The sequence below is a fragment of the Phaenicophaeus curvirostris genome, chromosome 18, assembly GCF_032191515.1.
Source record: "Phaenicophaeus curvirostris isolate KB17595 chromosome 18, BPBGC_Pcur_1.0, whole genome shotgun sequence".
Lineage (NCBI taxonomy): Eukaryota > Metazoa > Chordata > Aves > Cuculiformes > Cuculidae > Phaenicophaeus > Phaenicophaeus curvirostris.
The window spans coordinates 9917737-9973103 of NC_091409.1; the positions used below are offsets into that span (position 1 = coordinate 9917737).

Genomic DNA, 55367 nt, shown 5'->3' on the forward strand with positions numbered 1-55367 from the left:
CCTACTCGGCACTGAAGTCTAGGAGCAAATGAAACAAATGAGAGGCTGTAAGGATATAACAGCAGCAAGAAGTTGACAAGAGTTCACACAGAAATTTAGGAAAGCAGTTTAGAGCTATTTAACTGGCATTAGTGTTGCAAAATGTCAGAGAGCAGGATCAGAACTGACCGGTTTGTGTTACAGGATTTACAGCGATCCCAGCTATTGCACATCACTTCCCACTGTGTCAGACCCTTCTTTCCTTTGCACAATCCATTTCCGAAAAATCTGCTTCCATCACAGAGAGGGACAAATACTCAGAATGAAAGCTTTATTGCCATATAAAATTGCCAAGAGATGACAAAAACCTATCAGTAAACCAGCCACTTATTTTCCAAAGCAGGTTTAACACACAGAATATGTGAACAGTATGTTAACAGTATCAGAGTATCATTGCTCTTGTAATCAGCCTCATTCATGAAGACATAGTCTTCTTTCAGAAAGCGATCACACCACCTTTGAAACTGTGCTTCCTTCAGATAATGTATGAGCCTTTACTATGAACATATTTTTACTACCCTTTTGGGTGCAGCAGCTGGATCTGTAAGGCTTTTGCCACCATCCCTGCTGCTTCCTGCTCATGTGAATGTGTGCAGGATAAAGTCAGAAATCAAAATTCTCTGTTCCCTTCCCAGTTATCTGGGGTGAATAATTTCCTAGGTATATTACTGATACAGTGATGAAACTCAGCTAAATCTCGAGTCGGAGATGCTTTCTTCATAGGAAATTTGTAAGACTAATAGTTTTGTTAAGTACTGTGGCATCATCTTCTGGATTATGCTAGGGAAAGACAAAGGATACAGATAAAAAGATTTTTCCTTCCACTGTCCACATAACAAGAGATTTCCAAGTGCTCATTTTACTTCCCAGCATAACCCCCCTCTGATTCTGCATAACATCACCTCAAGCCACATGTGTTTAACAGGAGATAAGGATGAAGTCAGCCTAGTGACTGTCAGCCATGGGAACGAGAGAGGATACGGCAAGAGGTTATCCTAGTTTCTATAAAAATACCCTGCTCTGGTATGTTAATCAGTTCTGACAACAGAATGAGCTGGTGCATCTTTTATGTGTCCGTACGTTCATCCCATACATATCTATATGTTAGTTGAAATGCCTAGAATAAAAGCCTTGGCATTAGGTAATGTTTAAAGGAAATGTGTCAGATAGATACACTCATATGAAAGTAGTTCTCTGCAGTGTTTTGTGCAACTGAGCTCATAAAAAAATGTCACTCAAGCTTGTGCGTTAGCGCTATTCTTGTTAATCTCAAGGGTCTCCTTGTCGTGATAGCAGAAATGCAGATTTTTCCCTGATGTTCCCCAGAGTATTTGGGGGCCCCTGCTCTGCATGGGCTGTGTTTTTGCAGGTAATGAATCCCATATACAGGCTATAGCTGAATAATCTTTTGACCACCCAGAATCTTTCAGTCGGGTGATGGGAATTGCAGTTTGGAAGGCCTCGTTCAAACCAACAGAAAAAATTAACAAATAATACATAGTCTGTTTCTGCAGCAGTGTTGCCCTCACCCACACGCAGGTCTGAGCATCTTACTATGCTAGAGCCTGCATAAGTTTCCGAAGTTTGAGGCATTGTCATCAGCTTTCTAAAATAACTATTGATTACTAAACTTTGCAAAGGGTTTGGCTTTCAACAGTATTTGTAACTATGCTTTGTGTGGATCTCCAGAGCATAAAGAATTACAGTGTTTTCTTCCGGGACAACTGCTTTTCCAGCTGTTTAGTTCAGGCTTTGGGCTGAGCTCTGTTCCACCATCCAGATTCCAAACCCTGCTTTGAGAATCTCATCCACACTCTCAAATCTTCAAATATGCAAGATGCTTTTCTGCATAGTCCTTTGCTCACGATTTTATAATTCTCGTCTTCCCTTGACTGCGTGCTCTGTGACTGCATTAGCACCTGCCTCTGCGCTCCTTAGACTCTCTCTTTTCCTATCATCTCATGGATATGTGAGTCATCTTATTTGTGATCTGCTGAGCTGAGTGAGAGTCATAGTAGAGCTGTGCGCTGCGAGGCCATTAGTAACACTGCTCAAACTTGCATAATATATTCTTCCGTGTCTAAATCCCTGAGAGATTGAGTAACTGTTTTCTTTTTTACCTCAAGTGACTATGCAGCTGGATGAGTCACTGCTGTTATAGAGGAACTGTAATCTTTGTGCCTTTCCAGTTTTGTTTGGCCAGAAATTTATTTTATAGGACACCTTCGTTCAATCGCCTGTGAGCCTTTATATGTCACCAGAGACCTTTTCACTGACTCCAGTTCACTTTAGATCACAGTCTGGAAAGTGCGTTAGTTTGGGTTATTGGTAAAACAGATGTTGAGAAATGTTCACCTTTATCCAATATCCTGGGATGGTATTACCAAGCTGTTTCATCTCATTACCTATGAAAGCATTAATGAAACTGAAACATATTGGAAAATATTTAAATAACTTAAAGTAAAAGACTTTTTTTAAAAAAAAAAAATAAAACAAACCAGCTGAACAAAACTGAAACAGAGATATGCTGGGGAGAATATTATTGTACAGAAGATCTGCAGTGACATCTGTGAATGAACTCTGGAACCAGAGATTGGCAACAGATAGCTGGTAAAAGGAGGAGAGAGTGGAAGGTGGCCTTTTGTGATAAGTGGACATGGTATTCCTGCAGACAGTATGGATTGCACAGACAGGACCCTTTGGGGAGCGGGATCTGACCAGAAGGGGCTGTTCCTGTTGGGGCAGCCTTAGCCCTGCTCTGCTGTGAGCTGGCAGTAACTGTCCCAGGAGGAGACTTGCAGCCAGAGGCGTTGCTGGAGCTTGGCAGCTTCTCCCCTCAGTGAGACAGCGTTAGGGCAGAGCCAAGCATCAACCTCTGCTCCACCTGGCAGGGCTGAGCTAGGCTCAGGTTTGACCCTAGAGCACCTCAGGCTCTGCAGGGCTTCAAGGTTCCTGCTTTTTAGTAGCCACTTCAGGAGTGGTAGCCACAAAGCAAGCCAATCTTCTACTAGGGCATTGTCCAAACACGCTTACAAATGTTGCTGACTTGATTGTTTCAAATATTTTCATGATTTTTCCTTGCCTGATGTATTTTTTTTATTAAGTCAGGATTTATTTCCCCTGTCTCTGTGACCCCATCTCTCCCATGAGAGCCTGCACTGAAATCCAGCTGGCCAGCCTTCTTGTATCAGCAATCACTGCAGCAGAACAGCTTTTAGAGAAACCACACTGGCAGGAAAAACTCAGGAATTTCTGGATTCAGCCCTGCCTTGAGCAGTGACGAGTTGTGTGGCTTTATGTGAGCCACAGGACTACATGCATCAATACATGAAGTGAGGAAACCAGTACATCCTGAGTCGTGGCAGGCTCTATTTGTTCATCTTTCCACACAGCTTAAAATCAGAGAAGTGCCTGACCCATTTTTTTGTACTAAAAAGAGCAATACAGTATCATACTGGCCATTGTCATTTCTTTTAGCTGGAAATTTCTTTTCCCCTCTTTTCCCACTGTCCCCCACACTGGTGCTGCTGCTTTCCAAGTTGCTCTGAAGCCAGTGAAATACTTTTTTTCTCATAAATCTTCAAATCACATAAATCGTCCCAGCATACCAGCTGACATTTTAGATGTTGCATTTTTGCACTTGTTCCAGGAAGCATTCAGCATGTTGCTTATGCTTTATTTTTTTAAAAGGAGGGAAAACAGTTCCTTCCCCTTGTGTCTCCAGCAGAGAGGCTGCTTCTCCTTGAGGAAGGAGCTCACATGATCATGTAGATGCGTCAGATAAATCCCTTCCCACGTTTGATATTTGCTAAGTTGAATGATTGTTATTCCAAAGCCAATAGCTGGGATGGCTGTGTGATCTTATGTCTCCGGAGTAATTTTTTCTCCTGTTCACAAGCTTTAAAGAAATGAAGTCTAAAAATGAAATTCTTCAGCTTAGGAAGGCTCATTAACCAAATGCTCTCAACCACGTTATCTTCACAAATATTTCTCCCTGTTTGTTTGTTTAAAGCTGGCCGAGAGTTCCAGAAATACTTCTAAGATAACAAAAATGGGCATCCAGAACGGAAAGGAACTCTGTATTTAGAAACTCTGAAATACTACTGGGAAGTGGCTGTGCTATTAACTCTTTTCGGGTTGCTGTGAACTTCCATGGCGTTGGAGGGTGAGTCACAGCATTCATCTATACATAAATGCTTTTCCCATCCTAGATGATTTAGAAGAAGAGTACCCTAGGGGAGTTTAATAATACAATAGCATCTCTAGCCGCATCGTTCAGTTCAATGGAGTTGTTGCCTAAGAGAGACTAAATCAAGTGGTTTGCTGAAGGCAGCGTAGGCCAGGAGCTGACAAGACCTGGTATTCACTGCATCCACGTGCACTGGGGCAGAAACAGCCACAAGCTTAGCTCTGGAATGGAACTGAGGGCTGAGTGTTGGCTTATCAGGGGATCTTGCAAACCAGCTTCCTGCTGCAGGACATGCTGGAGAGCACTGAGCCTTTACTACAAATTCACAAACACAAGTGTTTAATGCATACGCTGAGGGTGCCACGTTATCACAAACCGAGTGTGTCCACAGGACCTCGCTAAGCTTGACCTCCACATGTGTTTCCGTGGCAGAAGCAGAGTGATTTTTTGCCTAATATAACTAACAGTTCAGTTCTGGAATTGCTGTCTTTGTGAGATAATAGCTGAAAGGCTTCTTCAGACTATGGCTTACAATTTTTAATTAAAATGTGTGTTAGTATAACTCTATTTGTTACCATGGTTTTAGGGACCTGGGCAGAACCCAGTGCCTTGACCGGCCAGCAATGCAGTTCCTGTGGATATTTTCTTTTGAAAGATTTTTTTTTTTTTCCCCAGATACATATTTACTATCATTACTGTCCTCAAAGAATTTAATGTCAGAGCCATTAAAGCAAAACAGAAACAGTCACACTGGTGCCTACGTGTATGTCAGAAAATCTCATTGTGCTAGCAGCGGTTTCTGAGTTGAGAAAAAGCAAGAACACAGAGCCTCTGGTGAGATACAGCAGTGTAAATGAGATGTCTCTTCTTCTTTCCTGCCTGGATGGGTTTCACCTCACTGCCTTGAAGCTGCCTACAAGGCGAGTCTCCAATCCAAGGTGGTTACCAAGCACTGTGAAGATGGGCAGATGCGATGAAGTGCTCTCTGATATCTGATCTGGCACCTCCCCCTGAGTCCTGGCCTCTGCTTGCTGCCACGGGAACATTGATGTCTTACTTTTAGATGTGTTTTTGTCATTTTAGAATGAAAGTCTGATTGGAGCTGGGTACCAATTTCAGTGAAGAAAAATAATGTGCAAAACCTGATGCATCCTGGTCAACGAGGAACGTGCTGGGCAGTAGTAATCTTGACTCAATTATTTACCCATAGGGGTTGAAATTTAGTTAGGGTTTTATGGTTAGGCAGCAGATACTATTAAGATGTTGCTTGACTGAGGAGCCATTATTTACTGTTAATAAAACTGATACCATGACACATTCCTTATGGTGTAGATGCACTATCATATCTTGGCGATGGTAACAGGAGGAATTCTTCTGCCTGGCTTGCAGTCTTGTCTTCATTGTAAAAGAACAAATAATGAGGCTGTAATTACCCAGCTTGGAACTAAATGAACCCAGCTGAAAATGCTGAATGATGAAAGATGACTCCAAACCACTTCCTGAATTTAGCTTGTTTGGATACCATCGCTGAGGGTGCCAGTGTCACCTCCTGTGCCGTGCTAGGCTGGATCCACAGCCAGCAGCCACAGCTCAATTGTTTGGGCTGTGGTGGTGTCCCCAGTTTGAAGCAGCGTTGAACAAATAGAGGTAAATATACTGTAAGCCTTGCCAAAATGACCTGTTTACATGAGGAAGTTGGTATGCAGCAAATTAGGATGCAATTCATAGCACGCAGGCCCCTCCATATTAACTCTTGGGGTAGAGATCCCTATCATGTAGTGTTTACTCCATATGAGTAATTACTTTGCAGGTGGGATCACACTCTCCTCCCACCAGCATCCACGTTTCAATATCCAGTCTGTGAGGTTTCTCTGAGTTTGCCTCTTAAATTTATCTAATAAACCAGGGAAGCCAACAAGTCTTTTTTCCCCTCTTTGTGCAAATAAAGGGGGGGGGGGGGCTGTTGTTTCATTAATTCTAATTCTCAGTTTCTCACAATTTCTTCGTAGCCATCAATGCATCAGCGAGTGGACTTACTTCCAAAATTGGTTTAGATGCTGGAAAGCTGGTGACCTGCCTTCAGCACAGGAGTAGTATGTTTGGTAGAGCTGACGGAGGGACTAGGATGAATTTCCTGTAATGATGAAAAGAGATAAAGGAATGCTTTTGGGTGCCCAAATGGCTGCATTCTTGTTCATCCTTGAAAAGATTTAATTGTATTATTTATTACATGCTACAGTGCCTGGAGACTTGTATAAATAGTAACTAAAAAGTTCTCTTAGTTAAAATAAAGAGGATTTTCCCTCCTGGTTGTTCAGGTTGAGCCCTGCAGGAAAGCAGGTAGTGTGGCTGTGGAGCACACACCTCTTGTCTGAACAGCAAGATCTCCAGCAAGTTACCATAGCGATAGGGAGAGTGGAGGACGTTTGGGGTAGCAATCATAGAATCATAGAATCACCAGGTTGGAAAAGACCCATCGGCTCATCGAGTTCAACCATTCCTATCAAACAGTAAACCATGTCCCTCAGCGCCTTGTCCACCTCCAGGGAAGGTGACTCAACCCCCTCCCTGGGCAGCCTGTTCCAGTGCCCAATGACCCTTTCCGTGAAAATTTTTTTCCTAATGTTCAGCCTTATTTTCCTAATGTTCAATCCTGCAATGTGAGTGCCCGTTCAGTCCCCTTGCTTAGCAGCTCAGTCAGCCAGCCAGGTCCCAGCAACTACAGCCCGCAGGCCATTTTACAGATATTTAGCTTGTTGTACAGGTTGCTCCTCAAACGCATCTTTGCAGAACGGCCAGCATATAGAAATACACTGATATATAGATATATCTGTCCATATAGAAATAATAGCATGAATGTCTCTCCACTGGCTCACAGCATACACAGCAGGTCACAAATATTCCTGCCAAATTTGTATGCAGGATTTTGGGCAAAGGGTATTTTGGACAGTATCTGGCATTTACATCTTGCTCAGTATTAGAGGGAAAAGAACCCAAACCCAGACTTTTAGATCAAATATGACTGGAACTTTCTGACTGTGCTATTAAAGGGTCTGCTGCAAGACCTTCCTATAAGACACCTAACTGAGGACTGTATGGAGCTAATGTTCTAACATATGGCTCAAGGAACCTGATGTCTATTTAAATACCATCTCTAGATTACTCTTGCAATGGATAATTTGGATAAAGATACTTCATGCTTTATCAGGCCAACTTTTACAAAGCTGAAAATAATTACTTGAGAGATGTAATAGAAGGAAATTAATCCGCAAAAGTGAGTGACAACTGGGATCTGTATGAAAACATTAAATACTGTGTCCATAAAGTTGTAATCCTGCTAAAAGTGAAAGTTTTACACCTGTTCAAAAAACACCAGCCCCTATTTAGGAGAAAGCAAGAACCTGAAACAGATATAGTGAATTAAGGGAGTAAGTGGAACCCTTAGAAACTGCTACAGTAGCCATAAAAGAATAGTGATGACACAAAAAGCAGTAAATAAAAGACATCTCAGGAGCAGTGGGGAGTGAGTCTGGCCATTATTAGGTGAGGAAGGTCTGCTGGCATGGACCTGCCACAGCATCAGGCTGCCATCTGCGAGGGACATGGTAGAGCTGCCAGGAACAATGAGGACAAGGTTAATGTTCTGGACTGGGTGATGATCTGTCTCCTCTGTAGCAGGTTTTTAGCTTTCTGTCCTTCCACTAGCCAACTGCCAAAAGTTGATGAGGACCCCTCTTTTCCTTTTTGCCCATCTTGGCTTTTTAAAGCTTCCTGAGGCTGGGACTACATTTACTACTACAGTAGGGATGGAGCGTGGGTCCTCAGTCTGAGATACGAGAATCCACCAGGATCACTTGAGAATTGATGGCTCTGCCTGCTGGCAAATCCCATGCCCTCCAGTATCCCACATTTCTCCCAGGAGCCCGCACCTTCCTCTGCCCACACAGTCGGTAAGGAATGACTGGGTTTTGCCAGCCACTGTGCCCACCCTGGGGGGGCAGAGCCCTTCTCTGGGCCACCCAAAAAGCAGAGTGACCCCATCCCCTTTGCTTATACCTCCCTGTGTCAGCCTCTGAACAATCCCTGAAACCCAGGGCAGATTCCCAGGGTGATACTGGGAGTAGAGGGCTGTATGCAATGCCTGGGTGAGATGCTCCCAGGTCACTAGGCAAATCCTCTTTTTATCTCTTGTACACTGTCAGCACAAACAGAATATTTTGTTCCCTGACTAGAACATGGAGCCCTTCCCATGGAGTGCCCTGAACTCCTGCTGCTCTCAGACCAAATCACAGGGATGCTGCACCTCCCCAGTCTTGGTGTTTCTGGCCTTGGGAACAGCTTGAATAGATAAACGTCACCTTATCTAAAGGCATGAGATGGCACAGGACACAGGAACAGCCTTATCGACCTTACCCTGGCTGTCTCAGTGGCCAGCTGCTACACAAAATGGAATTTAGTTACACGTACAAGCCAACACGGAAAGCAGGGAATCACAACAGAAGGTCAGGCTGATTTTTTCCTGATTTTTTTTAGGTAGAGAGTTTGCAGTCCTTTGACTGCAAATGATTAATAACTTGAGTTTGATCCCTCACCAGGAGGATTTGGAGTCCATGGGAGAAAATCACACGAAAGCCCATTTAGCTGAGAGCACAAGTCAGGATCAAAATATTTACATAGCTTCTGCACATCTGCAACAGGAATCCTTGTCTGGCTGCCAAGCACCAGGGAAAAATCATAACCCCTGGCTGGGTGGCATATATTACCAACCGATAGAGATGACTCTTTTCTTCTCATTTATCAGCGTACCCATTTGCTCTCCAAAAGCAAGAAGCACAACTGCCAAGCCAGCCTGTTACTTGTTTCCGTCCAACTATCCCATCTAACAGAAACAGAGGGACAAAGGGTAGGAGTATCTGTGTGTGGAACCCGGAGCATCTCCTGCTCCCCTGTCATAGTGTCTGAGCAGTCAGTCATGGTCAGCTTAAGCAATAACTCTCCTGTTGCACCTTCTCATCCTTATATTTTTAGCTCTTTCTATATATTTGACCCTTCTTAGCAAGAAGAATAACCCTATTTAATTAATACTTGCATATTCTCCTTCCCTCTGACCCAAACACATCCCTTAGCTGACAGAGAAGTTGCTATTCATCCCATATCCCAAACAAGAAAGCTTTTGCCAGTGGAATGATTTTCTGGTGAAGCACGTGCTGGATGTGTGACCTTTGTGGGTTTACGCTGAAGAAGTTTCTGGATTTCTATAGACAAACAAACGCCTTACTAAGCAGGATTTATGCTTGTTTTGTGGTCTTTGTGCTGCCAGCCAGCTGCCACGCTTTCTCCTATCAGCAGCAGGTAAAGTGCTTCTTATATAGGATGTATAAGGGAGTTTGTGATGGGAGATGGGATCCTCTGGGTAAAAAGTGGCATAGGGCAGTGCTGTCACTGCCTGGCCATGCTGGTTTACCATGAGATCCGAGCTTGAGATCTGCTTGTGTTTGTTGCAGCTGCAAAGAGGTAACAGTCAAGCCACTTATTTTGCAAGACAGAAGGAATTTTGTAGAAATGAAAGATTAGAGGGTGCTTGTCCATGATGGGCTTTCATTAAAGACTTTGGACCAGACTTCAGAAACTACTAAAAAGTTGATTTCTTTTCCAAACTGAATACATTCCCTAGGGGAAAAGGCAGAGGAAAAAAAAAAAAAAAGTAAGTTTGGGCTGATTCCAACCTCTGTAACTGGGAGAAACCTTTTGGAGGTGCTTGGCTCAGCAGACAGAGGAGATAAGATCCCTGTGGAGTAGTGGCCAGCAAGGGGGAGGAAGGGACAAGCTGGTGGAGTGAAATTGCTCAGAAGCAAAGCACAGCCACTCACTCTGCAACAAGAAGCTTTATCACCTCTGCACAGATTACTGGAGCTAAAAATATCCCCAGCTCAAAGGAAACAGAGTTTTGAGTGTGCTCTGCCCTGCTGGTGTGTGAGCTCTGTACGGAGCTACCGTGCCAGCAGCCACAATGCACGTCCCAGTGCCAAGAGGGGTTCCCCACAGCCAGGCTTGACTCTTCAACCCTGCCCACGAGTAGAGGTGACCCTGGAGGGGGTTCGCTAATGAGTTTAGCCTCATTACAAGCTTTTTTCTCTTTTTTTGCATTTCACTTGTTGATGAACCTTTCTGGATGAGCAACTTCTATAAAAACAAAATGGGTCTGAACACTGAGTAATTCATTCAGACATCCCGACACCCACTCTCTCTTCCTTAATCAGCAGCAAGCTCTGTCCTTCCTTTGACAGCAAAAAGAGGGGCTTGTCACAAAAGCTGCTTTTACCTGTCGGTTTCTCTTCTTCTCATGAATCTCTGAGTGCAAGCTGTTATTTGATGGCTTAAGACATCCACGCTTTTCTTTAGGGAGCCCAGCAAACTGTTGAAATACGTTCTGCAGGCTTTTTTTTCCTCAAAAGTTTATTTAAAGTATTTATTTTGGGGGAGGAAGTCTGGAAAAAAATTAGGTTGTCATATTTTTTTCCGTGCGTATCTTGTGCCATTCGACATGTCCTTGCAATCTTGATGACATCAAGTGACACAGATTGCTCAGTGCCTGGGAAATGCAGTGGGAAGCTGCTCTTACGTGAGGAGGTTTCATGCTCCATCAGAGCGCTATTGTGGTGATGCTCTAACCCCGGTGCTGTGAGCTTCTGAAGGAAATGAGGTTCAGGCTACAAAAACATTCAGGTCAGAGGTAGGTCATATCCTTCTGAAGTGACATCTTTTCTCCTTGGGCTTCAGAGCTTCCCGGAGGGTCCGTTGTGTTGGTGGCTTTTGTTGACAGAGCAGGCGACGCTGCTCTGGGGTTGGGTTTCTTTACATTAGCACCCTTGGGGATACTCTCACCTCATTTTGACACTCGCCCTATGAGATTACTCTGGCTTTGTTCCTCCTCCAGCTAAAGATTGACAGTCAACCTGTGGGACAGCTTCCCTACTCTTCCAGAGCTGCACTTTCTAGTTCTGTGCTGCAGCAGAGCGGTGAAGGTGGCACGCACTGCATGTGCCGTAGGACCATCCCTTCCCTAGGTTGCTGCTCTCTGCATCCCACTCTGTGATGTGGAGCTAAAAAATATCCCTGCAATTCCCTACAGACCAAATGCATGGTCAGCAGCAGAGCCGAGCCAAACCTCCTGTTGTCCAGCACAGAAATATCACTACCACCAGTCCTAAACCACACAAGATAGCATGGTACAAAGCAGAAGGATGCAACAAGCAGCAAAAACCTCACCAAAGACCAGCATGTTAGTCAAGCAGAAGGCAGAGAAGGGTACGGCCATCTACTAAAGGCAGGTGGTGGCTCAGGGGAGTCAGTTGGCTCAAGGCTGTAATACCACCCATCATGCGGAACGTGCCATGCTAGGCAGCTGTAGTATCTCCTCGTTATGGTGAGGTAGGAACTGCACTTATTCGTAGCTCGTGCCTCTGGATGAGCATCTTACAGCGTACAAAGCAATCAGACAAGAGATGGTGAACCTGAGAATTAGCTAGAAGTTAGGGTGGATTTCCAGGGGGAAAAAAAAGGTCATCTTCCTTTTAAAAATATGAAAAATTAATACATTGAAAACCATGCATTTTTATCCTGATGTGTTAAGATTACAGGCAAATGGTTTTGGCATCTCAGGACTGGCTTTCCCCTCCCCCTTGAGAAAAAAAAGAGAGATGTTCTGTAGAAAATCCCAAACTGTATTTTTCTACTTGATAAGAGCTTTGATGGAAAGTCCTTGCAGGGGATACTCTTGGATGAAGACATCACTGTAAGGACACGTGAGGATGTGCAGGAAAGGATGAACACTGGTGGATGCTCTGGGCGGTTGTTCCCAGGACACAGGATTGAGCGGTTTGAGTATGACAAGGAGTTAGGATAGTTCCTACTTAAAAAAATACAGACCATAATCTGTGCTCCCAAGTTTTTGAAGTGCTTTGTTATCACCGTTGCTATATATTGCCTGTATTGTCATGGCGCTGGTGACAGGCTGCCAAGAAAATGTCTGGGCTGCTGGTGCAGAGCTTGCATCCTTACCAGATTTGGCCTTCAAACCCCGCAATCCAAATGTTAGTGTAAACCTGCAGCCTTCTGGACTGCTTTCAAACATAAGCTGGAGTCAAAAGAAACCTGCAGCCTTGGCCAGGCCAGCATAGCAACCTCCTGAGGCTGTGCTGGTCCCTCAGTGCCGCATGGCAGAGCCTTCCTCCCTCCAATGCACCTCACGAAGACAGACAAGCTGTTGCGGTGAATCGCTGACTGTTACTTTTGAGTGAGTAGTAGTTCATGACTCAAAAGCACTAGAGAGAGAGATGACTTTCTGCCAAGTGATGCATCTCTGGAAATCAAACTGGCTTCCCAGGGATGTTTTTGAAATGAAAGTGAATCAAATCAAGAGGCAGAGCTACTCAAGGACAGTTTGGGGTTGCACTGAGCATGGACATGTTCAGCTCCACTGAGCTCTGTTCCCCTTCCTCCAAGCTTTGTTATTGTCATCAGGGTGTTTCCTGCACTGCCTGCTGCTTTTGTTGGTGTTTTTATCTCTTCCTGCGGGCTATGGCAGTGGTGTGTGTCTGTTAAGTTCTTGGGCATGAACAACCAGATCCTCACTGGAGGCGGTGAGGCTGGTGGAGACGGAGCAGGTCTGGTTGTGCAGTTGGTGTCAGGCAAGAGGAGAGGCTGCTGCTCCTCACTGGGAGAGGCAGGTGGTGAGCCTGGGGCTCTGGGGCCCATCTGTGGTGGGAGAGCTGCAGGATGGAAGAGGCGTCATTTCTGCATCCCTCTGGTGCTCAGCAAGATAGCAGCTTGGGAGAGCCAAGTCCTTCTGGCACCCACTGTTCACTTTGCATACAACCTCAAAAAAAAAGCTCATCTAACTTGAGTGGGACTGGACCTGGTCCTTGGTAAACACCCTTTGAGCTCTCCAGTTGAGTTGTGCCACTTCTCCCCCATATAAGGCTGAGGACCAGTGTCCAGCAGAGCTGGAGCAAATCTTCTTTCTCAGCAGTTCACCCTAGCAAGTGCTGTTCCAGTCTGAGCATTCAGGCAGAAGCAGACAGCAATATCTACACCCTTGCTGCTTACACACCTTCTCACTGCACCCACAGGGCTTTGCAGGAGCATGAGTGAAGGGGAGGGGTAGAGACCCGGCACTGCAACCAGCTTGTTCGTTTGACTTCAGCCACGCAGCACAGTCTCCAGGGTTGATGGGACACAGGGAGGCAACACCACCCAGAAGGACATTCCTAGCCCTCTGGGATGACAAGAACAGCCCAAACCTCCTCTTCTCTCATTGCTCTCTCCAACTACCTGAAAGGAGGTTGTGGAGAGGAGGGAGCTGGGCTCTTCTCCCAAGTGACAGGGGACAGGACGAGAGGGAATGGCCTCAAGCTCCACCAGGAGAGGGTCAGGCTGAACATTAGGAAAAAATTTTTCATGGAAAGGGTCATTGGGCACTGACAGAAGCTGCCGAGGGAGATGGTTGAGTCACCTTCCCTGGAGGTGTTTAAGGGACAGGTGGACAAGGTGCTGAGGGGCATGGTTTAGTGACTGATAGGAATGGTTGGACTCGATGATCCAGAGGGTCTTTTCCACCCTAGTGATTCTATGATTCTCCTGGAGTGGCCCCATGCCCAGCAAGAGCTCCCAGACTGTGCTTCCCAGCAGGGTGGATACAAATGTATGTGGTTGATGTGTGGTATCACCTTGCCCTAAGCATCTCTCCCCCCTTATATCTGGCTGCTGTCACCAGCTCCACATTTCACTCCCAAATAAGGCTGGCACCCACATGAGCTGAAACACGCTTGGATTTTACCCCGTGGGAGCCTGTGGAGCAAATGGCACTCCAAAAAGACACAAAGCTATTTTTTTCTTTTCCTGGGAGGCACTTCACCTGGTAAAACAGCTCAGGGCTGCATGGGGTGTGATGGCCAGGCCCTGATGGAGCGGATGAGCGGTGGGATGCCACTGGGATGCGTATCCGAGGGATGAGCTGGAGAAACCTGGGGGAACCGTGGGCGGGAGGAAGCGTCCTGCAGCAAAAGCTGCAGCACCGAGCATCGAAGGAAGGATGTTTGGGCACATGCAGCTGCTAGGAGATGGGGTTACAAGGCGAAGCTAAACAAAGATCACTGTGAAAAGGAAACGGATCCCTCCTGCTCAACGTAAGGTAGAAGCCGAGCGGTGGCTGCTTGACATCATCGGGATGAGCGTTGGATTACAGCAGGCAGGCACTGACTCTGGAGGAGAAATGAACACGCCCCTCAGCCCCAGAAGTGCAACTTCATTTAGCAGCTCCCAGTAGAAGGAAACTGCGAGTCTGAAACTGGCTGCGACTTCCCCGGCTGGCTTGGCTGCTGGCCACACCGGGCAGAGACGCCAAGAGGGAGTAATCCAGCTTCAATTTCTTCCTCAGCAGCGGGACCGCGCGACTTGGGATTTGAGAAGCAGCAGGAGCCAGGGTGGCCGTAAGTTGTGCTGTGCTCGCTGATGCGGGCGCATGGGGCTGGCGATGGGCTTGGATGGCTGGTGGCCAGGAGCTCTCCTACTGCCACCAGCATGGGAGCCAGAGCCACGCTGCAAAGAGGGGATTTGTTGAGAGATGCGGTTAACTTTTGCCTAACCGACCGGGAGCAGCAAGATTTCTGCTGCCCTAAACCACGAGCTGAAAAAACTCAGCTGCATCCCAGTTTTTCTGGTGGCAGGGAGGTGGCTGCTGTTTCACTTGGGCAATAATGCAGTTCAGTAGTTGCTGTGAAGGGGCAGCAAGGGGAGCAGACCGAGTGGTTAGAAGTCACAAGGGACTGTGGATCAGTGACTCCCGTGGGGATTTCTAGCCTCATCGCTGACATGCGTCCATTTATTCTGAATGAATAATTCTAGAGAGAATCCCTTACAGCATCGGGGTGGCTCTGTGCTTACGTGGAACCAGATGCCAGCGCTCAGTGTGTCATCTATGGGGGGGTCATAGTGTGAATTTGTCCTTAGGGTTGTCAGGAGCTGCAGGGATGCGCGGGGCTCCCCTCTTCAAACCATGGGTGAGGGCTTTGCAGAGCATGCTGGCAGCAGTGGGCTCAGAGACTCCCTGACATCCAGCTTTCCGAGCAATGTTTTAAGAAGCAAAGACTTGAGGTAAAAAAAAACAAAAAAGAACTGCTGCATAGTGGTATTCTCGGGCAGCTTTGCAAATTCCTCCACCTCAGAGCTGTGTGTCTTTCTCTCCTCTCTCTGGATTCCCCTAAGCAGCTGGTAGCACGCTGTGGGGGTGAGCTCTCAAGCGCATGTAATCTTGTCCCCAAAGGGGGGGGTTAGAAAATGTTTTCCTTTGCTTGGAAGGGGAATATTGGTCCCTGGACCAAGAACCCAGTATGCTGTGATTCCAGAAACAATGCCCTGGGTAGCTGGGCTGGTGGCTTAACCTAGGAGGAGGACAGTCAAATGAGCAAGTGGCAGCCACAGCAGGGATGCTGTCACAGTGCAAGCGTGAGAGAGAACTTGTGGAGTGAGGATGGCTTGGCCAGGGGTCAGAGACCATCAGATGGTGCAGCCCCCTCAGGCTCTGGGCTGTTTGCTCGCTGTGAGGTCAGCATTCCTGGCTTGGGTAGCTGTAGAGCACACCTTGGCTTCTGAGACTCTTCGCTAGAAAGGGCAACCACACTGATGCATGGCCACCCACCTGAGGAACTGTCACATTTCTGGTCTTGTGAGGGATGGTATTTGGGAAAGAAGGATGCATGAAGACATCCTTAATGCCCGATTCGTTCATAGTGCAGATGTAGGTTAAGTTGCCATTTACAAACACGGGTGCACCAGTAGAGCTCAAGCACAGAGCAGGGTGTAAAGTTCTTTAGACCAAGCTCCACATGGACATACAAATCCATCATGACATCGTTTTCAGGGACACTTTCCAGAAAGCGCAAACACGGCTGCCTCAAAGAACTAGAGACCTTTACATATCATACATAGGCTCCCAGTGCTGGTAGCTTGGTCATTAAGAGATGAAAACCCATTAACGTTCATAGCCATGCATCCTCCAGCCACCTGGTATTTCAGCATTCAGGTCAATTCAGTTGAGGTGTACAGGCACATTTTGAGCTAGAATGCAGGGTTTGGGGGTTTCACCCTTATCTTATTCCAAAGAAAGGAACATCTACTCTTGAGCCCACTCAGAGGAATACCCACAGGCACACAACCATGCCCCCCATAATACCTATGGAAAACATTTGCCAAGTTGCTGATGTAGCCTGATCTCCCACATTTCAGAGCCAGTTTCTGCAGCTTGCTGCTGTGCATTAATCCCTCCAGCCTGTCTGGGCAACCAAACACCAGCATTATTCCTATTTTACATACGCTACACGCAAAGCAGATGATTTTCCTGGGCTCATGCAGGTCTGTGGCAGAATCAGGGATGAATCTACAAGCCCATAAGGAACAGGAGAAGCTTCAAGCGAGCTTTTTGTTTGCCTTTCTGCACCACCCTGTTCTGGTCTCACTTTCATATTCCAATTGTTTCTCCACACTTTTAAGGGTTTCCTTAGCATCATAACTGTATATATAGATTGACCCAGAAAAGATTTTCATCACAGAACCTATTTTAGAGAGGATGAGGGAAGAAAGCCTATGCTTCTAGTTGTCTCTAGCCCATGACTAGAAAAAAGAAAAGTCACAGGGGGAGTTGCTTCCAAGGCTTGCCAGCACCAGCCAGTGAGAAGGGAAGGTTCAGCTGTTGCATGGACTTTGTCCCCAGCTCCTCACAATGGCAGTTAGAGAAGCTGAGACGTCACTCCCAGACTCAGGTGGCACCTGTAGCATGAGCAGAAAGAGCAGCGGTTGGACTATGAACCATCCGTGCCCCCATTTCTAAACTCTCACTCTCCTGGAGCTTGTGGGGATGTTACACTTTACACCATCCCATTCTGGCTTGCACACTGAGCTCCCAAATACCTCCTTCCCAGTGCAGCCCTGGAGAGGCTTGGGTCTCTCTGCGTGGCTCCTCCATGCAGGGTTTCATGCAAGCACATTGCTGGTAGGGAGCTGCTGCCTTGGGAACTCCCCGGCAAGTGACTAAATGCCAATATTTGTTGATATTTGTGTTGATGTCATAAGCCAAACATATCCCTATCGGGGTGTCATCAGCTTTACTGGAATGACTGTTTCCACAAAGTGTAATTAATCTGTGGTGCTCATTGCCACGAGATATCACTGGGACGAAGAGCTCAGAAGGCGTTTTAATACATATCAGGTAGTTATTTTGGTAGCAAAACAATCCTGGGTGTGATTAAGAGGGTATTGCATTTTAAGGATTATAAAACCTCCTGGTTCATGGTAATTAGTAACTGCTGAAAAACATTCCACTGCAATTACAAGTTTTCTCGCCCCTCCGAGGCCAAGGGTGCCAGCTGCTGCTGGGGACAGAGGACCAAATGAGTGTCTGTCTGCTCTGGGAGGACTGAGCTCCTGCTCTGATCAGTGACGCATACAGCCTGTTGTTTACCCAGGAGCCAAGAGACACAAGAATGACCTTCTCTCTGCTACCATCACCTTGCTTGAAACCAGAAAGGATTTCCTCTCTGGATCAAAAGCGACACCAGAACAGCTGTTGTGTACAATGATGCTGAATTCTGCCAACAAGCATTTTGGGTTTTCTTGGAACATACATTAATTTTGAAGCAATGGTGACAGCATTGAGTTTAGTTTGTGTGCTTGTGCCTTTTGGGTAACAGCTGATAAATGTGGAGGGAATGTGAACCTTAAACACATGCATCGTGCTGATGCCCTTATAATTAATTCCTGGTGTGGTATGAATGTTTAGCTATCCAATGACTACTTCCACAGGGGTCCCAAAATAATCTGTAGTGTCTTGATGGGCTACAGGGCTGGATTGGGAAATGTAAACTGTTCTTCAAGTTATTCTAGCTCATCCTTAGTCACACTGCATGGACTAATCCCACCCACCACCTTTAAATCCCCAAACTCCCTGTGTGGGGTATTGCCTGGCGTTTGCACAGAACAGACTTCAAAACTCTGCCCATTGCCCCAGGAGCAATAGGTTGGATAATACAGAAGAGGGGTGAAACTTTGGGGATGGAGCAAGAGGACAGCTTCAGACTTTCAGACTCCAGATCCCCAGGCTAGCACTGTGGGAAGAAACATCTAGCCAGAGCCTTGGCTGCAGGGTTGGAAAGGCAATACCAGATGCTAAAGGGTTTCAGTCTTCAAAATGAGCTTTTTTTTTTTTTTTTTTGAGATAGAATGGGGTTACCCTCCACATCCCATCAGGAACAGGTCTGCTCAGTAATAACTTCTAGTTCAGAGCATCATTGCTCCAATTTGCTTTAAGCCTCTCTTGGCAGAGGGCCATGTATTTTGAGATATCTTGCAATACATCTGAAGTGCTGGAGGTTTAACTATTTGGGCTGTGTAACACAGGAGCCAGAGCGAGGCAGGAAGGCAAAGGAGGAAAATAAAGACTTGTGGGTTTCCAAAGCTGGCTTTCTTCCTTCCTGCTTTTGTTTGCCTGCTCGGTGCCCTAAAGGAGTGATGCATATTCCCAGAGTTGTGGGAATACTGTTTCTTTTCCGTTCCAGCATTTCCAGTAAGCACTTTGCTGTATGTGGGGTAAACGCTAACAAACGTGTATTGTTCTATCCCCATGTCTTTGTTTGGCTACTGTCACGATCATAATTAGTATTTTCCACTTCTGTAAGCCTGTCATCTGCAGATCTGAAAGTGCTTTACAAATATTTGAAGCATCTAGCAAGGGGAATGTGTATTAATAGCTCCATTTAACAGATGGGCAAAGTGACACACAGAAGCAGCAAGTGCCCTGTCCTTGAAGCAGGGCCAGAACCAGTAAGCACTTGGTTCCAACAACTAAGGAGTTTTAAAAGTGCGTCAAAAAAAAAACCCAACAAACCAAAGAGAAAAGCTGTAGAACTATCCCAGCTTGGAAAACAGTGGGGAATAATTCTAGTCAAAGTGGTACTCAACCCAGATGGGCCAGGTAGATGAATTACTGGATGAGCTACTACTTGTATGGTTAAGTGGTTCATCTCTTGCTTTCTGCCCTGCTAATATTTGTCCCTGGGACAGAGTGAAAAAAAACAGTCCATGATGTTCCAAAAAAGCCTGAAAGCTGAAACAGCTGCTAAAATAAGCAAGTGTCTTGTTGGCTGGGCTCTGCAGGTCAGGAGATTGCAATGCACCCACAGATGTTAAGGCCACAGAGGAAATGTCTTTGAGAGGGGCTTGGGGACAGTGGGAGAAGGCGCAGCTGTTCTCAAATAGCAAAGAAAGCCAAGGGACAGACCGAGCAAGATGACTAAAAGTACCAGATCAAACTTCCCCTTTTGGCTCAGAGAAGCTGATGCGGAAGTTTCACTTCTTTAAAGGGTAGTGGAGCAGCAAACCAATATTTATTTATATTCTCAAGGCACCTACTGGGTTCCCCCACGATGCAGGCCAGGAGAAACTAGGTTCTCCTGGTTCTTCCCAGCACACCCACAGGAGGTCAACAAAAGGAGAAGTAAAACCAAAGAGAACTTGCCTGTGAAGCCAGGCACGTGGCAGGACTTCTCTACCTCTTAGACACAACAGGCCAGATCTCCATCATCAGCACAAGCCCTCCAGCAAAGGAGCCAAACACCATCATCCTGCAGCCCTCTGCTTGCTGTCTCCATCCTCACCACAAGCCCTGCCAGACCACACATCCCCTTTGCCGCCCTTAGTTGCAGATGGTGGAAAAAACAGCTGAGCATGCTTCCCAACAACAGCACAGATACTGCTTTCTTAGGTTTATTTTCTTTTCCTTCCCCAGAAGCTGCTGCCCTGCTGCGTATGAAGCTTGTTTGAAGTCATGTCAAGAAGGAAAGTCAACTAAATCAGGTAGGGATTCACACTACGGACTGATACAATTTTTATTCGCAGAGAGGTATTACATAAACAGGAATGGGGGGGTTCCTTCCTGTCTTGTAGAGTCATTTGACCTCCCCCTGTATTCTGGATTATGAATCATAGAATCATAGAATAACCAGGTTGGAAGAGACCCACCGGATCATCGAGTCCAACCATTCCCATCAAACACTAAACCATGCCCCTTAGCACCTCGTCCACCTGTGCCTTAAACCCCTCCAGGGAAGGTGACTCAACCCCCTCCCTGGGCTGCCTGTTCCAGGGCCCAATGACCCTTTCTGTGAAAATTTTTTTTTTTTTTTTTTGAGATGCTAGGAAGCTGCTAAGAGGAAAAAAAACATCAACAATTCTGCCATAACTGCTTTCCTGCTGTATTTTCCATGTTTCACAACCACATACTCGCACCAAGCCACATTCAAGCACTGACTCTAAGGGCAGCCCCTAGTACAAGCCATGCCGCGTGGCATCTCCCCTGCCAGTGATGGAAACGTGTGCAAATCCTGCTTTTGGTCTGCCCAAGCACTTTGCATGGGAGCATTGTTTGCCCACACATAACTACATGAATGAGTTTTGATCTGCGTGTAGAGTCACCCCAGCAAGACCCAGGGAACCCCCAAAGCTTAACTTTTTGTGGCACTTGCATAAATGACCGATCTGCCAGCTCAGACAGTCCTTTCCGTGGTTTCACTCCCATGGCTCTTGTACTCAAAGCATCTCATAGAATCATTAAGGGCAGAAAGTACTTCTAAGATCATCAAGTCCAGCCATCAACACAGCAGCACTGTGCCTACTAAACCATGTTCAAGGTGCCACATCTACACAGTTTCTGAACACCTCCAGGGATGGAACCTCTACTGCTTCCCTGGACAGTCAGTTCCAGGGCTTCACCACTCTTTCAGTAAAGAATTTTTTCCTAATATCCAATCTAAATCTCCCCGGTGCAACTTGAGGCCATTTCCTCCCATCCTGTCACTTGTTGCTTGAGAGAAGAGACCAATTCCCACCTCATTACAACCTCCTTTCAAGTAGTTCTACAGAGCAATAAGGTCACCCCTCAGCCTCCTCTTCTCTAGGAGGAGAGACTCCAGTTCCCTGCGCTGCTCCTCATAAGACTCTCCTCAGTCCTCATATATCTTGTAAAGCTGATTTCTCTTGCTCCTGCACTGAGCTTTCCCCTTACACGGGGCTGCCATGGTTGTATTGTTTGCAGATCTGTCAATACAGAACCTCAGGACTCTGGAGCACGTGGATATTCCTCCTGCAGGTCTCTTGGAGTCTTATATTCAGCATCTTTCCCATGTATGCTAGAGATACCCCGTGTCCATCTACAGCTGGCTTGCATTTCAGTGGACCATAAGACAGTTGGCAATTAATTTCATTAGAAGATTTCCCTTTTCCGTGACTACAACTTGGAACAATCACTAAGCATCCCCAGTGTAATGTTATGGGTGTGTCTCAAGCACCACTTCAACTTGTCTCTGGATGTCAAATCCCTGGTGACTTATGCAGACAGATTTACCCTGCCTGCAGAAAGGTTCAGAAGTTATCACCTGGCAAAAACTGTACAAAAAAAAATCTCCGTCCATCAAAGAAATACTCAGAGGAGGGGGTGTGCAGGCCAGCAGAGCATTTTCTGCCAAGGTAGGGGTCCCAGCAAGGTAGCACAGCCAAAGGGAGTAGGGATTTCAGTGGGGAACAGAAGCTGTGGAGCTGCCTGAAAGGGCTTAGCTCAGCCATCTCTCACTGCCAACCTGTTTTTAACTCATACATTTTCCTTTTCTATTGCATGTAAAGCACCAATAGCACCATCCCAGCCACCCAGTCCTTCTCACAGGTTCTAAAGACAGATCTCATCCCTACCCCATCTCCCCAGGCAAGCCCTGACCAGGGCTGGGAGTCCTGCTGGCATTTTTCTTCTGCTTAGCAAGCAGAGCTAAGCCTGGCTTTGCTAACCAGCCTCACTCCATAGTGACACTCTTAAGAGTTACCCTGGTTATTTTTAGGCACCACTGGGAGCTGCCAGGGCCCTCACACCTCAGGAGGTTTCACAGCTTCTTGCTCAACCTCTTACACCACACTGAATCAGAAAGGCATTTTGGATACTGGATGCAAGTTCCTATGGGATTGTGCAAGCCAGAATGAGGAAAAGCCAAGGCAGGTGGCTCTCAGCTTCACGCACCCTGTGCTAAGCAGAGTCTTCCTCAACTAACAGCAGACAAAATCACATAGTCACAGCCTGCACAACACCCCTTCCAAGCAAAACTCTCCTTCCTAGTCACACAAACACTACTTTCCACAGCAGCAGAGTTCAGCTCCTCAGATCAGAACAAAAAGCTGGACAAAGTTGTTCTTTTTCTTACCAGGCATAAAAATAAAGAGCCATCCTTGCTTATCTCTGTCCCTGTAGAAGGATCTTCCATCACGGAAACCCAGAGCTATCCCACCAAGACCTGCTGTGCCTTTACCTTGCTTTTATATGTGACTAGAAAACAGCCCCAGCTGCACCTCCTCTGCATTTATTTGACTTCTCCTTGCCCAGGGAAGCCTACAAGGTGTTGAGAAGGTTTTGCTGGGGGTGAACATCCCTGGGCAAAGAATTGAAGTGGGGTTTAAGTAGGTGATGCTCACTCAGTGTGCTGGTGTGATCAAAAAGCGGTGGGACCGCTGGGGAGTTTCCAGCCTTTGAGGTGAAATCCAGCAGGAACTTTTTTGGCTGAATGGTTTGGGGGAAAACAGGGAACCCAAGTCTGAAGGCGATCCTCATTGCAAAGGAATCCACCCCACAGCCCATGAGTCCATACATCACAAGCAGGGACAGTATGTGGTCTTCCTGGAATACGCTTGGAACAGCAGCTGTGGGGCTTTTGCAGCTGAAGGTTTGAAGTGACTGGTTTGTGGTTCACCTGCTTTGCAGGCTCAGGCATTAGCAGATCTTCCATGCAGTCGCTGGTTTTGTTCACGTAAAAATATGTTGACACATAAAGGCAGCTAGATAAGAAGTTAGGAGAAAATAAAAATAATGGGGAAAGGACTTGTACCCTTGTACTCCTTACAGCTTTGAGAGGGTCTCTGCAGGGAGGGCTCACTCACAAAGTGATGGGTGCTTGAGGCCACGCTGGATGAACACGAGGGCTCTGGCTCTGCAGCAAATTGCTCTTTGCTGCACAGAAGTCAGAGAGCTGTGTCCACCCAGTGCAAGCCTGGCTTGAGGGGGTAAAAAACAGCAGGGAGCAAGGTGCCAGCCTTGGGCTAGCCAGGGCTGAACATGCCTCATCCCACTGTGCCACCCCATCCCTCGGAAGGATGTGCGTCTTCTGGATGTGGGGGTGGGGGAGATGGAGTGCCCTGGTTTATTAGCACCTCGAAGCTGTGAGATGTGAAAAACAAGCTTGACCTGGGAACAAAACAAAAATACAGCTGCTGTCACGGCAACTGTCTCCAGATGCATGAAGAGACCAATTATTTCCATTAATCAACTTAGTGAGAAGCTGCAGAAGAGGCTTAAGCTGCAGCCGAGGCTTGGTGCTGAGGGGAGGGAGGAGCAGAGAGCTCCATCAAACCCAGGTTGCCAAGGTTCCCGTGGTGGAGGATTTTTGGAGTGGACACTCAGCACCCATGCCCTGTAGGGACTGGTAGAAGGGTGCCACCCGCTCCTGGTGGATGGATGGACTGGTGACTCCCTCCTGCCATCACCCCCACATGATGACGCTAAGAAGATGCTGACAGGGCTGAGCATCCCCTCCCGCCTCCCCGGCTCTTCCCCAAGCCTTCCTCTCACCCCTGGGGACCACAGAAATGCAAATAAGGACTCATCCTACCCCAATGCCAAGGTTGGCTGGGATTTTGAAATCTGACTGGAGCATCTCTTACATCAGCTGGGAACCAGGCGGTGGTTGGGTATGGGGCAGCAGGAGGTGCCTTGGGACAGCAGAGAGAATGTAGTGAGGCCTCACGAGAGGAGTGGAGGGATTTGGGGGAGCTTTGTAGAGGGAGAAACTCAGTGCAAGGTTTGCAAAGTCCTAGAGGAGTCAATCAGCCTAATTTTAAACCTGGGGCTAAGCAATTACTTATCAGCTCTATGGGCATTAAGTAATCTGTTCTGTAAAACAAGGGCAAAGCAAAATAAGGCATCTGTTTATATGAAGTATAATCTTCCATTAAGTCCTAGAGAACCCTAGAAGCTTTGTTCCCACAAAACCACTGGGGAAGCTGTCATGTCTGCACTGGCTGAATTAATTGTATTTAGCGTAAGAGCCAGTAGGTGCAGAATTGTTACGAGGAATCCCTTCCAAAAGAAGAAGGAGCCTTCCAAAAATACCAATGTGCCATGCACAACCTTAAACATCTCTTCACAGCCAAGATATAGTGAGCCTTTTCCGTACTATTTTTACCTGGAAAGAAGCAACTCAGTACGTGAGATGGATGCACATGCCTTGCTAGGAGATCAGACTACTTCCCAGGTCCTGCTTGGTTTCTCATCCAGTCAGGAAACTCAGGGCTCTGCAGTTTGGAGCACATCAATTCTGGACAGTGAGACTCACCACCACCACATCTTGGAGAACATAGACCCAGTGGGGAAGCACTGTGTGCGTGGCTCAGACCCCGTCACCAGCCTTACCAATGCTTGTTGCATATGTAGCTGCTACAGGAGCAGGCACCCAACAAGACATCTGCAGCTTCAGCTTGGCTTCTCGACACGGATCTAAGCTCTAGTGCATGGGCTCATGAGCCACAGCAAGGCCTTGAAGGCACAAGCACAGCTCTAAAAATACTCTAACTTTAATAACACCGTTACAAATATCTCCTTCTTTGATGTGCTACTCTTCATACGTGTTCCCAGACAAGGGACAGTGGAAAATTTGCTGAAATTCCAGCTGGAAGTTTTCAGACAGTTGGTGGAAACCCCCTGACCTCAAGTGCTGGCTTCAGCCTTATGAGATTTTTTTCTCCTCATTGGATGCGACTCTCCCAGCAGCAAACCTCAGAGCAGACCCACAGGGAGCACAGAAATCCTGGTGCTTCCGTCTCTGTGCTTTACCAGGCCCCCCTCTGCAGTAAACCATCTTACACTGTAAATATTTTAAAAGCCCAGCAGGGTTGTTGAGTATGTTTTGCTGTTGTTATGGATCCGGCCCCAGCAGGAGAGGTCTAATAATAGTCCCTGTACCCTGGAATGAAAGGGCAAGGGGCACTGCTTAACACAGAGGGCTCGAAGGCAACTGTACAACTTCATCCCGTGGTCCCTGTAGGTTAACAATGCAGGGGAGAGAGGTGGGATGCGGTTCGTGAGCAGAAGAAGGGGGCACATCCCTGTTCCCTGACAGAACTTTGACATTTCACCCTAGAAACACAGCAAGGTTGAGCTTGGCTTCATGGCTCTATGACTCCAGAAGTTTGGGGGCCAAATGAGAGCAATTGATCCTCTGTTGTGACACCAAAGAAGTGCGAGAGCATGACCCCGGGCGGGCTGAGGGACAATGCGACTATCACCAACCAGAACCTGCAGCTGTTGGTTCCAACTGACACTCGCAACAGACTGGCAGGGGGCCACGGCCAGGCAGCAGCACCCCGGGACGTGAGTCTGTTGGGGCTCCTGCCACTGGGGAGCTCAGCGTGCCAGCCCCTGCCCTCGGCATCTGCAGGGCTCTGCTCCTTGGGTGCCCTAATGACAAGCTGAGCAACTGCTCCTGCTTGTGCCTGAGGAGCAGGGAGGTGTCTAAAGCAAAGCAGGGTGGGCTCAGGCAATGATTCAGGCTCCGTTAAGCAGGGAAATCCATTTAATCTTTGAACCTCCTTCCTTACAGCAGCCCAGGTGTCCTGTGCTGGCTACCCTAAGTGGCAAGGATGCCTAAGCAGGGGAGTGAGCCTCCTTATGACCAAAAGTGCCACAGATGCCATGCAGAGTTGAAGAAGACTTTCTCTGACCTAGAGGTCCTTTCCACTTGCTGCAGAGGGAAGTTGGGTGGAGAGGAAAATACTGAGGAAAGCAAGAGGTAAGAGAGGCAGAGCAGAAAGGAGGAGGAAGGCAGGCAGCAGAGGGGAACAGGCTGGATTCAGCACAACCTGCTGATAGTAAGCATCAGCGCAGAGTCCAAAAATAACCCTCCCTGGGCATAAAAAGCTTACGGTTTAACCTAGACAAGGGGTAGATGCAATATCGTGTGAAGGGTTTCCTTGAAACTGAAGTCTGGGGCTGGGTGTGTCTGTAACATCCATCCGATCCCTTGGACACTGTCTCAGGTCGCAGAGCTTGTGCTTGCTCTGCAGGTGTTGAATTTAACCTGCCGTGGCATTTCCAGGTCATTTGTCTGCCACTCTTATATTAATTGCAGTAACTGCTTGCTCATAGTCCCTAGGATCTGCACTGTGGAGAAGGAGGCGAGGAGGGAGATGGGAATTAAATGCTGGCTTGTCAGTGGGACCGAGAGGGGCTTTGAGCTGATCCAAAAGAAATACCTTTTTTAACATTTAACTCTTCAATTTCTTAGCATCCACTTTCTAAATGGACACGGGTTTGCCTAGGGCTGGTTTAGCTGCAGCCCCTCAGAGCAGGGCCAGCTGCTCCGTCAGCTGCTGGGTGATTTCCCTGGAAAATACCAGTGAGCCCAGCTGCGGTGCGACAGCAAAACCGCTCCGGAAGCCGAGTCCACACCAGCAAAGCCAAGACTATTACAGATCCAGATTTTTTTAGTCCTCGCAAGAGACTGTGGAAAAATAAGTTCAGGCCAAACAGCGGGTTTGGCAGAGCCAGGGTATTTCATCAGGGCAGAGAAGAGGTGGCTCTGGAGACACATCTGCTGCCTGTGACAGCTTGTGAGGGGCTTCCTCGCTTGTGGCCAGTTGGACTGGGCCAGTTGCACCGTGTCCCATGGTGGAGGGGACGCAGCGTCCCTCCAAGCAGCACAGAAAGCCTCTGAGGAGCATGCAATGGACAGCAGGTCCCAGCCGCCTGCCAGTGGCCTTTGTCACCACGTCCCCTACCCGTGCCTGCTGCTGGCACACTGTGCTGAGGGTGCAAGGACCGTTTCTGTTAGCAGCAGCAGCAAAGAAGGAAAGGAGGCAGGAAATGACCCTCTGGGGACAAGTTGAATCATCTCTTTGAAGTACCCTGGGAACCCTCACGCAAGGTATTTGTGTGCTATGGGCTTATTCCTGAATGCCAGGCAAGAGCTGGCGTATCGTTCCCTCCCGCTGGCCCACAGCAGCATGAAAAACCAAAAGTGGGGAGCCAGGATGGGGATGCACCCCCCTTTTATACCTTTGTGCCACTGCTAAATGACTGTCCACGGTGATGCAGTTTCAGGTTGAACTAAGTGGGTAAGGGGGAAGGTGGATCCTTTCTTGTCCCTGGCAGACGTTAAGAGATGTTTCCATCCACTGAATTGTTTGGCACCTACCTGAAAATGTGGAAATGTTCTTTGAAAAAAATAGGCTTTTTCTTTCAAAAATTGAAGTGACTGCTCCCATCACCTCCTTGGTCCAACAGCTTCCTGGAGGCAGAGGCTGGATTGTCTCTGCCAGAAAGAAGGAATCTGCCTGAAAGGCTTTTGAGAACCACCCACCTTGAAAATCCTGAAGGAACTGCACAGTTTGAAAGCTTTGCTCATAAATCCACCCTGCTCCAGCTTTTTGCATGGAGAGCGGAAGGCAGGAACCCTCCCAGGCACAGAAAATAAATAAATCACACGCGCCATCTCCCGGCTGCTGAGCTGGGACCTTTACGTGGCCTGAGCAGGACCTGATTCTGCACACTTAATTCCTTCCCTATTTTAAATTAAGATTCCATCCTTTTCCCATGTGATGGGGCTTTTAGTAACTTGACACAGCTCTGAGCACCTCTACCTTTGGCAGCTACATCAAGGAATATCAGGAAAACACTGTGTCCCAGATGCTGGCTGGCTCCTGCTCCCCAGTTTGCAGAGTCCATTCTACCCAGCAGGTGGTCCAGCCCCTGGTGCAAGGGCAGTAGCTGAGCATATCAGACCTGCACTGGCCTCACATCACAGCTTGGGCTGGTGGACTGCTCTTAGGGAAGCCTCCCAAGTCCATGTGATGTCCCTCTGGGAGCTATGGAAGGTCAACAGCAGCTTCTAAGCTGTGAGGAGGACTTGACCAGGAGTGACGGATGCTCATCCTGTCCCAGGGAAAAGGCGCTTTGCTCGCTGAGATCAGTCAGTTTGCTGCATCCAAAGCAGGCACCTCTTCCCCAGAAGGTCAAGCCTGGAAAAGAAGGAGGGAAGATGAGGAAAAACAACAGCTGGGATATCTTCATGGAGCCAAGGATGCAGCTTTTCCCAGAGCTCATTTAACAGGAGGCAGATGGATGCCAGGCCCTGGGAGGAGGCAGGTGTTTGCAAGGATTTGCTGCATTTGGAGGAGCAAGTTCTCCTGGGAGGTCTGGGTGGGCCAAGCCCCATGTGAGCTGGTGCCAGCGCTCCCTGGGCTGGTGTCAGCACCAAGAGAGGCATCCCTGGGGCTACTGAAACATCCTGGGTTTATGCAGGTTTGAGGTTAATGCACCCTGCTCAGTCTCAGGAATGTGGAACATTTAACCTCTTTTATCCTGGTTATTGCGTCTTTACCAGCATCTTCTTTCTGCTGTCATAGCATCAAGGATTACAGAGTGAGGAGTGCAATTCCTGCCCAGGCTGGTGCCCTGCCAGCAGATTTCCCTGGTAGGAAGATCCATATTAAGCAGGATTTGTACAGGAGCTAAGCAAATTTCTCAGTGGGACATTAACCTCAAGACACAAAAGCAAGTGAATGACAAGAAGCTGGATTTTCTTCTTTTCCATTAGACACCAGCATTTCTAACCAGGACCTCCTTGCAGCATTGACTACATCAGCAGGGCTAAAGGCATTTTTTTTTTTTTTACAGTGGGCAAAATTGGAGACAAGACAGGTATTAATCTCTGATTTCTATACAGAAAAACCAAGTGCCGACCTGAGTGAACAGGAGTGAACCAAGAGCTCCAGTTTGTGGGGAACAGGCAGTGTGTGCTCCCTTGCTTTGTGCCTGGGAGCCAAGACACCCAAGCTGCTGAGGGCCCTGCGCTCTGCGTGCCATACAAGAGCTGGCGAGTTAAACTGTCAGCCAGAATGAAAAACCAACAACTTAAGGACTCAGCAGGCTGAACTGAGAGCTGGCTCGCAGCGGTGCTTGCGGGTGATGAGTGGCTGCTCTGAGCCTTTCTTTGCGCTCTGCGCTTGGCACACACACAAGCCTGCAGTGAAGGGATCCAAACATCTCTCAGACAGGCTGATTTTCACACGTTAAAGTGCTTATCTCAAAACAGTCCAGCCCAACATTTATTCAGTGACATCCAACAACCAGTGGAGGCCAGTACTGATCCAAAGACCTGTAACTATAAAATACTCCCCTGCTCCCTGAGCTTTCCAGCGGGTACCCATCAGAGACTGCTCGTTTCCCATTATAAATTCAGGCTGGATCAGCACCCCACCCCCCCCCCAGTGCAGGGAGCCAAGTTTTGCCTCCGTTCAAAGTTCCCATGGTATTTTGAGGAGGAAGGAGGGCTTTTTCTGTAATGCTTTTTTCTGTAGGAAACAGCTGCTGCAAGTAACCCTGCAGCTTCTAAAGGAGAAGGTCAGAAACTCAAAAGGAGAGGCAAACACTTTCTTTGCCCTGCTTTACTATGGGAAGACAGAAAAAGGGCCAGTAAAGCAGCTGGGATGAATCTTTCCTGCCTACCTGCCCTCAGCCAACACAATGGGTCACCTAACACAGTGGGTCACCTGCACGGTGGGTCACCCCACGTGGTGGGTCACCCCGCACGCCACCCCACGTGACGGGGTTGATATCTGAGATTGCAGTGGCTGCTGCTACAGAAACCGGAGCAGAGTTCCAGGGATTATTTTTTTTCATGCTGTAATTTAACTCCACAGAGTAACCTAACCTGCAAGGGGCCGTGACTCGAGGCTTACCGAGCATCCTTGACCTCACAGCTGTGTTTTCTCCGCAGCATTTTGCAGGCATATAGAGATGCAATGGAGGTAGAGTCCAGCACGTACACTGACTTTATTTCCTGCGATCGAGCTGGTCGGAGAAACGCCGTCCATGACATCCAACGAGATGCAAGCACCATCAGCATGCGCAAGCTGACTGAGGACCTGGGTGACCTTGCTGTTGAAGGAGCAGGTGAGATGCTGCAGGCACCGGTCAGCCCAGCCCCTGGTGCTGGAAGGGCAAGGCAAAAAATTGCAGCGCAGCTAAGCGATGCTGTCTCTGGAAGCCAGGCATGATGGGGGAAAGCACACAGATGCTCAGGAGGAACATCCCATTCCTCGCTGCAGTCAGTCCCTTCCAAATCAGGGGGTACTTAGCTAGTGTAGGCCAGCTAAGTACCCAGGCCAGGGGGTTCTCGTGGTGAACAGGATGGTCTTTGGGTTCCTGGCACATGAGCCCTGCGTGCTCCAGCCAAGCCCTTTTGCTCAGCTGGTTTTGCTCAGCTCTGATGCTTAAACAAGACATGGACTGACCAACAGCTTTCCCAGGGCAAATTACACACAATTACACACCAGGTATACCTTATACCTTTATAAGAATCAAGTGTGGGGCAAGTTGTGGTTTGCTTTTTCTTGATTGGTTAAGGTTTGTTGTTTTTTTTCAAAAAAATCAGCCTTGAAATAGTTCAGGGTATTTTAAATAACAACAGAAATAATTATTAACACCACCAGCCATCTCCAAATCTTCCCCTATAGCCCAAACAGAGCAGCGGCATCACCCTGCTCAGTACATGCTGGCCAGCTGACTACAAGAAGCATGAATCCTCCGTTCAGAGCACAAGCAAAACAGCCTGATTAGTCACTAATAAGCAGCAGAACATTCAGCACCAGCGCGGAGGGAAAACTCAGTTTCTACCCTTGTCCTACTCTTCCAGCCTACAGTCTGTAACTGTAAAAACACTTTAAACCACTTGTACCTCTTTCAACACGTCCATACTAGCACCTGTCCACCCACCTGTCCATAATAAGCACAAATTTGAGGTCTTCTAGGAGAGATCAGCCCAGGCTGCCACCAGGCTGCCAGGCAGACATTCCTGGAGTGATTTCGAGTTGCTGTTACAGCTTAGATAAGGAGATCACATCCCTGCCCCGAGGCTCCCTCCCAGCATCTCCAGGTGTGTGGAGAAGCCTTTGTAGTCCAGGAATGTGAAGGGAGAACTCAATGCTTTGAAGCCAAGTATCTGGCCACAGGGTAGTGATAGGTCCCCAGGTGGCAATCGGAATAAGATCAGCTATAGCAATTACAGGTTGCTTGTGTCCTCAGCAAAGTGTAATTGTGCTTTCTCCCTAATCCTCCCTTCTGCAGAAAGCCAAAGAGATGCCACTTCTTCTGAGAATGACCCTGGAGCAAGACCAAAGGGGCAAGAAAACAGCCCCTCTCCATGACAGCGTACAAGGGGTGGGATGGGCAGGAGGAGGGCCTGGCTCTGAACATTAAACAAGAATTTGCTGTTGAATCTGTGGACAAAACCCAGCCTGGAACAGCAAGTTTGTCAAATGCCTCTGCTGCATCCATATTTGTTTAGAGAGCCACAAGATGCTGTGCAAGGACTGGCACCTCCAAAACACTTCTCTTCCCATCCCTAACAATTTAGAAGAGCACTGCCATGGTTGTCGTGATGTGAGCCACTCTCAAGATGCCTTAGCTGCAGTTTTCCCCTAGGGGAAAACCAATTTCAGTAATAATAGATACATCAGACTTTCCTGTCCAAGGTACCTTCCTTTTTTTTTTTTTGCAAATTTAGACTATTATTTATTCTGTTTCCATAGTTTAGCTATTTAGATTATTGTTTTTTTCTAACCCTCACCTGCATCTTAGACCTGACTTGGCTCTGGACTGTCCAGTGGGCAGTGGGGAAGGGACCTGGCCAGTCCCGCTGCCTTCATGTCAAGCATCACTCACCTGTGCTGCTGCCGCTTAGCATCAGGAAAGGACCAAAGCACAGCCCTGTGTGGACAAGCTCCACCTACAGACCCAGCAGCACCAGCCGTGGGCACCTTATCCTTCAGGTTCTAGCATTTTAAGATATTGTTAAGGGGAGGGGAGAAACATTTTGCTGGTTTGACTGTTGAAATTCAGGCTTAACTTTGCAAGCTGTTAGCTTTGATGATCTCTGGTAGGATCTCACATCATTCTCTCTTTTAGGAGATATGTTTTGTGTTAAAGATGGTTTGATAAAACTATATAAGCTGTTGGAATAAATAACACAGCCTTTAAGTACTGAAGGTGGGTTTTTTTTTCTTCCTGGATGTTTCTTCTTCCTCTGTTTTGCTTTGTAGCAGGTTGAGCTGCACCATCTCCTCCTGATAGGGAGACATCAAGCTGGATGACATGCAAGTCCCTTCCCTTTGGGTCTGTGAAACCCTGCTGTGTTTGCAGCATCCATGTGGAAGTCGATGTTAAGTTGAGCATCAAAAATGCTGAAATTCTGCCTCAGCTTCCCTAGGTTTGCTGCCAGACAGCACTTTTTCCATGGGTGTTTCACCCACTCGTGAGAGCGCTGCTCCCCTCCACGTTACTAACCAAGAAGTCAAGCACAAGGCTGGCTTAGGGCTTGGTGGAGTGCCCCAGACACCAGCAGAAGAGATTCCGGTGGGAAGAGGCACATCCCTCTGCAGCACAGAGCTATAAGGACACCGCTGGCATTTCATCTAGCCAAGGCAGATCCCACTGCAGCTGCAGCAGGCTGCTACAGCCCAGCTGGCATCAATGGGTGGGCAAAAGGCAAGGCAGAGCCAGCCTGAGAAATACTCTCCACTGGTGACACAGGGACAAGCATCACCCTGACAGCCCAGGGAAGAACCAAATGTTAAAATTTTGAGATTTATCAGAGAAAACAAGGCTGTAAATTAGAGAAGTGGGCACCAGACAGAGGGAGAATTGTCTGGGGCCCTCCAAGAAGCAATTGCCATGGGGCCAGCAAAGAGATGCTCGTGGCTCCAGCCTCCACAGGAAACAAGGATTTGGCAGCCAGGTAGCAGCTGTGTCTGCCGCCTTGGCAGCTGCAAACCAGCTCAGCTCCCCGAGCAGCCGGAATACTATGGCAGCTCTGTGCCCGGATGGCAGCCAAGAGCCTGCTCCCATTTCCCTGAGCTCAGGGGCAAACAGCAGGTAGCTCCTGGGCTTGGCTGACAGCACATTTGGGTCTTTAAGCCCCTTGTCCAGCTCTCCTCATTGCCACTGAACAGTATTTTTGGCTCCTGCTGACACAAAGCAAGCTGAAAGGCAATGCAGAGGGACTGTGCACCACACAGGACCTCCAGCAGTCAAATGGAGGCTAAACTTAGGTCTCCCTGGTCAGAAAATATCTGTCCCAGAATTATATTTAGGCAGACGCTCAGGGATCCATTGGCCAGTTACCCTCACAGGACAGGCAAGAGGCATCAGGTTCCCCCTATAAGTAAAAGAGCCAGGCCAGCTGCCATCACCGATTGTGCTGAAAGACTGTGGGTGCTGGCTTAATCCAGCCACATCCTGACTTGTAAAGCTGCTGAGCGCTCAGATGTTCCGAGTCCTTCACTTCAATTGAACACTGGGGTATGCAGGACCTCCCGAAATTCTAACCAGGCACTAAATGAGCAGAAAATCTTTCAGCAAACACCCCCCCCACCCGAGCTGACAGTGCAGTCCAACAGCCGGGCACAGCATCGCTCCTGGCATCAACTGGCTGCACAAAACTCAGGAGATGGACATAAAACAGAAGTATTGCAAACTATTTCTTTATATACACCAAAAAAAAAAAAAAGCGAGAGTACACAGTGATGGCACCCCTGCTCCTAGCACTGATATAACCAAAAGGAAAAGGACACGTGAGACTGGAACAACCTGCTTCCATAAATCCAACTTGCCCATCTAAAGGAGCAGAGGTGCCTTCTCTCTGGCTGCCAAACTGAGCCACAGAAGAAAGCAGGAATCGGGTTGCCAAAGCCCCCATCACACCTATCGATCAACCCTCGTGCGCTGGCATACAACGGCTCACAACGCAGATCACTGAGCCCAACAGTCACCCTTGAAAAGAGAGGCGAGAGAATTGATCTAATATAAATCTGTTCTTTTATTAAACAGGATTAACAATCAGCTGTCCAGAATCCAAACAAGCAACTCTTCTTCAGAAACAATTTTTGGAGAAAAATTACCCTCCAAAATCCCATGGTTCATACCACAATCATGTTCTTAAAGCAACGCTTTTCCACTTGCTTTATAAAAGTAAGAAAATCACTCTCTCATATCCATCTACCCAGCTATATAGATGTATGCACCATGTACTTCAGAGATGAGCATTTTACTCAAAGGATAATTATGGAAGCCCAGAAAGAATGGAAATACTCGCAGCACGTGGCCACTGCTGGTTGAGATTGGACCAGCCTTACACTACCCATGGTAATCGTGACCACAGCCTTGTCAAAGGCAACTTTTTGGTACAGTATCTTTGGAGTAAGCATCACGGCAGACACCTGGGATGCTAAAGCACACCACACATAAATCATGGTCTCTTCTGTGGATGCATGGCTCTATTGCATATTAAGGAAAAATACTATAATGTACCAAAACTGCTCATAAATTTTGGTATCTCTGTATAAATTCTCCACCAGACTGAAGATCTGACTTCTAGCCAGTGTTGTGGTTGAGTGAGAGAAGCAACTCAGATAGGACCTGAGTTAAGATGCAACACTGGGCCTTAGCTTATTAATTTATTCATTCTGTTTTAATAGTGCCTAAAGATCACATCAAGTCAGGAAGAGGGCAGAATGGTTCAGTCAATCAATCGTGGGTTTGCCAAGTCCTAAACAAAGATGAGGAAGAGCAAACTGCAGTTCACAGGAATTCTCCAAAATGAAAACAAAAGTGGGAGGAAGTCCCACAAGGCAGATTTTGGCCCAAAATGGTAAAAATGTTCCAACTTCATATGTACGTGTGAGCACGGTCACGGCCAGCTGTGAGCACAGCTGGAGCTTGAGCCCAAGGTATGTGCTTCTGCAGCAGTGACATTGCCTGGCCTGATACACAGGAGCTCTTATCCAACAAAGAATGCCAAAAACATTATATTTTTTTTAAACAACCTTCAGACCTGTGCATGGGCAAGAGCACCAGCTTCCAGCTTGTTCTTGTTCCAGTTTTGTTAGTGAAAAACTAACCCTGGGTAAATACAGCTGTGGCCAAACCCTCCTACCCACACGGATGGGAATAAAGCTTATTTCTCTGAGGTGCCTCCTGACTCCCCGTCAGCATTCACACCATTTTCCCTAGAAAGGTGAAGAGTAACTCAGGCCACAGTCACACTTAAAAGGTGGTTTCTGCACTGCAGACAAGGGCTAGGTAGGGCAGGGCAGATAAAGCAGGGTAAGAGGGGAAAAAAATAAGCAGGGAGGGTTCTTCTATTCTTATTTGCAGTACAGAAAGACAGAGATGGAGGGGAGTGAGGCCAGGAGGCAGTTTCAGTCTGCTCACACAACAGCATGATAGGAAGCTGGATATCCATTTCGGAGACAGTTTCGGGGGGTTATAGGTAGATGTATGTGATTGTCTGATTCTGCTTAGCACTGTAAAAGTTAACACAGGGGTGCCAGTAATAGAGACCAACTCCAGGCACCTTCTCCTGGTGCTCCCAGTCGCACAGAGGAGAGTCAAGCATGAATGAAGAAGGGCCACTGCTCCACGCTGGCTCGCAGGGATAGTTCACGATGCATTGGGCACCATCCCATAGGCTTCATACAGCGTGTTCAGCAGCTCCTGCTTTTCTTTCTCAGGTAAGAAGCTGGACTGAGCTGCATTGATGTTCTGGGGAGGCAGAGGAAGAACAGCAGAGAGACATTAAGACGCATCAGACATTAACATGTGGTTGCACACAGCCAAACATCTGGCTCTGAGCAGCAGCAGGCAAAGGAGAGTATAAAGTTTCCACTCTTGAGATTCATTTCCATAGCCTCATTTGACAGGGAAACTGCTCTGCCCATCACTCCCAAGAGCAGACACAAAGCAAAGGTCTCTAAAGACTTTGGAATTTTTAAAGATATGCACGTCAGAGCTGTCCTTACACTCTCAGTTCCCTGCGGACAAAACCCTCTCCTGGCACAGCGGTGGTGGCAGCTGACGTGCCGCTGCTGGAATAGAGCCTGTCTGTGCACTGCAACCTGCTTATCCGTCATGTGCAGGGACCTTTCTTTCATTACACAGGAACAACTTGGGTTTTGCCAGAGCAGGAGAGGACAGCTGGCAGTAGAACAGCTGTGGATCCAGGACCCCAGAGCTCAGAGCTGTCCTTGTTTCCCCTTGCAGACCCAGAAAGTCAGGTCTGGAGGAGAAACAGACTTGTTCCTCCAGCCAGAGCTGAGAGCAAGATCAATGCTCTCTTATCAAGTATATCTTGTGTTTCCCAATTCAAACAAATATCTCCACAGACACGCAGGTGAAAGTGCTGAGCATGACTCTCATAGTAAACCAAGAAAGGTTTGCTTGGTAACCAGGTAAGTCAGAAGCTCCGAGCATCCCCCTCCATCCAGCTCCGCAGCTCTCCTCAGCCTCATGCTTAAAAGGCCAATGCAGGATTTTCTGTTTTCCATTGAAAACTCTTCATCTTATAAAGAAAACTAGCAGGTTGTTCTGGATTGCATCCAGGACACCCAGCCAAAGCCAACTTACCGCTCTCTTGAACTCCTCTTCAGTGAAGCCCATATAGTCCTTCACTATGCTGTAATCCTTGTCGATATTGGAGTTAAAGATGAGAGGGTCATCTGTGTTTATAGAGTAGTTAGCTCGATCCTTCCTAAATCTGTAAGGAAATCAGGTTGAACCAATGAGTAAAACACTGGATGCGGCACCGGGTGTACATTTCTCAGGGGAAAACGCAGTAAAAGGAAAGACCTCATAGGTGTCCCTGCAGCTTGCAGTGCCAGGCACAAACACAGGGCTTGGCTTCTCTCACCACCACTCTGCACCAAGCTGCTTCTCCAGCGCAGCTGGGTGCGGGGCATCTCTTACCAAGAGGCTGAGCAACCTCAGCTCTCACCCACAAACTAGGGCTAACGGCCAGCTTGAAGCATCTCATGCCCCACAGCTGAGTGCGGGGACAGGAGGGATGAGACAACCTCCCCGAGGGACCCCTGCAGCCCCTCCAGCTGCACTGGATCCCTCTGTGCCAAAGGGTGAGGATGTACCATGTTTTCCTAAGCGATTAGCCGTGCATTACCTTTGTAAAGCAATAAAGCGGCTATAATCAACCCAAATCCTGGTTGTTTAAGATAGTCTTACTGTGTTAGAGGGTGTTTCCCGAAGTCCGGAAGACATGCTCCAGTGAGATAACTGGACCAGGGGCAGACCTGTTTGGAGGGGTTAAACACAAAAACCAGAATCAGATATGCAGATCTGAACCCCAGCTGCGTACGCAGATAACGAAGAATGGTGGTAAAGCCAGATACAGGTCTACAGCTTTGTTTGCAACTACCCCTTAGCACTGCTCCTTTGGACCAGTGCACGACTCAGGACATGGATGCGAAGAGCCCACAGCTTGTGCAACAGTAGCAGAAAACAGTGGGATATTTCCCATGGCCAGTCAGCCTCTCGCTGTGTGTCAATCACAGCTAAGAAACCCCTGGCATTAAGTATATACACATACATTCCATATATTAGTTGGATACGCACAATCTGGGGAAAAGCCAAGGAAATTTTCCCATCCACAGCAATTCCCAGGCACTCCCACCCTCCACTCAAACAGGCTCCAGTACAACAGCCCGCTTTGCGGAAGGAGAAGCCTGCAGGCTTGAGATACACAAATTAGTGACCAAGCCATCCAAAATTTATCCTCATCCAGAACAGGATCCATTTCTCTGCTAAACATCTGCAAGCTGCTGTACTTGCAGCTATGATCCCAGTAAACAGCCAGGTCTCCCCACCGTTTTTGCTGTGGAGCTTCAGCCATCCAGGTTCAACAGCAACATCACCAAACGTGGTCAGCTCAGAGGGCTCAGGTCATGTCCCTGGCTGTCTCTCAGCCCAGGTGAAGGCTGATTTTCCACTCAGAGAGCAGATACCTGGCTGCCAAGCCTCCACCAAACATCCTTACCTCAAAATGCATCTTAGCTCTCAACAGCTCCTTGTAGAGCTCAGGGTCCTCCAGGACATGGTAACCATGGCCTATGCGCTCTGCCTTCAGGAGATAAACAGCCTAGAGAATACGGGAAAACTACATGCAGCCACTGAATGCAGCTCAGCTGCCATCTGACCAGAGATCCCTGCCCCAGCACAGGTACAGTCTGCTCTGGAGAGGTTCTTCTCTGAGCTGTCACAGCCAGATCTCTGCCTGGGCCCCCAGAATTTGTTCTGCTATGAATAGAGAGAGGATTTGGATTCCTCCTTCCCTGGTGCAGGGGATGCAGGGGCACTTCCCATCCCTGCCTCCCTCCCTCCCACTCCCTGCCCCAACTCAGGAGCTCCTTGTACCTCCTTGATCATGGCAGCTGGTCCGGCCTCCCCAGCATGGACGGTGCGATGAATCCCACATCTTTCAGCTTCCTGCAAAGCAAGGAAGGACACGCTCCTACCCCATCACCTGCAGCAAGGTCAGCTGGCACTGCCCTCAGGGGCACAGCAAGAGAAATAAAGGGGGTTCTGCACAAAGAACCCCAAACCATAAGCCCTGCACGCCGAAGTGTGCATGCTCACTGCTGTTGCACAGCCTGTAGGCAATGAACTTGGTAATGCCACAGGCAGAGAAATTTAGAAAGCGTGGTTACCTTCCCCTGGAGCCCAGCCAGACTCCTCCAGGGTCTTTTAATACCGGGTGAGCTCACTGCTGTCTCCTCCCCAGACAGCAGCAAACTAGAAGCTCTCCTTCCTCCACCCACTTGCCCTTCTGCATGAACCTTGCAGCAATTCCCATCTTTGTAGCTTCTACCTTTTTGGCTGCTGCAGCCAAGTGTGAGGATTTAAAAGCCCCCACAGCAGAGATGAATCCATCCTTAGCCATGGAGCGCCTCTCTCCTGAGAGGGGCTGGGGAGGGAGGCAGCCCAGCTGGGAGGACCCTGTGGGTGCAGCTTTACAGGGGCTTTGAGGTGATCTCCATGGCTCTGCAGAAAAACCTCTTGCCAGAGCAACCACAGACCACTCAGGTTTAGGGAAGCCTTGCTCCTGCCTTGCTGGAAAAGGGCCACCCAGGCAGCGGTGGCAGCTGGGCTGCAAGCCCTGTCTCGCAGCAGACTGTCTTTGAGGCACTCCGTCAGGGCTTCTCACTCATGATTTTTTTTCAGTTACCTAATTTTCAGCTCCTCACGTGCTGTTCACACAGGCCGAGTGAAAGTCAGGCCAGGTTTCACCTGGGGCAGCTACAGAAAAGGCCAGTGTGCATTGACCCAAAAGGCACTTCGTGCTCCCGACATTTAAGCATGTGTTGATTTTTGCCAAACAGCTGAATTTTTTTAACACTTCTTGCAACAACAAAGTCCGTCTGGCTAAAGTACCAGACCAAGAAGACCAACAGACTCACACCAGCACTGAGATATTCCACTTTTTTCTACATGGGATGAAGACAACCCAGAAACTCTTTTTCCTCCACTCCGACGACAGTCATCCCTAACTATTCCAACAGGTGACAGGGATACAAGCAGAAGGGTAAGGAAACCCACATATGCCACGACTTCCCCACTAATCCTCTCAGCCACTGAAGCCTGATCCCTATCCACTGCATCCAGGAGGGAGCTTGTATCTAATGTCCATCCACGGGCTTATCTTCCAACTTCACCAAGTTGGAAAAGACCCACCGGATCATTGAGTCCAACCATTCCTATCAGTCACTAAACCATGTCCCTCAACACCTTGTCCACCTGCGCCTTAAACCCCTCCAGGGAAGGTGACTCAACCCCCTCCCTGGGCAGCCTCTGCCAGTGCCCAACGACCCTTTACGGGAAAAATTTTTTCCTAATGTTCAGCCTGAACCTCCCCTGGTGGAGCTTGAGGCCATTCCTTCTCGTCCTGCCCCCTGTGCCTTGGGAGAAGAGCCCAGCTCCCTCCTCTCCACAACCTCCTTTTAGGTAGTTGTAGAGAGCATCTCAGAGCCCCGGGGCAAGTCCCCAGCACAGGGACAAGACACATCTTCCAGATAGAGAGGTCTGGACCTCAGTGCTGCTGGCACACCACGGGAGGATTTAATGTGCCTGCCCAGCAGTTAACAAAACCCTGTGCCCACATCTCAATTTATAACCACCGAGTTCATCCAGCACGGTGCAGCCACACAGGCGGGCCTTGCATCGGCTCCTGCTGACGGGGCAAAGACCCCAGGAGAGCCCACTGTCGCTTCAGTCCCAAGTGCTGCTCAAAAACCATCACCTTTTTTGGCCGTGATGGTGCGCAACCTCCTCTCCCACTGATGCAGGGGACCAACAACCCCAAATCCTCACTAGCAAAGAGGAGCGAGGTGCCAAGCTTCCTCTCCGAACTGCTGCAAAGCACTGAGATTTAGGGAGACCCTTGGATCAGGCTGCTGAAGCTGCTCCAGCGTTTGCACTTGAGATAATCAGATAAAAGCACTTCAAAGGTGCAACTTCTTCTATGCTGCTCAGGTGATTTTGACCAGACTGGAAATACCAGTCTCTTCCCTGGTTGTGGTTTCGCTGAGCCCCAGGAGCAAACCCCAGCGACTGCACACAGGCTCCATGCACTCGGTGCTAGGGGGTAGCATGCTTAGTTCCAGCTTTAAGGCCATGTTTAAGCAATGAGGCCGGCTATTAATCACTTAGGAAAAATAAACAAACACTTTTGCTCTTTAACTGAACATTCTTAACAGCTACAACAAATTTTTAAGCTGTTCCAGCTGTTTGCAATCTGAGTAACATTCTCCCTGTCCCCTCATGCACACCCCCTCAATAGATGTTTTTTGGGTTTTTTGTTATGATTTCTTTTAAGGAGTTTATCCAACAAACCTCATAAGCCTTCTTATGCTCAGAGGAATTGTCCACCTCCAGGGTCTCATCCCCAGCCAGGTCGATGGCCACCACAGAGTTGTTTCGATACTTCTTGCAGAGCTCCACCACCTCTGGAGACCAGCCTGGAAGAGACAGCACCACGGTTCAGGAGAAAGCATTCCTACGGGTCACAGCCTCAGCATTTTTCTAAACAAATCCCGGTCCTATAACTAGAAGGCTAGAACTATATTCTTCAGTCTTTCCTAAAATTTGATGCTCAAAAAGAAAGCTAACAAACTCCTAGAAACGTCTGTCATCTTCAGGTAAATAAAAGCTGCCAACGAATTAGTCCATTGCCAATGAAAGGGAAATTAAATGCAATTACCAGCTATAAAACTGCTCTCATCGTGGTTTTCTGCTCACTTTGAGCAGGGGGAAAAAAAATAAAGAAAACAAACCTCCAAATGTGGTGGTGACTGCTGCAGTTGGCCGAAAATAAGCTGAACTGCACAGCCCATGCAGTCTAACACTGTGTATGCAAAAGTCCTCCAGCTTGCTCCTGAGCTTTCACCTCATCCCAGGCTATGAAAGGGGAGAGAGAAGGAGGAACTGGTATGTTAGGTGTGTTCTGTCACAGAGGAGTTTGGGCTGGGAGGGATCGCTGGGGGAACCTGTAAGGCAGTCAGCCCTGTCCCGTTGCAGAGGATCCTTGACTCCTCCAGAAAAGATGATGGATGCTACTCCTAGTGGGAAGGAGCTGGGCTGCCGCCGTGACCTTTAACACTCTCAAGGTTTTATCTTTTGGGCATTAGTGAAAGAGAGAGAAATAAACAAACATCAACTGCCTCAGAGTTATCTCTGATAAGGATAGATAACCTCAGAGAAAGGACAGGCATCAGCTAGCTCACACAGCACTTACCCTTAGCAAAAAGGCCAAAAACCAGATAAATGGTAGTGTTAATAATTAACAGACACCTCCTGGGCACGTACAATCCCAAAATCATATGAACACAGAAGAAAATGTGTGCAATCTCATCTTCTTTTTTCACTCACCTGCTTCCAACTCACCAGATCAGAGCCGTTATTCTATTAACAAGTTTAATACGAGCTGGTTCTGGCTGGCAGCTCTCAACGCTTCATAAACTACAGGGTTGCTTCCCACTATGCAGCACATCCTGAATGCAGCATTAAAGACTCTTGTATGGAGTGCATCACTGACTCTGTGTAAGAGTTGGTGCCCAGGACAGAGGCATGAAAATGCCACCTCATGTGTCTGCATGAGCAACCCCTCCTGCTGTGCCAGCACACACTGCACGTGCCCTTGGGATGCTCCCACCACCTTCTGCCTTTACCATTCACAAGTTGGCACGGACTGCAACTGCAGATAACTGTGACACTGCCCTACAGCTTTCCCAGCTTCTACAAAGAAAAGCTTTCGTCCTAGAAACCAGAAACTTAAGGGTCAAGTTTTCAAAGTATTGTTTGGGGTTGGAAAAAAAACCCACCCTCAAATCTCCCAGTTTCCAAGAGTATAATTTTTCACATTTCCAGACAAAAATTAACCGTGTCGTCATCAGCAAAAATCCTTCCACCATCTACCCCATTAAGCCTGCCTAAAGCTGCTGTGAGGATATGGAAATATTCATAGCAAAGTTAACAAAGCCTTTATGTAAGGCAGCTATCGCATACAACCCTGTCCAAACTGCATCTTTCCCTAGGTGTAGTTGCTCACAAAACTCAGCAGTCCAGTGAAACACTGGAAAGTGGGATTTTTTTCCTATAAGCAGAAATTGTATCTTCCCCAGGAGGGCAGAGAAGAACCCGCTTTGTCTCTCTAGCAGGATCTTTCAGATACTGGTTGTACCCACACACCCCAACTCCCGCATCCAGCCGACCCTTTCCCCATAGTGAAGGAAGCAGAGGACCTCCACCAAGAAAAAAAACTCCTTTTGGGCACTGCCTGGTCCCACATCAGACTCAGAGCCATGGGACCAGGGCTTTCCCCACATTTCTGCTGGGCCCTGGACCCAGGGGACGTCACCCCCCGCCACGCATCAGGGAAGGGGAGCAGAGCAGCACGGCAGCTGCAATACATTACTTGGCATATGGCGCATGCAGCATAGAATAGACCTGGCTTTGATGCGGAAATCCCTTTCTCCATCCTGTAGTCCCTGATTTACGAGGTTAACGACTTCGTCTGGAGTGAGGTCTCCCCTGCAGGGAAGAAAAAGCCATCAGCAAGAGGTCAGACACCCACCAGGGAGGCAGGCAGGAGCCACAGGTCCAGCCCAGCATCCCCACAGGACACCCCACACAAAACCCAGGCTGCCTGGGGTCCCACTCGCCTTAGCATCCGAAGGAGCCTGATGACACCGCCCAGAGCTGAAGAGCACCTTTTACACACATGCCATGCCTGGATTTACAAGATGTTGGGCATAAAAGCATGCAAAGATGTTCGTAAGATTTAGAAAAGCCTCAGGGAACTGGATGTCAATCCTGGGCAGAAGAACTGCCAGAGCATCTCTTTAGAGCACACAACCGCCTGCAGCCAGGCAGGGACAAGCACAGGGCTTCAAAGTCCTCCACAGCACCTTCTGCAAGGAGCTAAAGATCCCAGCACTGATTTAATAAGAGGCACACATCACAGTGGGGATGACAGGTAAAGGGCTTGGATCATCAGTGCCCTCCCACATTGCCCGCACCATCTCAAAGTCACATTTTGCAGGCAGATGAACATCTGAACGCCGCCTTCCCTCGCACAGAGACTGGCTCCAGCCACAAGTTTAAGCACAGCTGCTCTGCACATGCAGAACTAGGTGCCCAAAGCAAGGGACGATCAAAAAAGAGTAGCACACAGAGACATTATAGAAGGAAAAATCCTGTTGATGGGGAAAAGAGGTGGAAGAGTGCCAGTGCTTGCTGTGTTGGAGGAGAGTGAAGGTTTGGTTACACCAGATTTCAAACACATGCTGGCCGATCAAAGAGGGACCTGGCTCCTCCTTCTCCACCAGCCACCCACCGGCTCCCTGGCATGGTGGGATCACTCACTCAGTTTGGCCCCAGGGGATGGGATCCACACGGCAGTTGGCCAGGAGGTGAGGGCTGTACCGGACCTCCACGTAGATGACACCTTCTTTTGCTTTTGTTTCCACAAGCTCGTATGCGATCCTCCTCACCGCCTCGCGGTCACCCCTGCAGAGATGGCAGTTGGACCATCAATGAGACTTGTCACCCTCGGTGAGGCAACCTCCAAGGCTGAGCAACGTTAGCGAAGAGGTTCAGCCAAGGGCTGAGGGTGAAGAAGTAAAATGTGGGGTACTTACGCAATGGCAGGCATGTAGTGATTAAACTTCTCTAGAAACTGGGTAAGTGTCAGCGGTGTTTTGTAGCTGACATGCTTCAGGAGGTCATCCACAGTGCTGCCAGGGAGAGGAACCCCTCTTTTCCTGGGAATAAAGCCACATATTACTGACAGGGAAGGCTATCATATTTTCAATCACTTCACTTCATACAGCAATCACATCCTATGCTGGCACCATTAACCTCCATTTCTTCACAGAAAAGGTATGGCACACTTTGTCCTTCCAAAATCTCCTCGACGATGCAGCTGAGTCCCAGTGAGGAAGAAGGCAATCCAAAATACAGGCAAAACAAAAACAAATCAACATACAAGCTCAGACTGACCTGGCACAAACAGAACTAGAGCATATTTTAAGCTTATGAAGGAGTCCGTCTAAAGGGACTCTGGATTATTTCTTGGCACATCCTAGACCAAGCAGCAGAATTGCCAAAATTCTTTAGGAAAGTTAATTTCCACTATGCAGGCTCAAAGGCTTGAAAAGTCATGGAGACGCCTCCAGTCCCAGGATCCGTGACACAGAAGTGTCACGGTTCATGGGCTCAATGCCAACAGCTCTTGCCAGAGAGACAGTTCCTAAACCAAAAATCGTGGTGGCATCTTCTCTGATGGGGACACATCCCATGCAGGAGCAATTGGCAGTCCTAACAGCTCCTGTCACCGAAGGGCTGGAGATGGTAAAGCCCACCTAAACTCTTACAAAAGGGGAGAGGCTGTTTGTCCCTGGGCCACGTGGAGTCCTGGGTGGGTGGAGGTGTCCCCAGTGGGGTGACAGCTGGGGGGGACTGTGACCTAAGGAAGCTGCATGCTTCCCAGGATTGCTTTGCCACACACAGCTCACAGGCTGTCACTCTCCCTGTGAATGCCAACCTAAATTAGGAATAATAACTAGACATTTGGTTTTAATCCTCTCTCCTGCCTTGATGAATTACAGCTGATTGACAGATCTCACTGCTAATAGAGACAAAACAACACAGACAGCTTTAGCATCCTGATGCCAGCAGGCACCCTGATGAGCAAGGGAAGCAGCCCAACTGACCACACTCCTGGGGCTCAGTAAATATTGCTCATTCCCTGCTTGGGCAGGAAGGAAACCAGTCCCACACTCAGCTTTCACATGCAACCTGCACAGATTCAGTTGCTGGCACTTGGCAGGGGACGTTCACCACTGCCAAGGCATCAGTTTTCCTCTCTGCCTTGCCCTTTCCATGGCACGGTCACACTGGTCTCTGATCCAGCAACCTGCCCATGTCTTCCTCCACTTGCCCAGAGAAAGCCTCCAGCAGCAAAGCCATTCCCCTGCCCTTCTCCGTGGGCGTCCCGAGGGATTGCCTCCCCACAGCCAGCAGCAACAGCACTTTGAGAGGATCCACAGTGCAGAGATGCTGACCGAGGCGGTCTGGTGGATCTTGCCTGCACGGTTTTGGGAGCTGTTGCTGCCCCATCCAACCTGCCTAGTATCTGGGAGCCTTCGCACAGCAAAGCCACCTCAGAGAAAGGTGCTTGTGCCTGCTGGCACCTCAACAGCCTGCCTGGAGCTACATTCAGCCGTGCGCTGAGCTGGGACATGCACCGTCCCACTGCAGAGAGGGCACCTCTCCCAGGGACACCCAGCCTCCAGCAGCCCCATGAGAGGTCTACCAGGACTCTGAAATCTTGGGCTGGCCAGGAGGGGATGCAAAGCCTGACCCAGACCTGACAGAATTGAAGCTAAAGTTTCTAAAAACGGCTGAGCTCAGCCACTGCCCCAGGGGACTTGTGCATCCCAGCAGCTTCAGGTCATTTGTACATGGTCAGCCACCACCTGGCAAATTTATTTCCAGCTCTTTACCTTCAGAAATAGACCACAAGCAGCTTTCTGGGTCTAGGGTGAGGTTCTTACGGCAGGACCCTACAGTCTCCTATGCTGCCTTGTTGTTTTTACATTTGTGTGCGCGCTAGTTTTATAGCCCATGAATAGCACAGCCTTACTCCACCCGAAGGCTGGCAGCTCCAGAGGATGCCAGGGCTGTTTAAAAATAAGAAGGAACTCAGCGCACGCTTGGGCAACGAAGGTTTCTATCCTAAGCAAAAGAGGAATGGGATCCTCAGATGGCCGGTGCCTCCTGGGCCTCAGGACTCCTTCAGTCCTCCTTGGGGACTCCACCAGCACTTATCCACCAGCAGGAGGGACCCAGCAGAACTTCACAGAGTCAACACTGACTCTTCTGTACGTCAGGACCTGTGTTTCAGCCCTGCAGCCCACCAGCAGCAAGGGCAGAGCCAGCAGGAACACCGACTCATTTCACCATCCCAACATCCCACATCCTGTAATAAATGAGATAGACATCTCCAATCCACCCTTCTTACTCTGGCTACACTGCATGGCCACTTTCTACAGAAAAAGCTACTTTAGAAATAATATTTCCCCCTAGCATTACACTGCCTTGGAGTCTCCTGGGCTCACAGGATGCCAGAATCACTTCCCATCCTCCTCAGAACTGATTTCCTCCCCAAAATACCAGAGTTGTGCCTAAAACTGCTTTCCAAAACCTTTAACCTTGCCACTTTCTTGATCTGAGGGTATCTGCTAGTCTCCACTAGCTATTTGAACAGCGACAGCTGGAAGTCTTAAGTTTATGTTGCTTACAACCATGGAGCCAGGTCCTCGCCCGGGTTAATCATTCACCCTGGTGCTTCCCACACAAGCTACACCAGAGCAAGAAGATGCACGTGGACTCTGTCAAGGAAACAACCTCTCTTTAAGCCACTGCCAAATGCTTTCCTGGGTCACCCCCACCACGAGCACGACTCCTTTACTGCTGGCACCAGGCATGCAGCCTGGGGTTCAACGGCGCACAGCAGCAGGGCAGAGAGGAGCACCCAAGCTGTTTTTTCCTCCCAGGACTGTGGTACGACACCACCACCAAGATGCTCCCAGCCTGCTTTCATTTCACTAAGAATATGGAAAAAAAAAAAAATGAGAATACGCTGACTCTGCCGCGTCCTGAGTACACTTCAAAGGCAGACAGCTCTGTTTATGAGACATCTCCTGTACTTTTCTCTGAGTGACACCTCCTAGCTTGCCTGGCTCACAGGACCGAGGACCACCTCATTCATGCTCCTGCCACCAGCATGGCCCCGCTGCACTTTTAGGATGTGCTCAATATTGTCATACTACATAGCTAGAGAATCCATCCGTGCAGAGATGAGCAGCACCAGCCAGGCTCGCTGCCTGCACAGCAAGGGAGCCTGCCACCACAAGCTCTTCCATCAGAGGACCACACAAGCAGAAGGAACGATGCTTTTGAACCGCAGCTCCCAGAGCTTTCTCCACCACCACAACTCACCGGCCGAAGTGCAAGATTGTTTCTGGTCTAATGGCTCCATCCAGGTGGACGTGAAGCTCTACCTGCAATGAGACGAAGAGAGATTGGTGAGGGACTCTTTGAGTCGCAGCAGAAGTCGAGAGATTAGTAGCTGGTGCTAGCACTTGTGCAGCCAACAGAGGGACAAAGTAATGACTAGGAAGCACAAACCCATTTTTAAAATGCCACCATTGTAAAGTTTATTTTTCAATATCTAAGTACTGTCTAAATATTTTCTTATTTCTGCTGCAGCGCACATTAAGTGGATCTTCACGAATTTATTCTATTTCCAGTAATTTTCAGGAACTGCCCCATCTTTATTTAGCTTGCGCAGTTTAGAGTTTGGGAAGAGTGAAAAAAGCAAACCCTAAACACCTTTGCTTTCCAGCTTCTTTCTTCTTGAATGAATCAGTTTCCTAAGAGTCATTACACAAAAAACTTTGACTTCACTTCTGAGAATCAGCTCCGGATATGCTGTTAATTACTTGGTGTTATCAGTGCTTACAGGCTTTCTAATCCTAGACATGGAGTCAGTGCCATGGTACAAGGTGCTGTAACAAATAACAAGAGTTGCCCCGTAGAGCAAACAAGCTGGTTTTAGAAGAAAACACATTTCCACTCATTAAAAATGGGACAGTAACTCAGATCTCTTTGCTCTGAAACCCTATTTCCCAATTAGTGCTGAAATAATGGATTTTGGAGAAAGAGCCACAGAAAAGCAAAAGCAACTTTTTCCATTCAGCAGCTGGGGCTTTTGGAGGAAGATGACAAATGTGATTTGGAAGTTGAACATGGAAGGGAAATATTAGCTGTGAAATGTTTTCTTATTTCTGGAACTGTTTTCTTTTAAGCAATGGAATAACCTAAAAAATACATATTTTTTTTTTAATGAAACTGTAGAGCAGTAACTTAATACACAAAGTTCTTCTTAGTTATGACATTGTGCAGATTTTACTATGTAGACGAGCACTGCAGGATGCTGAGGGAAAGAACTGTGTAGAATTCAGAAGACTGGACATTTGCATGGACACCTAAACCACCCAGGGTTACTAATTAAAACCCACAAACCTTCTGGCATCAGGGCATGTATCAAACAATAACTACAAGGAACTAGAAGAAAAGTGAGTAAGCTGTCCACACAAGCAGGGCAACACATAATTGTCCACCTCAAGACCCTTTCGGTCACCTGTGAAGCATCCATGGAGCAGCTGATGTGAGCTCAACATCACTGGCACAGCTCCTGGTGTGGAGCTGGCAATGTCCATCTCTGGAACAGGCACTGATGCCCAGGAGCTCGTTCCCATCCCTACCTCCTCCTGCAGCCCATGCAGGCAGACACTTATCTTCTAGCTCACACTGGGGATTTTCATTGATTGCTTCTGCTGCAAAAGGCCATTATTGCTGGGGGGGAGCAGTGCTTGAGTTTGGGTCACCTGCAGAAGATGGCCATGAAGCCACTAGTGAAACATGCACCGGTGGGATGCAAAACACAGGTGCCAGGCTCGGGGCTGCCCCAGCTACTGATCCTGCACTGTTGTCATCAGCTGGCCCAGGGCTCACAGACACCACTGCTAGCAGGTTGTAAAAAGATATCCCCGTCACTTCTCCTGCCCTTGAGTCACGATCTGAATCTACAAGGATGAAGATTTTTAAAAGGGCAAAGCCTGATCTTTCCCCCTACCTCGAGTTATGCAATCGTGCTTACGAGGACTAAATGTCCTGAGAAGCAGCAGATAAAATAACAGACCACGGACATGATCTGCATGGCCAGATGTGGATGCCTAGCACATTTTCCACTCTGATTCGTATTTCAAAACCACGCAAGCTCCATTCCTTGAAGTTTTTAACAGCCCTTGTGACTTTCTTATGGAGTTACAGGCCTGAAATTCGCTCATGCTGTACATAAAAAAAACAAGCAACCCAAACCTCCCTTGGTCTTCTCATCCCAAACATTTCTCAAGCGTTTCCTGCAATAACATCCCAATGTGACACTTCCATCAACAAGAAAGAAATCCAGTGGTGTCCTTCATCCATGCAAGCCACCTCATTCTGCCACTGCTGCAGGAGATGCACGTAAAGCAGCAAAGTTCCTCCAATGCCATGCATTTCTTTGGGTCTGGAGGGACCTAAACTAAGTGCTAAGAAGCTCTCATGCAATGCTACTCAACCCAAAACTTTGTGGGGCTCCTCCATATCGGGGAGGTGGCTTTCAGCAGCTGGGAATAAGTCTGGGCTATTCAGATAACCAGAGGACATTCAAGTGAAGTAAGTAAAGGTGCATCTACAAGGGTCTCCACCAAGAGCCAGCCCTAGATAAGGATGCAATCAGGCAAAACCGAGCAGCTCAGCTGCCCCAGGTGCTTTGCTTGCAAAGCCTGCAGGTTTCCAGGTCCATGGGAGGCTGCTCACTGCAGATTACGCTGCAGCTTTCTTCCTGCGTGTTTGTTTTGTGTAAACAAAGCACAAGACTTTTCCAGATACAAGTGGGTGACACGACCTTGCTTTCCGCCAAGGAAAGCACCCAGATAATGATGAAAGAGTTTTCTCCGAGTTGTGGCTCCAGGAGACAACGCCTGAGCAAGCAGAAATATGGAGAAAGCAGGAGCCCACTGCTTCTTCCAAGGCTCTGCTCCCTGGCACACAGAGGTCCAGGCATATGTGGTTTCCCACTCCAAACTCTCTTGTTTATTTAGACAGGAAGCCTGAACACACTAATTACATGGGAATCTCAACACTTGGTCCAGGACCCACACAGCACCACAGGCTGCACAAGCGCTGAACCCTTCAGGATAGCGATGCCGCCCTTTTTCACATTAAACCTGGATGTGGTAATGTTTGTTCTGAGGCAGAACGAGAAAGCAGCAGAGTTCTCAAACACTTTCCTGGGGCAGGAGCTCAGCTCTTCCCCCAGCTGCAAGCAGCCTTCAGACCTTCTTCTACACCTCCACCGCGCCCACAGCCGAGAGCCAGTTCACTGACCACCAACCAGAGCGTCAAAAAACCACAGCAGCATTCAATAAGTTTCTGAGTTTGACTAAACACCGGTTGAAAGCCAGAGGGAAGAGTTCAAAAGACATAACTGGCCATAAATTGTGCATCCACAGCAGAGACAACCCTCAGCAAGGCTGTCAGAGCAAACCCAGCGCTTTCCATTTTTATGCAAAAAAGTTTCAGCTCAAGCAGGGCACATGACTTGTTAGTGCAGATATCAGCAAGTTGGCTCAGCTTAAAAAAAAAAAAAAAGAAGGTTTAAGGGCTCTGGCTTGGTTTTTCTCTTCTAAAAATACTTCAACGTTTTCTTTAAAACTTAAGCTTCAAAAGCAAACTCAAACACAAAACTAGGTACTTCAAATATGCTCCATTCAGAGATCAAGTCTGATTATTGTTAGTTTAGTGAAATTGAGAGGAAAAAGTTAACCAAATACTCAAACTCTTTTTGGCTACAGCCAACCCAACAGAATTTCTCCATTATGGTTTGCTCAGTGGACCACAGCAGGGCAGTTAATTGCTCTGTTCTCCTATGATGTGGCACAAAAAGTACCATCCAAGCCAAAGCATTTGAGGGGAATTCTATATCAGGTGGTTTTAGAGTCTTTTTTTAAAACATATACAATGAGCAAAGTCAGCCCTAACACCATGGTAAAGACAACACCAACCTCACCTGTGGTTTCCAGCAGATGTTAATAGATAATCCAGGCAGCCACTAAAGTTGCATCATTTTAAAACCCTTAGGAGTGACTTTGCCCAGGATTATTTATTAGCACATTAAAAGGTGATAATTTAAAGTTCATTTTATTGATTTCAATAACTGAAACCAGAGTAATTTGAGCTGTCATTTGACAAAAGTCAGATACACGTGGCAGGAAAACGCTAATAGAGATCAAAATTCAACAAGAGAGAAGATGCAAAGAGCATGAACTGTGCTCCCCAAACCCCTGTCTGATAAAAGCACGTTGTCAGGAGCCAAGTTCTCCTCCTCATAAACTCACCACAAATGCTCATTTAGATACAAGAGGTGAGCCCAGATCAAGAGGGATGTGAAGTGGAAGAGACCTGGTATTACCTTCAACTCAGACAACACTCACAATGCTGACAACACTCTCGTTTCAGAGATGAATCTGTCATACGCTTTCAGGTTTGAGCCTCTAAAAGAGAGACTACGAGACCCACCCATGGCTCCACTGCAAGAAATATTAGAAAAGCGTTCATATGATATATGGCTTTGGCTTCAGCGGATGAGGAGGATGCTCCTGTGCCAAGCAGCCTCTAGCACCATTCCTCCCAGCCCCAACCACTCATTCCCCACGGACCTCAGCACAAGGTGCTGTTAATGGGTGGTGGTGGCTCTGCTCCACATGGCTTCGACCCATGCCAAGACAGTCAGGGCTGTGCGCAAGAAGTGCCAAAGAAAACATCATCCTCAGCACTCCTGCACTTGCATTTCCCACAATAAGGATGACCTTATTTATTTATTAAGCTTTGCACCCAAGGCAATTACTTGTACTACTAGCTCAGTACAGATGGGCAGATCTGCCTCGAGCAGGGGGAGGCTCAGCCTGGCAGGTTGCAAGGCAGGACATCCATCCAAACCCCCTGGGCAAAGCTGGCGCTCTGCAGCACAGCAGCACCTCGGGTGCCTCTGGGATTTGGTCACCAGGCGCTCTCCTACCCATTGACAGGACACAGCTGGTTCTGACCACCTCTCCCAATTCCAGCTACAAAAGACACATCGGAGACAAGCGCCTCCCTTGGGATAGGGACAGGCTCCAAAATGCTGTGACACATAGTGTGCCCTAGGAGGGCTTGCGGGAACATCTACTCAACATGACCCAAGCTGATCCGGGAAGGAAGCATCCAGCAGCAGAGCTACCCCAGCTGCTGGGAGGGTGCAAGCCTGACCCCAGAGCCCTGTTCCCATCCTCCTCCACACAACGTGGCTCAAGATACATGGAAGCTGCAGAAGAAGAGCCACATGTCCTAAAGGTGAGGCTGGCCTGTGGGGAGAGGAGCCAGCAGTGAGCGAAGGCACCATCTCTGCTCTGGTTGTGAGCAGAGAGGGAAGAGGCTGAGGATTGGCATCCAAGGAACAGCAGCCTTTTCTGCTCTTTTACAGCCTAAGATAAGCAGGGTTCAAAGTCATCCTCCAGAAGGTCCCTGTTCATCTGCTGCAGTCCCTGGGAGCCAGCGAGTTCTCAAAAAATGTGGAAGCAGCTCCAGCCTCACATGCAGCTGGGGCTGAAAGCCGCTCTAGTTACCAGAAACATCTCTAAAACACAAAAGTGATCGCTCCCAATGGCAGAGGGTCCAGGAGAATGAATAGGGCCCATTAACTGACTTCGAACCCATTTTTTTCCCCCAAGGCTGACTTAGCAGGTTGACAGGACAGAAAGGGACTGCCTGACTCAGGAAAACCAGTCTCATAGTTGCTAGCAACCAGGCAACAAAAGCTTGATCTTAGTGGTCAGACCATGCACGTTTTTTCCCTCCCCCAGGTCTCTCTCTTCAGCATCTCACTCTCCCACACACTGGAAAAGTAGGAAGAAGCACAAGTGAAAGAAGAACTTAACATGCTTCTCTCAGCCAAAAGTCTAAAGTCACTGGGGTGAACAGGCTGCCCAGGGAGGGGGTTGAGTCACCTTCCTTCGAGGTGTTTAAGGGACAGGTGGACGAAGTGCTGAGGGTCATGGTTTAGTGTGTGATAGGAATGGTTGGACTCAATGATCCAGTGGGTCTTTTCCAACCTGGTGATTCAGTGATTCTGTGAAATACCTTTCGTTCTCAGTAGAGCTGATGAAACCCCAACGTGTCCTCAAATCGAACTAGCCTTAAAAAGGCTTTAATCATCACGAGATGTCAACGCTCCCTAGGTTTTGGTATCAACATTTGGCTGCAACTGCATGGGTCACCTTCTCCAGGAGGGAAATCTCTTACAGTGATAGAATGAAGCACAGATCAGATCCGTGCACACAGGGTATGCTAGACTTCTCTGGTGCAAGCTTAGACTGAGAGATAAATGGTTTGGGAGTGGTAGGAAACGTAAACAGCTGTAAAAACACCAAACAGCAAGAATTTTGGGGTTTCAGAGGCAACTTTCTTCCGTGGGAAAGCCACATGCATTTGTCACCACTCAGATTCTCACAGAGCGGGACCCCCTGCAACCCTCACATCGCTTCTCCTGGGCTCCTCTGCCCCTTTCTCCCCACCAAGAGCCCAACCTTGCCTGGCAGTCAGGGCCAAAGCAGCCAGGCAGAGAGAACCTGCTCCCCACACGCCAGCTTACCCAGACCACAACGAAACAGCCGAGCTGTCGTGCAGCACAGGCAGCACTCTGCCATCAGATAGAGGGTTAACGCTAACTTCGTCTTCATCCATCTTAATGTTTTTATCATCCGATTGGTAATGTTACTGCACAATCCCACTTGAGAAGCATTTATACAGCACGCGTCGAGAGAGAAAGACTGAAGCGGTCACCAAGATGGTATCTTGGGTATCTGAAGAATAACTGAACTAAATGTTTAATGGGGAAAAAATGCCTCAAAAAAAACAAACAAACAAAAAAAAATACCCCCCTAAATAAACCAACCCACAAAACAAACAAAAAACCAAAACAACAAAACCAAACTCCCAAACAAAACAAGAGAAAACGTTTATTTCAGTAGAGCAGGCTGGAGTGCTGGACCCTCCAGGGCTTCTCCCTTCCCCAGCCGCATCCCAAGTGCATCATCCCCAGCCCCGAGTGACCCAGCCCGGCACCGGGACAGCCCCTGCACCGCCGGGGCTCTCTTCTCCGGTGCACGGCACCTCAGCCTCGGTGCATGCCCCAGCTCTCAGCCCCGGTGCACGGCACCTCAGCCCCGGTGCATGCCCTGGCTCTGGCCTCCGGTGCACAGCACCCCAGCACCGGTGCGTGCCCTGACTCTCGTCCCCGGTGCACGGCACCCCAGCCTCGGTGCATGCTCCAGCTCTCTCCCCCGGTGCACGGCACCTCAGCCCCGGTGCATGCCCTGACTGTCACCTCCGGTGCACTGCACCCAAGCCCCGGTGCAAGCCCTAACTCTCGTCCCCGGTGCACGGCACCTCAGCCCCGGTGCATGCCGTGGTTCTCACCCTCCGTGCACGCCCCGCTCCCACCCCGGCGCCTCCGGCAGAGGCTCCACCTCACCTTGGGGTCCCCGAACACGCAGAGCCCTCGCTCCATGCTGCTGCTGCTGCTGCTGCCCCCGCCGCTCCGCTCCGCGCCCGCCGAGCCCCGCCCCGCCGGCAGCTCCGCCCCCCGCCCCGCCCCGAGCATCCCGGGGGGCTCGGCCGGCCCCCTCCTCCCCGAGCAACGCAGGGTCACACAGAGTCACTAGGGTGTAAAGGACCCACCGGATCATCGAGTCCAACCATTCCCATCAAACACTAAACCATGTCCCTCAGCGCCTCATCCACCCGTCCCTTAAACCCCTCCAGGGAAGGTGACTCAACCCCCTCCCTGGGCAGCCTCTGCCAGTGCCCAATGACCCTTTCTGGGAAAAACTTTTTCCTGATGTCCGGCCTAAATCTCCCCTGGTGGAGCTTGAGGCCATTCCCTCTCGTCCTGTC

General features: G+C 48.5%; 2 protein-coding genes across 5 annotated transcripts; one reads left to right on the plus strand and one right to left on the minus strand.

Moving 5' to 3' along the window:
- Positions 1-14478: 14478 nt before the first annotated feature.
- Positions 14479-32402, plus strand: PKIG (cAMP-dependent protein kinase inhibitor gamma). 3 transcript variants are annotated; one of them, XM_069872087.1, is made up of 4 exons: positions 14490-14718; positions 20067-20134; positions 30142-30317; positions 31491-32402. In XM_069872087.1, the coding sequence occupies exons 3-4, from the start codon at positions 30167-30169 to the stop codon at positions 31568-31570; spliced, it is 231 nt and encodes a 76-aa protein (XP_069728188.1). In that variant the 5' UTR covers positions 14490-14718; positions 20067-20134; positions 30142-30166; the 3' UTR covers positions 31571-32402. The 3 variants fall into 3 exon arrangements, with proteins under 3 accessions (XP_069728189.1, XP_069728188.1, XP_069728190.1); XM_069872088.1 differs by lacking the exon at positions 20067-20134 and having other exon boundaries at positions 14479-14718; XM_069872089.1 differs by lacking the exons at positions 14490-14718; positions 20067-20134 and adding an exon at positions 25991-26118.
- A 1817-nt stretch (positions 32403-34219) lies between these two features.
- Positions 34220-55025, minus strand: ADA (adenosine deaminase). 2 transcript variants are annotated; one of them, XM_069872070.1, is made up of 11 exons: positions 54946-55025; positions 47766-47827; positions 44402-44524; positions 44127-44270; positions 43177-43292; positions 41097-41221; positions 38622-38693; positions 38245-38346; positions 37434-37501; positions 36825-36954; positions 34220-35963 (listed from the first exon to the last, which is right to left on the minus strand). In XM_069872070.1, the coding sequence occupies exons 1-11, from the start codon at positions 54979-54981 to the stop codon at positions 35862-35864; spliced, it is 1080 nt and encodes a 359-aa protein (XP_069728171.1). In that variant the 5' UTR covers positions 54982-55025; the 3' UTR covers positions 34220-35861. The 2 variants fall into 2 exon arrangements, with proteins under 2 accessions (XP_069728171.1, XP_069728172.1); XM_069872071.1 differs by lacking the exons at positions 47766-47827; positions 54946-55025 and adding an exon at positions 46268-46341.
- Between the last annotated feature and the right edge of the window lie 342 nt (positions 55026-55367).

Excerpts from the sequence above, each read along its gene's own strand:
- PKIG (XM_069872089.1), top strand. The coding sequence starts at position 26,006 with ATGCCTAAGCAGGGGAGTGAGCCTCCTTATGACCAAAAGTGCCACAGA. Across the intron at positions 26,119-30,141 it reads TCCACTTGCTGCAGAGGGAA|CATTTTGCAGGCATATAGAG; the intron begins GTTGGGTGGAGA and ends TTTTCTCCGCAG. Across the intron at positions 30,318-31,490 it reads CCTTGCTGTTGAAGGAGCAG|AAAGCCAAAGAGATGCCACT; the intron begins GTGAGATGCTGC and ends TCCCTTCTGCAG.
- ADA (XM_069872070.1), bottom strand. The coding sequence starts at position 54,981 with ATGGAGCGAGGGCTCTGCGTGTTCGGGGACCCCAAG. Across the intron at positions 38,694-41,096 it reads AGCATAAGAAGGCTTATGAG|GAAGCTGAAAGATGTGGGAT; the intron begins GTTTGTTGGATA and ends CTTGCTTTGCAG. Across the intron at positions 35,964-36,824 it reads AAGAGGAGTTCAAGAGAGCG|AACATCAATGCAGCTCAGTC; the intron begins GTAAGTTGGCTT and ends CTGCCTCCCCAG.